A 72089-nucleotide genomic window follows, 5' to 3' on the forward strand; every position below is an offset into this window, starting at 1 on the left:
TCGTTCAGATGTATGGTGGTGCTAGAACACATCCATACACCCCCATGTAACACTCTCACGCACAACAACATTGAAAAAAAATCCATACACCTCCATATAAACGTTCTAATGCATTGATACTCTTTCCACACATGACAATACAGGCATCTCGTGTCATTACACTATATCTTAAACTTGTCGCCACATAGGCTAAGCCGAACAGTTTGAATCAGGTCAATCTCGCTAAGCCGAACACATCACCCAAGCTATGATCACAACTTCCTGGATGAATGTGTATACCGACTACCACTCTATACTGATGTATCTCTACTTACTCTCAGAGAGAACCATGTCTTTGATTTTTTTTTTTTGTTGATTCTCGAACACTCAGGTTTAATCATATGAATAGTTCAAACACTGAAGAACAACATTTGAAATATTTCATATCACTATTTGCCAACGTTAGCTCTCTTTCGCCGTTCGCAATGCATATTTATGAATCTCGAAAGTATTGAATATCATAAACGTTACATCTCTTCAAGTGCAAATCTCCTTAATTCAACCATAGCAGGTGTACACATATTCAATTATTTAGCTATAATGTTCCCTTTTGGCTCACTATCACATAGGCTCTCCTCTAAAAACTGTCATAACCCCCAGTAATGCCAGGACTCTCGTATTGATCAACTTCGCTTATTTAAACTATCACAATTGTAATGTCACACATGCTAGTGCGTTAGCGTGCATAATACCATCAATTTATCACCCTTTTACTAGTCAACACAAGGCTTAATGCAGCATGGTATAAAAATCAAAACTCACACTTGTGGCCTTCGGTATTTAATCAGCATTATCTCAACGGTCATAAGACCCTCTCTATCGTTAGATATTCTTCTTTCTGCTATAAGAGTATTTCCATATGTCATTAATAAACATATTAGCAAAAGTCTAAGGGATGTTTTGAATATTCGAATCACTAATGCATGGAAATTACTAATGCCTTAGGTTATCAAAAAGGTATCACGTAAAATTCATACTAACCATTATAAGTCTTGGTACATGTCAGATTAACCAACCCTTTCTCCTTCTACTCATGGTGTCTCGATCACAAGTCTGTCTTAGAATAACAGGTAACACACTGAAGGCACAAATCGTGTAATTTTGGAAAAGAAGATAAAAAAATATTTGCCTTCCTGGCGCCCTAAGCCTTTGTCTATCATCAATAAACATTTGCATAGATTTACCATTCTTCTCAACAAATAGAAATTAAGCACCTCAAGGCGTTTTACTTTGTATGTTTATTTCTTAGTCACGATAGTCTTGTAACTTGATCTTTTAGTTTCTTTGACTCCACAAAACTATTTTATAATATCAAATAATAATAGACTAAGTTTCTAGCAGTATATCGGTATCCAAGTCTATCCCCCTATCAAGTGGTACACTTGGTAAGTTCTCTGAAGTTACATTCGAAAAACCATTAACCACTAAGATTAGGTCAATAGTCAGTTACTCAACTTTGGTGCCCCTATATATAGTAAGATACGACATATACGCTTCAATTATTGTATATAAAACTTTTACTGACAAGGTAGATTGCCTGTACACATACCAAGTGAATACTAAATTTCCAGTACTAGGCTCAACCAAAATAGAAAATCTGACAGTCTTTTCATGGAAAACAAACATAAGGCGACACAAAATCATCCCATTTAAGCCCAAGATAATGTCAAGAAAAACTGTGTCAAGTTATAATGGTCTGTAGGTATATCATGACATTGAACTATGTTTACACATGTTCAATAGACCAGTCAATAGTCATAGACTCTTCCACTTAAGTCGAAACCACAAATGGAACATTCAAGTACTCAAGTTCTCTCTTTATCTTCATCTAATGATCTCATTAATGTGCTGATCATCTTCCTCAAGCTTGTGCTTTACCGAACACAACATATGCTAACAAAATTGTGTGAACTCATTATTTTCTCTATGGCAAGTCGTGCCATTTTTCATTTATTCAAAATTCTTTCTGATCCCCTTTTTTTTTTGGTGCGCGATAGTCTTAATATTCCACATCTTTCCCTTCAACAAAAAATCGGGTCCATGTATGCTGAGTTTCATACTCAACCTCTTACCATGTTCGTTCATAATTTCTTATACTTAAGTCTATTCTTGCTCACAACCTAGAATTCACCCGCATACCTACTCCACAAATATGTTGTAATCTCGTAGCGCCACTATCATGCTCATACTCAATACGCTCAAGTTATGTATTTCCATGCCACAGTCACATTGATGACATCACCATCACGACATTACTAATGTTACACCCCAGAAAATTTCGTGTTACTAAGGCTACAGACGGCTTAATGTGAGCTCGAGGAGGAGCAAATATTACAAGTATAAAGAATGAAATTCTACTGTAGTAGCATGAGGATAGCATGAGTATAATATTTGAAATTCGTACAATATGATTGGAATGATACGTTAAAAGATATATAGCCCTTGTAACCGTAAGCTGAGGTGGGGCCCACATGACGGGATTTTTATAAAGGACATATGATAAATTATATGGACAATATATGTGAAGTTAAACATAACTCAAGAAGGACCCTTGAGCCAAATCCAAGTGTAAGCCCTCCAAAAAGATGTTTTTAAGTTACGTTTTCGGGTGATCTGACTTCGGGAGACCATAACCCTATCATTATTTGGGAATTTGGGAAAACTCCTAAAATTAAAGTTGTATATAATTGAATTAGATTTCCAACCATAGGTCGTGAGAATTTATTCGATATCGAAATCAAGAGATATGACTGTTTTACTGAACAAAGGCGCTGGCCGCAAGTAGAGAGCCTGACACGTGGTGGACACGTGGCAGGACTACTCCACCGCCTTTTGTCACTATAAATAGACTCCAAACAAGTCATAAACAGCATGATAATGTGATATAAAGTTCAGCAAGCTCATGGAAGGTTAGAGAGAGAGAGAGAGGAGAGGTTAGAGAGAGAAAGCGAGAGTTTGATCAAGTTCGAGGCCCCAAATCCCGAGGCCCGTGAAGAGTGGAGTGAAGAACAAGTTATTGTCGTCATTTTGAACCAAAAATTAGCTTTGGATGGTGTTGATTTCGTGGTTGTGGACTACATAAGTTATGTTTAAGTTGTCTGTGATGTTATTTACATGTTTATTGATAGATTTGGCGGATTAGAATGTTGGAAATGTTGATGTAATTGTCGTATATGTTGTATTAAGTAGTTGGGGATTAGGTGTTGATTTGGATGGATTCTTTGGTGGATTTAGTTAGATTATTGTGGATAAATGTCGGGTTTTTTGTTAATGTTGATATTAATGGTTTGTTAGCTGAATTGAGGTATTGGGATTGTTCAGAATAGAAAAGAAATGCTGTCGAAATTTCGTTAGAAATAAATATAATTTTAAGGATATATATTGGATGGATTGTTGCAGTAAATTAAGTATATTGTTGTGTTTTGAGATTTATTTGTTGTTGGGCTGTTGTGGTGATATACCGAATTGGGAGATGCTGCCCGTTTCGTTTTAGAATTAAGTTATCTATTAATATATATGATATACGAAAGCCTTCTTAAGTCACATGCATATTCTTACGATTACAGGTTTGGCATACTAATTGTGAAAAGTTTGTGATTAGGTTGAGTTCCTTGGACGACGTAAGGTATGTAAAGCTAACCCTTCAATCTTTTTGGCATGATCTTTATGAAACAAACAGACGACATGTATATGACTCCAAAGAAGCTCCTATTATTAGAGACACTAGGATGGTTAATGTTCTTGATTCCCAGAACTTATTTTATTATGTCTTGATACGTATCTATGATTTCAGGCGTCCTATTTTGATATAATCCATTGTGGCATTCGAAGGGTACTTGATATGATTATTGTCTTGATTTTCAAATGATAGTTCATTTTGATTATTCTATCGAGTCTCAGTTATGACTTAGTTAGCATATGGTTGCTCACTACTCTGCTCGTGCATGCCTCAACATATCTTTCACCGAGTCCCGGGCCGGGGTACGTTTTCGTGCACAGTTTCACTGCATTGTTCACCGAGTCCCTCACTAGAGGGCCGGGATACGGTATATATATATATATATATATATATATATATATATATATATATATATATATATATATATATATATATATATATATATATATATATATATATGATGATGATAATGATGATGATGATGATGATGATGTGATTATGGCGCAGAGGATGGTATACGATGACTTATTCACCGAGTCCCATAATGGGCCGGATATGGTATATGATATAGACATGCATGATTTTCATATCGTAAGGCACAGGTGCATTGGCATCTTTGATTATCATACTTGCCTCCTGTAATCGTTTATGCAGTTGTGATTTTCCTTATTGCATTACATGCTTTATATACTCAGTACATATTCCGTACTGACCCCCTTTCTTCGGGGGCTGCGTTTCATGCCCGTAGGTACAAATACTCGATTTGGTGGTCCTCCAGCTTAGGACTTCTGCTCAGCTGTTTGGAGAGATCCATTGTTCTGGAGTCTAGACTATTTTGGTACAGATCTTTTGATATAGACTTATATATATGTCCAGGGGTACGGCGGGGCCTTGTCCCATCATATTTCACTTTCATACTCTTAGAGGTCTGTAGACATGTGTGGGTTGTATATGGGCTATGGTCAGCTGTGTCTATATGTTTTGCTTTGGACATCCTCGTGTATAATGGCAGCCTTGTCGGCTTGCGTATTGTGTTATTGTTATACTGTGGTTAGCCGTGACTCCTCGGGGGACAGGTTTATGATATGTGGTGTTGTGAACCCTTCGTTTGTTTCTTTTACAAGTTTCCATATTGTCCTTAGTTTCAGTTTGACTATATTGAATAGGTCCGTATACGAGTGTCCAGTTCGGGCACTAGTCATGGCCATGGGGTTGGGTCGTGACAACTAATAATAGTGAATCGCTTCTAAGAGGCACTAAGCTTAGAACCATATAAGCATTATCCTCAAAATGTCTGTCACCACAAAGCCCAACAACTTAGACATGTGTAACCTATTACACTTCTTACATTCATGCTACACTTCTTTCCTTTACTGATTAGATTCATTATAGAGAGTTATACACAACCTCGAATTTCAATAAGTCACTCTTACACAAAACCATATCTTTTGGATGCTTTTCCATTCACATGAATTCTTCACATTAAAATATTTCTCTAACCCCAGAACTTCTTACATCTATATTTTCTTTATTTTTTGCCAGAGGTTTCTATGTAAATAGAGCTATCCAAAAATTTACAACATGTTCAATCTCAACTACAACCACTGCATACAATATTTCGTGTATTAAATGTCACTCTCAACTGTATATATATTATTGAAAAGCTCCAAGTCAACTGTCTAATCTAGCCGAGGAGGATATTTGTGTCCTAGCCGTCTGCGAAAGGGACATTCCAAGTTTAAACTCGGTTCGGCTTAACGCATGAATAATGAGTGAAAGAAGGGACAACATCCTAGATGTTCAATAGTCTCAAGTTCATAAGTATGGGTGCCTACATACCGATGAACAAGACTCTACTAAACACCACTCCATGACCCCGGACTTAAAGCCTAAGCTCTGATACCAACTTTGTCACGTCCCAAAATACCCGCTAGACGTGATTGGCACCCAGCAAACACCACCCGCCAGGTGAACCATATATCATACTCTTAATCATTTACAAAAGCACTAAAAGAAAATAAGTGCATGTCCAACAACGTTATTAATGATAAAAATGCGAAATAGTCGCCAACCAAATCCATAATCGATTTATGAAAACCAACCAACGCTAAGATAAAAAGAATCTCTAGCCCACATCCCACGCTAAGACCATGGAGCATCTAACAGAGTTACATGAGTTTGAGTGTCGGGCATGTAAACCCAAAATAAAAGAAATAACTAGAAATAAACTAGATAAAGCTGAAATGACTGCCTCCACGAACAATACAGTGGCTCACCTCAGCAACAAAATCCACTCACGAAGTCTTCAATTACCAGCCTCGTTCTCAACGACAGTATTTGCATGGACATGCAGGTAATGAGTGAGTTCTACATAAATATAACCCTGTAAGATCCTCGACCCGCCACTTCAAATACCCCTTGAACAAGTGTTAGAAAATACAAACACATAACAAGCACAAAAATATTATGCACATGAATATATCATTATATAATAGCAACCAAGGTCCAAACCACTGTTTATCAAATATATTATATATCTCAACACAATTTACACTACGAACCGTCATAAGTGGCAATTAAAGAATTAGTAAACACTATGAATCCACGGCAACATACACAATGTGCCAAATATGTCAGGAAGCATACACAATGTTAAAGGAAGCATACACAATGCCCCAATATCATCAAGAAGCATACACAATGCTAAGGGAAGCATACACAATGCCCCAATATAATTAAGAACCATACACAATGCCCCAATATCATGGCTCACAGCTATATCACATCGTAAAATAATTTATAAAGAGAGTTTTGGATTATTTGAAAATAAAGTATATGCGGTTGGCCTTAAGGACCACCGATTCTGCCAAGCACACGCTCGCCCCAACACATGGACAAGGCAGACAAAACATATTTTTAAAATGGGTTTTGAAAAGCAAGTACCCAAAGATTAAAGTCTCACTTACCTCAAATTCACAATTCAAGCACACTTCCCAATAAATCAAAACTGCGTTCTCGAGTCTCCGGATTGCCTTAAACTACACAAAAATGGATTTAGAATGGTCAAAACCCTTAGGGTAAATTACTTCTATATTTTTAGAGGCTTAAACGGTTAAAGTCAAATTTTAAAGGACGAAAACGCCCTCTGGTCAATGTGTTCAAAACCTGACAAGACTTATGTTTTCGGAAAGGTCTTAACGAGAGGATTCCAGCGATATATAGAAGTCTAAAATCCGACGCTATTTGCCCTTTCAAATCAATGATTTTGATTGAATAACCCTAGAGCTAAACTTTCTCAATTCCTCAAAATATCCCCATGTTTTCACCATAAAGATTGATCCATAATTATGTAATAAACTTAAATAAAAGATTAGAGTCATTACCTTGATGATTTGGTTGAAACATTTCCTATTTTTCTCTTCTCTTTTCCTCTCTTTTTCTCCCCTTCTTTTCTTTTTCTCTTCTGTGTTTATTTCTTTTCTTTTTTTTCATGTGTTCTGGTCTTCTACTTGCTTCATGAAATTTTACGTTTGATGGTTTCCCATCTTACTTAATCTCTTCTTTTATTTTATATTTTTATATTCCTTTTTGGGCTAAGCCCACCTTTCTTTTAAAACTTTTACATTCTTTTTTTTTGGGTCAAATTAATTAATAACCCCTCATTACATTTTGGGTTATAACACTTCAACTTCAAAATTTCATATAAAGTGAAAAACATTTAATTTTCATGGCCAAACGCTACCTAAAATCCTACAAGCTTCAAAAATCTTTCGCGTGTTCTTAAACTTATTATTCAATCAAGCTATGCCACAAAAAATTGATCATATTTTGGCAATCACCAATCTTATTTTCTCCCCTCCCTTTTACCCCCCAAGACTACCAATACATACTACTGTAAAATTTTAACTGAAAGAGAAGAGAAAAGTTGATAGAAATAGAAAAGAAAAGAATGATTTACACCCAAGTCAACGTGCAAATAGAGCACAAACATGGCTTGACAGAGCCGGGTTTGAAATGAAGTCATGCAGAAAAATGTGCGAAGCCAGCTGTTAATTAAGTCACAGTAAGTATATTAAGTTATTACTTTCTCTATTTCAATTTATTTGTCGTTGTTTGATTGAGTATGAAATTTAAGAAAATAAAGATTTTTGAATATTCTTGTCTTTACCAAAGATATATACGGAGTATATATAAAGTACTAAAATATACTTTTATCTTGAGATCTTAAATATGTCATGTGAAATATTAAAATTAAAGAATTGTCAAATTAGAAGAAAAAACATTCCTTATTTGAAAGACTTTAAAAAAAAAAATTGAAACGGATATAATACTAAAAACATGTACTTGCACAAAAGCTTAGGGATCGAGAAGTCGGATGGGCGCTGCAGCAGAACCAACAAATTATATAAAGAGATTAAAAATATATATTAGGCTGTGATAATTGAGATTTAACCATGAATTCAATTATATAAGGGGTTTGAAAATAAATATTAGAATGTGACAAACTCTTTTTTTTGCTAGACTATAATTTTTCTTTATATTAAGAAAATTCAACAGTAGATATACAGTTAAAAGAATTTACTTTTACTTTACTTAACGATATAAATCTCAAACTTTTCTTTACCTAGCTAGCTCTGCCACTGGGCAATGCTAAAAGTCTCCAAATATACAAATATATGTATGTTATGCATCTATTGACTTGATGTAAATTGATTCTGATAATGCGTGGTTTCTTCAAAAATGATGACATCTAACAGTAATCCTGTAAACAAGATATCCCGCAGGAAAATGATGTATTTGATGGAGAAATTGAGAAATCAAAAAAAATGAAAAGAGTAACCTTCAAAATCAAGAGCTTAATAAGGGTGCGTTGAAGCATATTTCTCGCGCGGTCCTTTTGCTCTTATACATCATATGCTTGATATATTGGATGGAAATTGTTTAATTTACTACCATTCTAGAATAATGAACTACTCCGGATGGGGATATTTTTATGTCAACTATAAAAAAATGCATTTGCTATATATCTTGGCCTTAGTACAAATATCACTATTACAAATATGGCTTTTTGTGATGGAAAATTCAGCCGTTAAAAGTTTAAATGTAGCCGCTATAAATTAATACGAGGGGGGGGGGGGGGGGGGGAGAAAATTGGTTGTTACCGAGCGTTAAAAGTTCCGTCGTTAATAGTTGATGACCTGATTTCAATCCAATCGTTTTAAAGACTCTTTAGCAGCAATATTTTTTACACTATCAGTAGAACTTTAATACACGTGTCCTCACACACACATATATAATTATACTATGGAGTTTTTTTTTTTGCAATATCTAGGACTAGTTTTTATTAATAAATAAAAGTGAACCTCAAAAAGAAGAATAAAAAAAAGGGGGCTAAGCCTTACCTTACTAATCCTAATAAGGTGACAAACCTCTACCAACTAACAAAGCACAAAGAAAATAAGAGCTAGACAAAACTAGGCATTCTATGATAATCACATAGTTTATAATACACTCTATGATGATATTATAAATGAGGATACTTAATTAATGAAAAAATATAAAAGACAAGAATAAAGTTGAGTTATCAACCACAAACTTCATTTTATATATGTATAAATTAAAAAAGATAGTTTGTTCATCTAAAGTAACTTGAAGTATTTTCTTCTTGTCTTCTTCTTCAAATCTGTCCAACAACACTTGATACTCCATCACTTCTTCTTGGATTTATTGGATCTTGTTAAAGTTGTTGACACTATCATCTGATTTTGCTTTGTCGCATTGCTAGGTGTCTTGGAACAAATTCCTTAATCACCTTACCATCCCAACTATGATGCCTTTCATGTCTTCTTTTGTCTTTGTTGCCTAGGTGAGCGATCCCTATCCTTGGCCACCTTATCAAAGCATATCATCCTATCATTCCCATGAACATGTCATCGCCTGAGTCATACTATAGAGTTTAAGTAATATAGTGTAAATAGTTTTTGCACAATCAGATTATTTTTACATACTATAGTAACATATTTTGTTTTTAAGATTTCAAATTTCACATTTTAAGGAGACTTACCTATAAATATTATTTGAATGACTTGATGGTATAAGAAAATATTTACATTGATGGTGTAAAAAACTTAAACTCAAAATTATATATACACAGAAAATAAAGGAAAAAATGTACGCCCCGTGCTCATTTTTACCGTCCATAATAGACTTTGCATTCTCCTTAACAAATAATAAACAAAGTGCATATTTTAACATAATATTCATATTAATTGATATATAGTCTCTGTGAACTTGGAAATGATTTGAGGATTGACTAATTACTGTTAAGAGTAAAACATGAAAAAAAAATTGTCCTTTTGTTGATAAGTTAAAGTGAACCAGTAAAAGTGAAGTTATTTTTAGTATAGAGGGTAATTAAAAGAAAGGAGCAATTTATTTTATGCTACCATACTATTTTGGATGTTTTGGGGCTTGGGCAGGCTATACAGAGATTGTTGAATTCACACTTTTTTCTTAAAAGAAAAGGGACACGTTGCCGTAGTGATAAACAGAGGACGGCCACCGAATCCCTTTGACTTCCCCCCTTTCTAATTCTACCGCTCACTATATATACCCCTTCATACTTTCATCAATAGGGAACTGCAGCTAATTCTGTCTTAATTATTTCTTCTCCTCCACAAACACTTATCAACTACTACTCTCTTAATTTCTCTCTGTGTATTCTTTTGCGAACAATAACTTTAAAAAAATCCCAAGTGAAACTACTATACTCACCATGGGCAGAGCTCCTTGTTGTGACAAAAATGGACTTAAGAAAGGTCCATGGACCCCTGAAGAAGATCAAAAGCTCATTGATTACATTCAAAAACATGGCTATGGTAATTGGAGGACTCTTCCAAAGAATGCTGGTATTTTTCTTCTCTTATTCTTTTCTACTCAAATTAATCATTCTTCTACTTTTTCATTCATCAAGCTACTAATAACTGAATTTAACAATTCTTTTGGTAATTGTGTAGGGCTGCAAAGGTGTGGAAAGAGTTGCAGGCTACGTTGGACCAACTATCTAAGGCCAGATATTAAAAGGGGAAGGTTCTCTTTTGAAGAAGAAGAGACAATCATTCAACTCCATAGTATTTTAGGCAACAAGTAAGTTTCTTCATTTAATTAATCAGAACTTTGAGAAAGATGTATGTACTTTTTTGGGGCCACAACATAGTACTTATTTTCTTCATACTGTTGGACTTTTTTGCATTTATAGATTTTTACATATCCAAGTCTTTTGTCATGTTCCTAGAGTTTGATTCTAACTTGTCATGTGTTTTTTTTTTTTTTTTGTACCTTAGGTGGTCTGCTATTGCTGCACGTTTGCCCGGTAGAACTGATAACGAAATCAAGAATTATTGGAATACTCACATCAGAAAAAGGCTTTTGAGAATGGGAATTGACCCAGTGACTCACAGTCCACGACTTGATCTTCTTGATCTTTCTTCAATTTTACACCCTTCACTCTACAATAATTCATCTCATCAAATGAATCTTTCAAGATTGTCAGGCCCTGGGCAACCTTTGGTAAATCCTGAAGTCTTGAGATTAGCTACTTCTCTTATATCATCCCAACGCCAAAACTCAAACTTCTTGCTCCCAAATAATCTTCAAGAAAATCAAATTTGCCAAAACCAGTTGCCACAAATGGCCCAAAATAACCAAATTCAAGCCCCTATTCAAGATTTTCCAAGTTGCTCAACTTTAAGTACAACCCCATGTGTACCATTTTCTAGTGAAGCTCAACTCATGCAGCCACCAACAAATATGGAACAATTCTCATCAAATCTTGAAAACTTTAGCTCACAAAATTGCCAAGTTAATGGATGGCAATTAAGCAATGAAGTGCTTAATTCAAATTTAACGAATGATTATTTTGCTTTACAAAATTATGGGTACTATGATCCACTACCCTCCGACGGTTCGACACTTCAATCTAATGACAGCAACAACAACAACTTCAGCTTCCAATCAGCTGCTATGTCGAATTTATCGACGCCTTCATCAAGTCCTACGCCATTGAATTCAAACTCGACTTACTTCAACAACAGCAGCAGCAACACAACTACTGAAGATGACAGAGATAGCTACTGCAGCAGCATGTTGAACTTTGATATTCAGAGTATCTGGGATTCTACTAATGAATTTGTGTAATTTTTTTTTTTTTTACCTCTGAGCTTTTGGACATGTTGTTTCCCGGACAAAAAAATAAAAAAAGAATTACCTCTTTAATTAGGTGCTTATTAGTTTCTATTCTGTTAACCTCATTTTATCACGGGAAACACTTATTCTTTGTTTCCCTATCCAAATTAGTTCTCTGTACAATAATGCAGCTTATACACAATTTCATTGTCCTCTTTATTATTTTGTCACTGACCATGTGAATTTTTTTTTATTGAATCACAAGAAACAAGAGAAACAAAATTAAAAACATTTAAAAGAGAAAAAAAATGGAGTAATAGACAGATGATGCTTGTCTCATTTCTTGTATCAAAGACTTTCCATAACCATCAATTCATCCTTCAATTACTATATTTTCAACATATATAAAATAAAGATATTATAATATCTATACACTACGTAGTGTCATGAGACAAGAGTCTTCTAAAAATAAAAATATTAGAGAAATCAAGTTATGATTTAGTTTTAAATATTTTAATAATTGCATGGATAGACAGCTCATAACCAAAGTCACAATCATATCAAAGACTTTCCTTATTTACTCTTTAATTTTTTAAGAAATCAATAAAATAATACATTGTTTTTTAATATTGTCAAATAAATAATGTCATCTCAGTGGAAAAGTGACTCTATTACTCCAAATGGTCGATAATCTTCTAATAATGGAAATACAAGATCTAGTTAATCTTTTTATATTTTAGACGGCAAATATGGTTTCATAGATCCCAACAGTCAAACACCGGCGAAAACGCCGCTGACTACGGTGGCCGGAGATTAAAATAGGGGACACGTGTTCTCTCTAGTTGTCTTTTCACGTACAACTAAAGTAATCTATAATTGCATGGGTTGTCTATTACTATAAAGGGATAGCTTAAATGCTTAGAAGCTTTGACCAAGGGAGTTGTACGTGGCAAAGTACCAAAGGTTTCATTAAATGGGACCATACCAAAAAGAAAAAGAAAAAATTATGAAATTAAATATGGAAAAAGAAACCTCGACCAAAAAGAAAAAGAAAAAATTATGAAATTAAATATGGAAAAAGAAACCTCCAAATAATTACTAACTTTATTGAAAATCTAGGCGTGGCTCTTGTGCTATTTTGTTGTCATTATAAATAAACCTCGCCGTGAAATTAATGAGACCGTGGGTCACGTCAGCAGCTAGTACACGTGGACTCAATGATACAACATGGGACCCACATAAAAGGTTGCGTGGGTAACTGGTTGACCCGATGATAGAAATGGAATCTCTCTTGTCCATATAAGAATTTTTAAAATATGAGTTCCTCGCTAAAAAATAGAAGAAAAAAATGTATTAAGTGGCCTTGATTCTTAGATCTCTGGATAAATAATTCAATTTTCAGTCAAATATATCATTTAATCATTTTGGCAGATAGTATTATATTAATTTTAAAAAATATATATATAAAATATCTAATTTTACAGAGAGACCATGTATTTATGTGTCTCATTTTTTGCACCTAAAAACGCCCCGCATATAGGTGATAATTTGTTGACCTTTTTACCTCTAATAATTTTCCTATGGTAAAGTAATTAATAGTTGCACGTCTGTTTTAAGTGCTATTAGTAAGCGTTATAGTGTGTTATTTACAGAAACTGGTGGTGCTATATATTTTTCTTAGCACAGTCGTTGAAAAAAACTCGCACGTTACCTTGATCTTAATTAACACCTCAATACCGTACTTGTTAATAGGGGTGTACATGGATCGAGTTGGTTCGAATTTTTCAAATATCAAATCAAACCAATTGCATCGGGTTTTTAAATTTATAAACCAAACCAAACAAATAAAATTCGGGTTTTTCAACGTCGGATTTTCTCGGGTTATTCGGTTTTTTGGGTTGTTCGGGTTTTTTTTTCCGAAAAAGTCTTCATACAAAATATATGACTTTTACTTCAAATATTTCTTTAGTTTTAGTAAGATACAACTATATAACTATGGAGTTTCTTAAGAAAATAACACAAAATGTGAGATGAGTGATGACATCGTATTAAAATATTCAACAAAAAAGATTATAAAATCGGTTAAAATAAGTATTGCTAATTAATAATTCATAAAGAAAATGACTTTAATCTAAATACTAATATGCTAAAATAAGTACGGCTAATAAGTATTAATTACATGACAAAGAAAAAAATTACGCTATGTACGTATTTTTACACTCTAAACCAAATATGCAAAACTAAAGAATAAATATCCAACATTACTGTCATTCCTAGTGTTAGAATTGAATTTCTTTTGTTAGCATTAGTGTTGAGTTGGTTTTAATTTGGACTTTATTTGAGTATCCATGGGATATAAAACTTATTGACATTCAAAATTCTAAGTTCAAGCTTAAAATAATATGATAAAAGACAAAAAAACTATGAAAAAATTAAAGAAATATTTACAAATTACATTACGAATAAATATTTTAAAAATCGAATACACGTAATGTCGGGTCGATTTGGTTTGATTTGACTTTTTTTTAGCTAAAATCAAACCAAAACAATTATGATCGGATTTTTTTTTTCAACACCAAACGACTAGTCGGGATTTTTTCTTGATTTAACGCGATTTGGTGCGGTTTGCTTTGTACACCCCTACTTGTTAATAAGTAAAGTCAAGGTTTCGTCCCCAAAATGCAAAGACATAAAACTTTAGCACTTTAGCACTTTAGCATTGTGAAATGAACATTTAAATCCAAAACTTTAAGATAATAGATCGATTGATCTATGATATTATAGACTCAATTGGAGTCCTTTCATGACGAGAAGACAAAAGTATTTTCTAATAAATGTTTTTTTTTTTTTTTTTTTAACCTATCCCATACGTCTCTCACAAAAATAAAAGTCGGCCGCGACTTTCGTTGTGAATCCAAAGCAATGTGAAATACTCACTTTTGGAAAGGAAGTTCACTAGATGTTTTCTTCTTTTCATCATTGCACATAAAGGATGGCTTCGTCCTTTATGCTTTCGGAATCTAGCTAGCTAGAGCAAAAAGCTTTTCTTTGGTTGTAAATATGTGTGGACGACAGGGAGATCTTGTTTCCCTTTTTTTGTCTAATGGTCATAATTTTGTATCCTATTTGACTTGGTTGGATAATTCATTTATGAAGAAATATACATAAGGAAGAGCGAATAAAAATATTCAGTAATTTATATGTAAGATAATGAAGTTAGCTTGATTAATTATTACGTTGCACCCATATATAGTGCACGCTGTTTCAGTAATTTGCATGTAAGATAATGAAACCGAAAAAAGACCGTAATTAATTCGTAAAATGGCATTACCAACTCATAGAAGATTAAAAAAGGGCAATATATGGTCACAGTAATAATCTAAATTAAGCCATGTTTAGTTTCGTTGCTGTATAGACGAAAAGTCACTTCCGACAACACAACAATTCACAAGTCGACAAAAACAATGATGGCTCTTTAACATAGATTAAATTCATTAGTCATTATTGGACTCCAATCAATTATTGATTTAAGTCGACATAGACAGTCTTGACATATTATATTCAATGCCACTTACAAATTTTCGACTTTACTTTTAATTTAAAGTGCACCATTTTTCTTACTTACCTAATCCAACATTTTTGTTCTTGAAACTTTTTTAAACACCTCTCAATTATTTTCTTTAGCTAAATGAAAGATATTAAAAATATATTCAAGTACTAACAAATAAAACATGCCACAAAATATACTTTAAAAGAAGCAAATTCACATGCCATCTCTTCCATTTTGACTAGCTATTCACCCGCCCTCAATTGAAGAATTATCACGAAAAAGATTTAAGAAAAAATGGGGTTTTCCTTTTGTCGCTAACTAGCAACTAAAGTCCAAATAGAAGGTCACAGAAATTAAGCTTATGGCAGAAGTCTACAGGCTATCAATTATGCATTAAATTGGAATGTGTACACACTATATATACCTCATATATAGTCAACTAGGTCCATATAGCAGAAGGAATTGTGCATCTTTCTATAGATAAACCTTACACGACAATTAATCGCCATTCGCCACATAAGTTGTCTATATTTACCTTATACTCGCACGATCCGAATTAATATTCGTACGTTGTTGTCTTAGGTGAAACAACAATTTTCTCCATGCATGTAAGCCCTACGTCAAGCATACGTATGTGGACTATTGAGTTTTTCAAATTAGTAGTAGTATATATAGTAAATATACAAACCTTCCATATCACCTCAAAGGTTAGATTTACTTACAATTAATTAAATAGTTGTATAACACATGATGTTTGTACTAATTCCTTTTCTCTCAATTTATGTATCACATTTTCTTTTTAGTCTTTTTCAAAAGAATGTCGTCTTTTTATATTTAAAAACAATTTAACTTTAAAAATTTTATTTTATCATTAATGAAATGAGTTATTGCGAAACAAACGTCTAAGGTTTGTTTTAAACCACAATAGATCAAAAGTCTTTCTTTCTCAAACTCTGTGTGCCTAGTTAAAGACATAAATTAGGACGGTGCGTGGGAGTAGATTTTAACGTGAGTAACAATGCATTCACACAAAGAACCTCCTATTATGTTAAGAAGAAATTTCAAATTAGTTAAGTTGTGTATTCCCTCTGTCCTAAATGGATTGAGTTCCTCTTCATTTCTCCTCTCCATTTTCCTCAAGTTCTAACTTAGATTAGGGACACATGACACAAGTTATAATTAACGGCTACGATTTAATTGACTAAAGCAAGATCCTAACCATAATTTAAATAATTAATAACTTGTCCATAAATATGTTAAAAACTTTGCTCTCCCTTTCTACTTTTTCTTTTCCTATCTATTTGCTTCCTTATCAGTTTACCTGATTATTTATCCCATTTATTTCATGTCTTTGAGCCAAAACAATTTTTGCATATTCCATATACAAACTTCACTGTAATTCTCTCTATTACAATTATAGCGATGCCATGTAACTTTTTTCTGTGAAGTCCAAATAAAAAACAAACGTTAAATTGCTTCATCCATAATTTCTTCACTACTTGAAGAAGTTGTTCAGTGTATTTTTTTCGTTGGAATCAAAGTTAATATCCTAATAGGGATTTTGTCTTGTCGAAGTAAGGGTATCAGAGGGGACGGGACGGTCCCGGTCCCACCCTGTGTCCGGCCCGGTCCGGCACCGGACTATCCCCGTCCCGGTTAACGATGGGGGAGCGGGCAGAGGGGGAAGGGGGACGGGTAGGGGGGCGGAAGGGGAGGAAAGTCCCGGCGAGGCCCGGTCCGATCAGGCCCGGTACCGGACCAGCTAACCGGTCCCGTCCCGCCTGAAAATGTTAGTCTTATTTTTTTTTAAGTGGTCAGCGTTTGACCGTTGGAGGTGGGGCCCAGCCGCTGGCCCAGAATTTCCATTAATGTTGGGACTCCAACGGTCTCATTTTCAGCCGTTGGAGTCCCCTTCTCCCCCCCCCCCCCCCCCCCCCCACCCAAAAAAAATACCCCCAAAGTTTAATAAATTGCATTTTAATTCAAATTCTAAACTATAAATACCTCTTCATTTTTATTCATTTTCACACAAATCATCCACCAATTATCTCTCTCTCTAATATTTGGTGAAATATTATTATTATTATTATTATTATTATGGTGAAGTGGGCAATATTTGAATTTTGGAGCAACTTTCAAGCTTCAAGTAACATAATTTCAATTTCAACGTTTACGGTTACGTTTGCTTTTACGCAGACGTTTGGTACACTCGATCCATCCTTTAATTTATTTAATTCTTGCATTTTATTTGCGTATTTTTTCAATTAATTTTCATATTTTATTTTATTATATTTTGATAATATGTCTAAAAAAGTTAAGATCTCGGTCCTAGGTAAAACTGTCGAAATCCCTAACCCTTTTAGCCGTAGTAGTAAGGGTAAATCTGGTTCTTCTAGTAAATCTAAAATTCAATTTAGAAACAATACGGAGGAATTCACTCATGTTGATGAAACTGAATTTTTTGTTCCCCCGGTTTTCCTCTTATTCCAGAAGATTTAGAATTACAAACTAAAGCTTTAGATAGAGCTTATGCTAATTTAGAATTTGATGATTTGGAAAATGTAGAAGTAGAAGAAGGCGAGGAATTAGATTTAAATGAGACACCTACTAGTCCCGTTACCGAAGCTCCAACTCAGACTACATCTCAGTCTGGAGCTGGTTGTCCCCCTATGCCTCCTACTAGGGGTACGACTAAGGTGCAACGTCCTAGAACTAGTGTCGTATGGAAATTCATGACTTTAGATGATACTAAAACTTAGGCTATTTGTCACAAATGTAAACAAATTTTAAAACACAGAAGCGGTGGAGGGGCGGGTGGGACGGGTGGTTTAACTAGACACTTGAGAACATGTATTGGAAAACCATACTTAGATGCTCGATTAGTAGCTGGACTTAAAAACACACCGACCGGCGCTAGTAGTGCCGCTCCCATTGGATCCGTTAGGGGATCTAATATGGTCCAACGAACTTTAAATCCTTCTAACCCCGCTATCACTCAAATGACTTATAATAAAGATAGAAATCGTGAAGAACTAGCTAAAATGGTTGCGGTTTGTGGCTTGCCTTTTAGTTTTCCTTCTAACCCCGGTTTTGTGCATTATATTAAAGCTATGTATAACCCTACTTTTCAAGGCATTCCTAGATCCACTGTTAGAGCCGACGTTTTTAAATTTCAAAGTGATTATTGTCAATATATGCGTTGTGTGTTCCATCACCTAGATACTAGAGTGTCTGTCACTTCTGATATAGGTCGCAATGTTAATGGCAATGATTAATTATGTGTTACGGTACATTGGATTGATCATAATTGGAATATGCAAAAGCATATACTTGGTTATAAATATATTGATGAGAAAAAAACCGGTTCTTATATTTCTGCAAATGTTCTAGACATTTTGCAATTATATGGTCTTGTTGACAAAGTATTAACTGTTACATTTGATAATGCTTCTTCCATGACTAAGAGTGCTGAACTTATGGCTATAAGAATTTTCCCAATTAACCTTGATATTTTTCATGTCCGATGTGCATGCCATGTTTTTAATTTAATTGTAAAAGATGGTCTTGATTTATTTGAGGGTTCTCTACAAAAAATATGATATGCTTGTCAATACGTTTTTAGCGCTCATAAGCAAAGTAAAATTAATCTGTTTAAAAATATTGTGTTGAGCAAAATTTGCCTGTTAGAAAAATTCCAAAAGAAATTTGTACTAGGTGGAGTTCTTTATATGCCATGCTACTTGTTGCTCACCAATATCAAAAACCCCTTCAATATGTTTTTAATGCACATCATTATTATCCCCATGAACAAATACAAGATAGTCATTGGAATGAAATTGAAGGACTGTGTATTTTTTTAGAAAAATTTTATATTGCAACAAAAGCATTTTCTGGTCAATACTATCCTACAATTGCACAAATGTTATTTTATATTTGTGGGCTTACAAAACTATTTGCGGAATATAGAGAATCAAACGAACATGAGGAAGCCGTTGATGAAATGATTTTCAAATTTAAGAAGTATTTTTTTCCTATTCCCGATATTTATTTGATTGCTTGTATACTTGACCCGTCTTTAAAATTAAGAGGTGCTCATGGACTTGTTGACAAAATTTATTGCAGTTAGATATTCCTCCTAATGAACATCCAAATGTTGAAGAGTGTAAACGTAGCATAGAATTAAAAGCTAAATTAATGTATAATAATTATAAAAATGAAGAAAGTAGAAGTGGAAATTAACGTCCTTCACAAAAAAATAAGGCTAAATTTGGCAATAGAAAATTTGATAGATCAATGGATGCCGCATGGCTTGGTATTGCTAATACTCAAAATGAAAGTGATCTTGAATCTTATCTTGATCAGAGTTTGGAAAGCATCACTGTGGACAACGCGACAATGAAGATATTTTAGGATGGTGGAGGAAGCGTGGCGAGGCATTTCCATTATTCTAAAAAATGGCTCGAGATATACTAACTATTCAATCATCATCAGTAGCTTCGGAGGCAGCTTTTAGCGCGACAAGATTTCAACTCGGAGATCACAGACATGCATTAGCACAAGATAGCTTGGAGATTTCTGTCTTATTCAGGGATTGGATCAACGCAGAAAGAAGAAATTGTGGGCTACCAAAATTAACCCGTCAAGAAGAAGAAGAATATGAAGAGATAATCAACACTAATAGCGATGATGGCATGGAACTTATGGACCGTCAAGGAGATATACCAATTCCAGAATTGAATGCAACGGAAGCGATACGACAATTAGAAAAAATGTACATAGATCCGTACAAGTTTTAGTGTGATAATTTATAATTAACTGCTTAGATGTCTAGTTAAAACAGAACCCTTCCTAGAAGGTGGCTGTGTAGATTAGGTGGTCTTATTGTAACTTAGAGGTCTAATTGAAACAGAACCCTTCCTAGAAGGTGGTTGTGTAGATTAGGTGATCTTCTTGTATTTGAGACTTTGAGTCAAGTTTTATGAACTTTAAAAGATCTATTTTGATTTTTGAATAAATAAACATAAAGTTCTTACTTGAAATTATTTTTCTTTACATAACTACAAAAAAAAATGCAATTCTTTATAAAGATTATAAAGACTTGAAAGTATATTTAATATTATGTAATAAATTAAAAATAATAGCCCTTAGAAGTTCAAAAAATAGCCGTTGTTAAATACATTTAAAGACATTAAAGTTATCAGTTATAAAAAATAAATAGTTCTTACTTGAAATTATTTTCTCCTATTATAAAATATAAATACCTAAAAATAAATCCAAGTCTTTAAATTTTTATATAAAGACTTGAAAATTTAATATTAGCTAATAAGTTATCAATTTAAATGTTATGTTTGAAGTTTTATTAAAAAAAGCCTCCGGCCCCCAAGCCCGTCCCATCCCCCTTGGAGTGGGACAGGACGGGCCCCTCAAAAAGTCCCTCAAAAGCCCGTCCCCCCAAAGTCCCCGTCCCCCTTTAAGAAGTCCCCGTCCTGTCCTGTCCCCCCCAAAATGTCCCCTACCGTCCCCGTCCCGTCCCCCTGCCACCCTTATGTCGGAGTAGGAAATGAGTTAAAATATAATATTTGATGTATAATAGGAAGAGAGAGAAAGTATTTTAATATATTTATGAATAAGTTATTAATTATGTAAACCATTGTTAGAGTCTTGTTTTAGTCAATTAAATCGTAGCCATTAATTCTAACACATGTCATGTGTCTCAAATCTAAGGTAGAACTTGAGGAAAATGGAGAGAAGGGAAATGAAGAGGAGCTCAATCCGTCCTAAATAATGTGATTAATATTAAAATATTTAACTTTAAAGTTATCATTTATCCTTAATAAATTAATACCGGAGGGAGTACATCGTAAAAATATCACACGAAAAGATTGAGAATGTGATTACTTCAATGACGTAAAACACCAAAATTAACGAGATATAAACGTGTCAACAGATTCAATTAGTACAAGGATAAAGGATACGACAGCCACTTTTTTTTTTTGTTTTACCATGTACCGACCAATGACCAGCCAAAAGAGTCACTACTGTCTACTGCTTTTCTATTTCCTCTCGACCGTCCAAAGAAAAAAGCACTTATTTGTATTTTGAATTAGTAGACTCGAAAGTGTATTTCTGTCTTAATTTGCTTGCGTTTCCATTTATTTCTTCACAAATTTCTGCCTTTTTTGGTTTCTTCTATTCTTTTTCTTCATGGCTGTAGATGACAGTACACCACTTGACCAACAAAAAAAAAAAAAAAAAAGTTTGAAGCTAGCAAGGAAATCGCGTCCAAAAGGTATAGGGATTGAATTTGTCATCTTTTCGTGGAAATTCTGTTTGGATGATTTCCTCTCGACTTACATTTTTACAATCTGATCTCCAACTGTTCTTTTCCTTCTGCTTTTCTTAATTCTCAATATTTATTTATTTATTTATTTGGGTGGGAGATGAATTAAGAAACCTGTTTCCAACTAGGAGATGAATAATCATGAAATTGATTTTTTTCACCTTTGGTTACATTAACTCAGACAAGACATGCCGTATTATTTATTTGTTGTCAATTGTTGAGGCGGCATGGTGTAGAGTTAGGCAAGACCCAAAAGGAAAAACCTTCGAGGTTAGTCAACCTCAAGTTCAATTAGTTAGTAGTAAAAAAGACTAGTAGCTTATTACATTTACATCTCACAATTCCCATTTCCCTTTTCACACTGACATTTTTAGGATGCAAGGTCATTACGTTAAGTTTCTTTTGTTGATTCATCCGGAGTTCCGGTTTCTTTTTACACAATCTAGCCAATTGATAGCTAATTATAGATGATATTTTTTTAATATTATTATTTATAGATAATTAAATAAAAATAGTAACTTACCTGCTAAAATTTACTGATAGAGAAAGAGTGTCTTGTAGAGGAAGTGGTGAGGGGAAGGCTTGGGCTTACCTTTTCAATTCACCAAAATTAAAACACTATATTTAACATCATCACCAAACACAAATAACAATCATAACCAAAAGACAACACTCACATACTTAAAATATTAAACTTCTATGGCTAAGTCACAAAAGTCAAAATACAAAATGTCCAAGTATTGCAATATTTAAATACTTTTCTGTAATTATTAACCGGGTGTAAGTCAAACTGGCTCTACTTTTTTCGATTAAGTATTTGTCGAAAAGGAAATTGTATTTTTGAATCTAATTTTATCTCTCCCCGTACTATATTGTGCTTCACAATTTAGCACTTGTGCGAAAGGACATAGTCCATTTCATTATTGAGTTGACAAAACTCTAACTAGCAGACTGGCTCAAAAGTCTTTTATTCCCCACAGGCCCACACTCCTCGATACTTAAAGCATACTACAGTTCGATTGAGATTTTTTATTATTGAACTATCCTTTTAAAGACATGAAAGTGTGTGAAAAGTTAATTGGTTGATGACCAGAGACGATTTTATGAGTTAAAGTTTTATGGGTTCAACATTTAATGCTCTTAGCGTTGAATCAATTATATCTTTAAAAGTTATGGTCCAGATCTATTATTTATTGCAATTACAATGATTTTTTACATATAAATTTATACATCGCATTAAAATTGCTGGTTTCATCTAAATCCTGTATCGAAAGGCTACATCCGCGTCTGAATGATTACTAATTAACTTACTTCACTGCCTAGGCGACTATTCTAGTTAAGCTGAAGGTTAATTTTAATATGCTAAAATAATAGTAACATTTAACGCCCCCCCCCCCCCCCCCCCCAAAAAAAAAAAAATGGAAGCTTGTGATTATCAAGAACCAGTGCACCAGGAAAGAAAGAAATAGTAGGACCTTAATATAAATATATATATTAACTAGGGGTGGACATAGTTTGGGTCAGCCGAGATCTAAACCGAAATTCGAATTTTTTGAATATTTGGATTATGGATTGAATTTCGAATTTTATTTTTAAAATTTTTGGATATCAGATTTAGTACTTCAGATTTCCGGATATCCAAAATTTTTATACCTTATATTTAGCCCTACTCATATTTTATGTACCCAATACTAATTAGTCTAAAGGTCCAAGAGATCTACCCATTATAATATTATGTCCAATATAGAATTTTCTACCAAATTAAATATAATATAGCTTGCAAAGTTAGGAGCCGTTTGGACATGGTTTGAAACCATGAGATTAAACCATGATTTGAAATTATGTTTGGACATGCAATTTGAATTTCTTAAGTTGTATTTTTTTTATAGACATAAAAACCCCACAAGTTGTGAAACTATCAAAATATTCTCAATTCTTATATAATCTTACCAATTGAGCAAGTTATAGTTCATAACAAAATTAATACGCTTCTAGAAGGTCTTTCTAAAAAATACAACATCAATTGATCAAACTTTAATTCAATAAAAAAGAAAATTTAACATGAATAGTAATGTAACTACTCTTTAATATAATCCTCCCACATGATAGACATAAATAAAGATTGGTAAATGGTTAGTAGGAGTAATTGTTAAAAATATCTACCAACTTATAGGTCTTTTTTTTACAAAATATAAACTTATGGGTCAAGTTTCATAGTTAAAAATTTTGAAACCATGGTTTGAAACCCCAAATCATGCCTTTTTGGATGATTTGGGATTTCAAACCATGAGATGAAATGCATGTCCAAACGCTGATTTCATCTCGTATTTTCAAAGCATGGTTTCAAATCGCATGTCCAAATGCCTACTTAGAGTTTACTTCACTACTTTCATAATAAGGCAGTTTCTAATGAAATAGAGGGAATAATGTAAAACTGAACTATATATGTAACTTGATACCTTTTAGTTTAATCGTAACAACTCTTTGTTGAATCCACATATTAGGTTTCACATTATGCTAAGACCTATAACTTAGCAACTAGGCACATGAATTTTGTTCCGGATAAACCTGCTCAAAAGTCAAGACTGAAAATTCAAAATATCCAAATTGATTAACCTGAAACTGAACTTAAAAAATTCAATCCGATCCAAGCTTATTTAGATTGAATTATAATTTCTTCAATTCGAAAATAAAAAATCTAAACCGAAATTTTCATATCCAATCGAACGACTGAACGCGCACCCCTAATATTCGCACAAAAGATTTATTGAATTTGCGAGAATATAATTCAACTTTCTTGATCTTTTATTAGTCGATGGATTTCTATAAAATACGAATATTTTTATCAGTGCACAACAAAATGGAAAGAAAGGACAACATTGCTCTTGGAAAACGCTCATGGAAAGTAGTCCTACATAATTGTGCAATAATATATGTTTAATTGCAATACAATTAAAACTACTTTACCCTCTCGATTGAAAAGACACCCAATTTTCCTGTTTTCCAGCCAAATTTATAAATATTGTGGACCATTATTTTGGCTATATGTTTACATTTGCTCTGTCATTTTCAAAATTATAAAGGATTATATAGACTTATGTTCAAAGGATTATATGGACTTATGTTCTTCTTTTTCCCCTTTTAAGTTGGACTTCTAAATTTTGTGAAATAGCATTTCTAAAGGAGATTTGACAGGTTTGACCAAAACACATTTAGATAAACAACAGGCAATTAACTCATTAAGCACAGCACAGCTATCAAACATGAAAAAATTAGAAAATATTTTATAAAAATGCCATACACACCCTTAGTCCTTTTCTACACACCCTTAATCATAGTGTTATTGACAGACTGAAAAATTACCTTTAAGCTGAAAATCATTGATGAGATGTGGTATCGAAAGCACACGTTTACCTTTATGACAAACCATAAACATATAGGACCGACAATTTGGTTACTGTTCCTCAGGTCTCTCACAAAACATTTTTGGTCACTTCTGGGTGAATCCAACCAGGGGTGGAGCTACACACTCATGGGTGGTCAGATGAACACTCTTCGTCGGAATTTTCTTTTGGTATATAAGTTAAAATATAGATATTTTGAATATATACTAACTATTGAACATCCTTGACAAAGAAGAGAAGATAGCCCAGTGACTAAGGTTGTTCAGACCAGTGGCTAAGGTTGTTCAGATTTTCATGTTCAGATATTCATTTGAAGGCGCAGGATTGAGCCTGGGCTCCTACAATTTGCTTACATTTTTGCTTTTTTTTTTCCCTCACCTATTCCCTGGCCTAAAAGTATGAATACCCTTAACAAAAATTCTAGCCGTCATTGAATCCAACAATGTGTGACAACTCTACTTAGGAAAGTATGTTTTGTTTGCCCAGATTTTTCTGTCGTTCATTGCACATATCAAGCGTTTTCTTGGTTGTTTGTGAGCAGAAGAACAAGAGATGTTAAGAGATCAATTGGCTCGATTAATTTAGATTTGTAATAAGTAGTTATTACAAAGTAAAGCATTAATTATTAAGACATTTCTGGTTTTAAAGGTCGAAATCGAGACTTCTGGCCAGTGGTAAAAAAATATCAGATATTTTATCATATTGTTTTTACTGTGACAACACAACAATATAATTGAGACGTTGACAACACAAAACTGTAATGGCTCTTGAGTCTTGAAAAAGATGGAACTCATGCATCATGATTGGGCTCGAACACTTATTGGTTTACGCGACATATAGATAGTTAGCTATCCTTGATCCCTATATTATTTGTAATTCAATGCAATCTCACACTGTTTCTTCTTTTTGGTAAGTTGAAGAGGATTACTTTTTCCCTTTCTTATGCATGTATAGCTCCACTCAATAATGTGACGTAAATCCTTAATTAATTACATGGAAGCTAATGTTGAAAATGGCAGAAATGGAAATAAAGATAGAAAAGAGTGAAGCAAATACAGCCTCTTTTATTTTCCCTATTATTCAGATTATATATTCACTAAAAAGGTTGTAAAGAGAAAGAGAGAGATCTTATTCAAGAAAAGGTTATAAACTATCAAACTGTGAACAGAGGCGGATTCAGGATTTAAATTTTATGGGTTCAATCTATAGATTTTTAGCATTGAACCCATTATATTTTTAAAATTAGGGGTTCATATCTACTATTTATTGCAATTTTAATAATTTTTTACACATAAATTTAGGCTCCGCGTCCAAAGTTTGGGGTTCAGTTGAACCCCAATCATATAGGCTACATGCGCCTCAGACTGTGAACACAAATTCATGCATGGACAATTAATCGCCACGTAAATTAATTAAACCGTCTCAATTTTCCTTGTACTCGTACGATTCGAAGATACATTATTTTCTTAATCAGGTCATAATCATCCCTTAATTAATCGCCACGTAAATTAATTGAACCGTCTCAATTTTCCTTCTACTCGTACGATTCGGAGATACATTATTTTCTTAATTAGGTCATAATCATCCCTTAATTTACAAGATCCCGCCTTTTTTGCCATGTAAGTCGTCCGTCAACAATACGTATGCCAATAGTTTTTTAAGATCCTCAAATTAGTACTCAGTGAAGATACAAACCTTCATACATCAATTAACATCGCCTTATATGTTTTATCTAAACTGAAATTTGAGTTCGAGACCTAATAATTTTCAACTCAATTCATTGAAACATTGACCACTAAGTCACACCTTTTACTATATCATCTCAACAGGCATATCTCGAGTTAGGATTTAGCGAGAATAATATTTTAACACATAATCTTTATGTCTATGTTACACAAAGAAAATATCACCACTATACTCTTTTAAAGTCGTTATGGAGCCTCTAAGAACGTTAATGTAGAAAGAGTTGAAAGCTCAATTTAAATCATCTTACGAAAAGACAATTGATGGTTCCAGTAAGCATTTTAATATTAAGAAAATGTCATATTAAAGTGCCCATATTAAAGTGCCTCTGTTACCATTTACGTTGGTGGCAGAATAATAACCATTTGGTTTTGCTTTGAAACTCATTTGGCCATTTCATATTAATGTGTCCCATTATGTTGCTGAATCACATGTACGTTAGTGGCCATTTCTTTTATTTTCTTTGTAACCTCCTACTCGTTAATCACCCATATTCATCTTCTTTAGTCTTGTAACTTATGTAACCAGAGGCGTATGTAGCCTATAAGGTTGGGGTTCAACTGAACCCCAAATTTTGGACGCGGAGCCTAAATTTATGTGTAAAAAATTATTAAAATTGCAATAAATAGTAGATATGAACCCCTAACTTTAAAAATATAATGGGTTAAATGCTAAAAATTTATAGATTGAACCCATAAAATTTAAATCCTAGATCCGCCTCTGTATGTAACCTTTAAATAATTCTTCATTATCTACCTACTTTACTATCCCATTCATATTCAATTTAATTCAAGGATGATGTTATTAACTATAAATAGTTAGTCATCCTAACCTTGTGGTAGGTGGACATATTGGAGAGTTCTTGAAAAAGTGAAGATAAAAGAGAGTATTTTTTAATGTTGAAGGAAGGTATTTTATGGTAGAGCTTTGGACTCTTCAACTAGTACAGAGTTGGTTGAGTCACACGACGTTGACGGGCTGTTGTATCCTGGAAGGGACAAGTCAGAGTTTTACTGCTAGACCGGTGAAGATTATGCCACAGTGAGCTTGAGTCTCCTTAAAGAGAGCGAGATATTCGCGCCTCAGCCTGAAAAATATTTATTTACTTTGTTCTTCGTTTTTGTTTTTCAACTATAATTTATTATAATTTGTGGTATATTCTCTAGCAACAAGTATTATTGACCCTCTAGCTTAGTGCTTACAATTGTAACTTCAATGATTAATTACGAGACTAATAAAGAGTAAACGTGTCGAAATGTTAATTAGTGTAGGAGTAAAAGGATGAACCTTTGTTTTGACCACGGACCGACCATAGAGAAAGAGTCACATTTTCATCGTTTTCTCTAATTTCTTTCGACCGTCCAAAGAAAAAGCCCCCTTTCTTTTTTTGAATTACGTAGTAAAATGACTTCGAAAGTGCGTTTCTCTTTGCTTGCGTCTCCCTTGTCTCTTTTCTCCATACACTTTTAACTAAAATAATATCTATCCATGATATACAAAAAATTTATACCATAAAATTATTTATATTTACATGTTGTTAGCAGGTAATCTGCATTATGTACAAGATTATAAGGAGTAACTCTTTTTATAAAAGGTTATTCGGATATATTTTAAATAATTTACACTAACATGTATATAAATGAAATTCTTTTACAAATTTCTAAAGGTTTTTGTACCTCTGATTCTTTTTATACATGGCGACTAATTTGACAGTACATCACTTGAGGAAAAACTTGTTCAAAGCAAAGGAAATTGCGGCCAAAAGAAAAAGGATAATGACACCTATCCATGGAAGGGGCTTGTTTCCAACTAGGAGATAAAATCATGAAAATGATTGGTGTTTCTTTTAATCACCTTTTTGCTGCCCACAGACAAAGCAATTTTTTTTATTTCTATCCCGTAATAAAGTTAGTCAAAGATGAAAAGCAAAACACTTCCCCGGATCATTGTCAAGCTTGATTACATCTCACACTTCTCTGTTCACACTAACATATTCGTAAGATCTTATTTTGTTTTGTTTTTTAATTGGCCAAACAGGCATATCAATAGACAAATCAAATGACAAGAGTGAGGAGCATGATATCAACCTATGTCCTATTTACTGGGCATATAAGTCAATGTCTTTTTATGAACTACGGATCAACATTTCCTTAGTGCACAACAAATATCAAAAGAAAAGATAATAAATTATTTTTAGTCCTAATAATTGTGACAATCATATTTAATTGCAATTTGCAACGTAACGTTAGACTATTTCACAACTAGTGAATTGATATTTGATAAGACAATCCCATTCCGATGCTTTCCCGCCAAATAAATATCCCCTGGACTTATATTTCTGCTATATGTATTTGTAAAATTTAAATTTGCTTAGTCATTTTAATATTGAAATTACTCATAAATAAGCCTACTTTAAATTTTTTAAGAATTGTATATCACTAAATTTAATATTTTAAACATTTATCCTCTCTGGTCTCCTAAAGAGGAACTGATTGAGGAGGCCATCAAGATATTATTTAAAACGGGTAAAAGATATGATATATGTACTTGATTTTCTGGATACGTTTTGATTTTGTTTATGTCATGGCCTAAACGCAAGAATTGACTCTAAGACTACGACATATAGACTAGAGATAAACACATGACAGTAAAATTAGTTTTTAAGTTAATCCATACATAGCGGTCAATCGGCAATATCATCACCAAAATCTTCTCTGGAATGAAATACATCTAATTAGATTCAATGAATATAACCACATCTGACGTTATTATTTAGAAAATGACACACTTGTGGAACTTTAATCAGAATAACTAGCTAGATAAATTTATTCATAGACAAAATGTCAAACAGGAAAGAACCGAGAAGTTTCTTTTCACTAAAATGTTTGCTTTTTATTTTGGGATTTTTTCAGAAACTTCCTTCTTCACTTCATAGCACTAGTCACTAATCTTTCCTATTTCCTCTGTCCCTTTTTGACTTGGCACGAAATTCAAAATCTAAAGAGAGATTTTTGGATCTTGTGATCTTAAATTAAAAATATGTAAAGTAGCAAAAAGTTATCTGAATCTCGTGGTTATAAACTTGCGTATGTTTAAATTGTCAATTTACTAAATATAGAAAGAAACACTTTTTTTTGGACAGACCAAAAAGAAAAATAAAACACTTGAATTGAGACGAAGGAAGTATGATTTAGAATATTATACTTACCTTCCTTATTTTAATTTTCTTAACTTACTAAATATAAAAAAGACACTCTTTTTTGAGATAGACCAAAAAGAAAAATAAAACACTTGAATTGAGACGGAGGAAGTATGATTTAGAATATTATACTTACCTTCCTTATTTTAATTTTCTTTGTAATAATTCTCTTTGGCGAATGTTGAACTGTTTGCTAAGCAACATAATCAGTTAAAACGTTGATACCAATATTAATACGGAAAAGGGTCAAATATACCCTTGTACTATCAGCAAAGGGTTAAATATAACCCTCGTTATACTTTGGGTCTAAATTTACCCTTCTCGTTATACTTTGGGTTCAAATACACCCCTCTGTTATACTTTGGGTCTAAACATACCCCTCGTCCATTAAAATTGTCTATGATGGACATTAAATATGACGTGACACTGACAGCTTGATGAGGGAAACGCCACGTGGTATTCCACCCAGGGGCGGAGCTAAAGTGTTATAGGGGGGTTCGGCCGAACCCAGTAGTTTTTTCGTAGACCCTGTATTTGTACTAGAAAAATTAGTAAATATACATAATATTTACTTGCGAACCTCTGTACATAACTGAGTAGATGGTTCAGTGGCTAGGCAGAGCCTAGTGAAGCTTTTTCCACCCAAGATGCGGGTTCGAATCCCACCAGTGCCATTGCTTTCTTTTTTGTTTTCTTTGGTATAAAGCAAGATTTTCTTTTATAATTCTTTTTTAAAATTAGAAGAAATTAAAACAACTGAACCGTGCAGTTTTTTCCATTGGGATTTGGGGGTATGTTTTCCCTTGTAGTTATCTACAAAATATTATACTCCCTTTTTAACACTTTATTTTGTAAAAACAAAATATAAAATTAACAAATCCAAAGCAAAAAGCAAACGACTTGTACGCAGTACGCTACCATTCTTTTTCATCTTTCTCTTTCACAAAGCCAAATCAAAAATCAATATTTAAAAAAGCAAGGGCTTTTTAATATATTAAATACTGATACTTGTTCGTTAGTTTAACGGTTATTATACATTAGCTTGAGGACTTGAGGTCGTTGTCCTGTCTTATGATTCGAACCCCCAGACTTTAAATCCTGACTCCGCCTCTGATGCCACCTCACCACCCCAGAATTCTGAATGAAGAACTCGAGAAATTCAACGATTTCTATGTTGATAAAGAGGGGGAATTCATTATTCTTACAGGTTCCTTTTCTTCTTCGTTACTGCATACATACAAATCACTCTTAGTATGTCAATCACTTAACTGTGTCTTAATAACTGGGCCCAATTTGTCAAGATTTCTTCTGAAATTTTGATTGATTAATATTCTTTTTATAATATATTTTATTTTTTAACCTTAAATAAAATATACTGTATTATTTAAGACACCGTTAAGTGGTGGCAAAGGTTGTGGGAGGGGAGGAGATGGTAGTGGTGGGAAGAAGAAGGGTAAGAGAAGGGTAAATGGGTTGAGGTGGTGAGGTGGCATGCCATGTGGTGTCCGTCTCATCGAGTTGTTAGTGTCACGTCATATCTCATGCTCACCATAGACAATTTTAACGGAGGAGGGGTATATTTAGACCCAAAGTATAACAGAGGGGTATATTTGGATCTAAAGTATAACGATAAGGGTATATTTGGACCCAAATTATGTCGAGGGTTATATTTAAACCTTTTTTGATAGTATAGGGGTATATTTGACCCTTTTCCAATATTAATATTAAAATCAACAAAAAACATGGTTTTCCTAGTATGGGCAATCCTGGGCAATTCGCAGGAATACCCTTATTTTGGAGTGGTCTTTAATTTTTTCCCATTAAATTGGTGGTCTTTAATACTTGTCCTTCGCCTAATACCATGAGGTTTGGGTTTCGAACCCCGGTTCAGTCAAAAAATAAAATAAAATCGCAAGACAAAGTTTGTAGCAAGTTAGGCCTATTCGGGCCAAAGTTAGGCTTCAGGCTGAGTTTCAAACTCCACCTACAAGTAGAGTTTTGTATGCTTGCAGGTAGGGTTTGCATTCAAAATTCTGTCTGAGGCATGCAAAACTCTGCCTTGCGAATCCCAACTTATGCCTTGTGATTTTTTTTTTTTTTAATTTTTGATTGATCGAGGGTTCGAATCCAAAACCAAAGGCTTCTAGCGAAGGACAAAACTTAAAGACCACCAATTTAAGGAGCAAAACTTAAGACCAGTGCTTTTGAAGGATAATCCGCAGAAAAAAAAATGTCCTAGTATTGGGTCGAGCCCACGCTATATCTTTGGGCAATTTCCTGAAGTACCCAACTTGTGTGGGCTTTTTTCATTCAGGGGCAGTAAGGTTCAATGATATTAAAGTGGATCTATAAACTTGGGCTCCTTAGTATGTGGGCTATTTTGGTAGGAATCATTTTTTCTTGCTGATTGCTTTCAAAGGCACTGGTCTTTAATTTTGGTCCCTCAAATTGGTGGTCTTTAATTTTTGACTTTCGCCTAATATTCTGAGGTTCTGGGTTCGAACCCCAGTTCAGTAAAAAATAAAAAAAAGAAATTTCGCAAGGCAGAGGTTTGGATTCGCAAGAGAGTTTTGAATGCAAAACTCTGCCTTGCGAATCCAAACTCTACCTTGAGATTTTTTTTAAATTTTTTTTGACTCAGCGGGAGTTCAACCCGAAATCATTTTTTTTTTTTAACTAAGGACAAAAATTAAAGATCTGTGGCTTTGAAGCACAATCGTGCAAATGACCCGGTAGGAATTGGCCCCATAACGGTTCCGTCCTACTATTATTTAAGAGATATATGCTTAACTTTTTAAAATTATTTAATTGATGGTCAGAACTCAGTATTGGTATGCAAATATACTCCTCAATTTTGTGATTTAGAGCAGATATATTCCTCGTTATAAAAGTAGTGTATATATACCTCTGCAGTTACAAAATTGTGCAAATATACCCCGCCTTTACAAAATGGTACAAATATACTTTTTTCACTGATGAGAGTTTTTTTTTTTTTAAATCATTTAGGTTATTTTTTAATTAAAAAAAAATGCCACGTGAGTTTAAAAAAAGTCTACTTATTTTTTTTCAGTAGACATATTTTTCTAAAGTCATGGTATATTATTTTTTCTTGTGTATCGGGTATGGTTCGTTTAAAAAAATATCTCCATGACTTTAAAAAATTAAGTCTACCCATTTATTTGAACGAACCAGACCCGATCCATCAGGAAAAAAAAATACTATGTGGCTTTAGAAAAATATTTCTACTAAAAAAAATGGGTAGACTCTTTTTTAAAGTCACGTGACATTTTTTTAATTTAAAAATAACCTAAATAATTTTTTTTTTTTTTTAAAAAAACCCATCAACAAAAAGGATTTTGCACCATTTTATAACGACTATATTTGAACCATTTTATAACGGCAGGGATATATATACACCACTTTTGTAACGAGAGGTATATTTGCTCTAAATCGCAAAGTTGAGGGGTATATTTATACCTTTGGCCTTGGTAAATTTGGCACCATTTTGTAACGATTGGGGTATATTTGAACCATTTTGTAATGGCAGGGATATATATACACCATTTTTGTAACGAGAGGTATATTTGCTCTGAATCGCAAAGTTGAGGGGTATATTTACACCTTTGGCCTGGGTAAATTTCAAACAAGTGCGTGTTTGACCTCCTCCGCTGCTTCTTTTTCCCAACGAAAGTACATGCACGACTGATGACATTTCGATAAAATTGAGTACTTCCTCATTACGAAAGAAAAATATTTCAGCAATTTTAGTGCCATAGAACAAAAGTTAAATAAACCTGAAACTAATTCGATCTGTTCTGCCTTAATCTGCTGGATTATTTTTGTTCTATCGCCATTTATATTGTTCGGATAGTTGTTCACAACATTTGGGCGGGCCCTAGAATAGTCCTTTTACTGTCCCATTCACAGCTTTGTTAATAGTTAACAACAAGGACTTATAATCACAACATGTGTCCCCTCAGCCACATCAGCGTTAACGTGACATGGCTAATTCTATACGTGTCCTTTTTATTAGTTTATATTCCACATCCCCATCTCATCAATTAATTGAGAATGGCAAGTATGGGAACTCCTCCAAGGTCAGTGGATCCTCTTGTTGTAGGAAAAGTGATCGGAGATGTTATTGACATGTCTGTTCCAGTGGTTGAGTTTACTGTCGAGTATGGTTCAAAACAAATACCAAATGGAGTAGAAATAAAACCGGATGCAGCTGCACAAAAGCCTAGAGTCCATATAAAGGGTTCTCGTGATTCTAATAATCTTTACACCCTTGTAAGTCCCAGACATTAGTCTTTAATGAAGTGAGATAAATTATTCTCTTAAAACTAATTAATTAACCCATACTATTTCAACTGATTGGGTCTATGTTAAATAAAAAACATTTAAGATAGAAGATATATTTTAGATAAATATGCAATTGAGTGTCTTTTCACGGGCATGGAGGAATCTTATTATAATTGGGTCCGCTAATGGATATTTTACAGGTAATGGCTGATCCAGATGCTCCTAGTCCCAGTGAACCGACTTTTAGAGAATTGCTCCATTGGTACTATAGTGTACTTTATTTTCTTCTTCAACTGCAGATGCATATGACCAGTGGCTTTATTTAGTTTCAACTTTATATTGAAGTACATGAAATACTAATTTTTATATTATGTGCTAGTGTTTGCTGTGCAGGATTGTCACAGATATTCCAGAGTGTGGCGATGCCTCTGAAGGTAACATCAATTAAGATGATTAATTACTCTCTCAGTCATTGTACACTTTTATCTTTACACGTCTTTTAAAAAATTATAAATAAATATTTAATTTTACAACATTTTCTTATCTATCCAACAAATTGTACTCTAATTAATATTAAAAAAAATAATTAATGTTAAGGGTAAAATAGAAAAACTTTAAACAATTCTATCTAGTTCTGGGACTTTTGTAGCACAAAAAAAAAGTTGAACCAAACTAACATAAAAAAAAAAAAACATTTATAGGTTTCACGCACGAATTTAGTGCGTGAAAGGACCAAACTGCAAAAATACAAGTTTGGCCTTTAACGCACAAAATTCGTGCATGAAGGAGCCCTTTTTTTTTTTTTTTTTTTTTTTTTTTGGTGTTACCTTTCAAAATCACCTTTTTTTTCATACTTTGGGCAAAAATTAGTCATGTTTCAAAACCCCAAAATATCAATATTTTATATAAAACTTAATATCTTTTTTTGCGTACAATAATGTCGGCTCATTACATCAAGTCCACCTAAACGTTTGGATCGTCGTTTTAGGGGTTCTAAAGTGCCCCGAAGTAAGTTTTGAAACTTGTCATATTTATAGGGTTTTGATTTAAGTGTTTTATTGTATTTGAATGTACAAATATAAATATTTGATTTAATAATAATTCATCCAATACAAGAGGTTTATACTAATTAAAAAATAATTCATTCCATTTAATTACAATACTAATTCAAAGCAATACAATAATAAATTACAATAACAATACAATCTTCAAGTTCTAGAGGCTCTATTACTTCGAGACGTGCTTGTACCACCACGACCTTGTTGCCCACACGAACGCTTGTCATGGCCATATTGCTTGCATGTAGAGCACTTGCGAGAGTAAGTTCTTTCACTAGCATCCATTTGATTGGGTCTACGACTGCGTGAGTTAATGCCCAATTTCCTGATGTAATCCTTGTTAGCAACCATTGAAAACGGCTCGTTTGGCCAATAAGCCTCATTACCAAGTGGGTGGAATTGGCCGGAATATGCTCTAAGATAACTGTGGACCTTGTATTCCCTCGCCACATAACTTGTTACCGTTTTTCTCATTCTCTCGAAGCACTTAACAGCATGAGAACACGGCATGTGGTACGTTTTCCACTTACCACAAGTGCATGTTCTTGTTGCCTCATAAACGGTATGCACGTTTCCACCCTTACTTTTGTAATAACTCGTCCTAACTTCATACACATGTTGAATTGGGCCATACTCGGTCATTTGGTGATGCTCGCATTTTTTTCTATAATGCTCCATATTTTTTAAGGGTTTTGGCATCCATGTCCCGCCTTCGGCTAATATCGCTCTAGCCTGTCTTGTCCTAACCACAAATCGCTCCACAACCTGCTTGAAAGTCATTCTCACTATTGCGGTGACAGGTAGTCCTCAAGCAGATTTTAGCAAGCCATTGAAAGACTCTGAGCTGTTTGTTGTGAGCATGCCTTATCTTTTGCCTCCATCAGCATGAAGCGTCTATTTTTCAACTTCGAGCTTCATCAACCAAACGATGCGGGTTCACACACTGCCCTGATCAGATCTATTTTTGCAGCCCATTTTCGTTGTTGATGCTCCATCGCAGCCCCCCACATCAATTTGTTTAGAGTGCCATTGTGAAACTTTGATTGCAAATTTGCCTCCAAGTGCCTTAAACAATAGCGATGGTAAACAAAGGGAGGTTGCCACCCCGGTAAATTATCCATATTGTGCAATATGCCTTTATGACGATCAGAAAACACGCATATGCCGGTATGATCCTTAATAACATGAGTTTTCAAATGGGTCAAAAAGATTCCCCATGTGTCGTTTCTCTCGTTAGCGGCAATTGCGAAAGCAAGAGGGAATATTGACCCATTGGCATCCATTCCTATTGCAATTAGGAGCTTGATGTCGTAGGCACCATATACATGCGTACCATTTATGGATATTATTGGTCGGCAGTGAGCAAAACCATCAATGCATGGTTTGAATGTCCAAAACGAAGTTGAAGATTTTACCCTCTATAAGCCGCCACTCTACAACAGTACCATGATTAAAATGTTGTAGAGCTGCCATATACCTTGGCAGCGATTGAAAAGAAGTATGCCAATTTCCAAAGACCATCTCAAAAGTGCGTCTACGCTCGAGAAATACCTTTCTGTTGCTTATAGTTTTACTATATACGGTTTGAACGTTTCGAATACAATCTTTGATGGAGAACCTGCACAAGTTTAAACAAACAACATTTAGTAATGATCTTTCAATTGATATAAGAAATATAATGTACTAGGTAGGATAAGTTACCTTGGCGTTTCGGCAATGTCTTTAAGTAACACTTGAGCAATCATGTTTGTATCTAAATTATAATGATCTGCTCGATTTTCTTCCATATCACAAATGTGTCTTTCGCGGAATTTTGTGATATCCCACATACTATTAGGCTTAACAATTTCCCGAAGCAACCACTCACAACCTTGATACCATCGTCTACAAACTAGCCTCCATATCTTTGTGTTTGACCGATCAACCTTAAACTCCCTCATATCCTTAAAACAATAAATTTTGACAGCCCGTTGCAACGCCTTTTTGGATGCGAACAACATTCCCTTTGAAAGGTAGCATCTCTATTGAGATCCTTTGGTTCAATCTAGGTTTTTAGGCGACTATCATCATCTTCGCTTGTGAAGACAAATGCGTCATCACGACCCTGCAGGCTGTCAAGATAAGGGATATTGTTCGAATGCCACTGAATTGGGCTTTCAGAAGTTGGGTTTTCAGCCATCGGTGGTGGTACGTGGTGGTGCATTGGTTCTTGTTGGTTTTGGCTTTGAGGAATATTGTTGGTCATACCAACTTGAACATCATAATCATCTTCATCATCGGTTACTTCTGCATTATTAGCTATTTCATCATCATCACTTGATGATGACTCATAATAATTAGGAAAATCTTCATTATCAAGTGCATTCATCTTCCTACACGAAAAATAACATATTTTAAATACCAACATCATATATATATACAGGTAATTTAATATCAAGGTGATGAACTTACTGTTATTCATAAGCATTGTCATAGTGTGGAGAATGATCAACTCCACCGAACTGAGAGGATTGACCAACATCCATATTTGGTACCACTGAGGAGTTTTGAGAATAGTTCCTATAAAGATTTAAAAACTGGTTATTTACCAATTCATACAACAAACACGTGCTACTACACATAATAATAATATAAAAAATCCATATTTACCATTTTTCATTGTAAGCTTGATTAAATTGCTGGCTTAGATTTTCCAGCGGCACTTGACCACTCAAAATGTCTCCATAAGAACTAAAGTCCCCATAAGTGTTACCATGAATAGGCTGGACTTGAGGGACTTCTTCTCGAGGTATCTTTTCAACATACATCTCAAGAACATTAATGGATACTAAATCACGATATTCTTCCGGCGATCCCAAATAATCACTCAAAGATTCATCATCGTTGATATTGTGCATGCCATAATGCACTACACCGTTTGATATTGTTTGTGGATATCTGCCAGTTAGTGAGATTCCAAACTCAGTGGGTGTAGTTTTCATTCTTTTGTGCATGTAACTGACTAGTGTTTCATAATTTAAAGTTGTTGGAAATTTAACATGGGCTTTTGGTTTGATACTATAACGAACAGAGTAATTGTCCTCGACGATATCTCCATCCCAAAATAGTGAAACCCTAATAGTTGAAGCATTTTGAGACATTTTTTCTATGAAGTTTGATTTTTTTTTATGACTTATAAGACTTAGACTTATGAAATTGATGAGTTTTTCACTCGTCAAGCCTTCAAGTTAAATAGATTCCTAAAATTGTCATGTGTGGTGTGTTGTCAAATCAACACTTACATTGGGCATTAAAATGGTGCGCAATACAAGTCGTATTAAAACGGTCAAATAATGCAGCAATGTATTGTCAAATCAAGCCTTTATGTGTCATAGATTCCTGAAATTGTCATGCGTGGTGTGTTGTCAAGTCAACACTTACATTGCGCATTAAAATGGTGCGCAATACAAGTCGTATTAAAACAGTCAAATAATGCAGCAATGTATTGTCAAATCAAGCCTTTATGTGTCATAGATTCCTGAAATTATCATGCGTGGTATGTTGTCAAATCAACATTTACATTGCGCATTAAAATGGTGCGCAATACAAGTCGTATTAAAACGGTCAAACATTGTTTTAAAAGGCAGCGTTAGGACTCGCCCCGGGGCTCACCTCGGGGCAGGGCAGTGGCAAAACGCCCTGGGGCTAACGTGCGGGGCTTAGTTCCTATGAGGCTTACGCCCTAAGCGCCCAACCGTACGCCCTAAACACGCCTAACGCCTAACGCCCTGGGCTCGCCTAACAGTTCTTACACAAATTATATTTAAAATTCCTTAATTAAAATCATTCACCCTCATAATTGTTTAACAAAATAATGATACTTAATAGTTTTTCATCTATAGAAATAGAAGATTGGGTGTAACTCATATAACAAGTCATAGTATTGGATATTTACTATTTGAGAACATCGTGAGGGTGAATATCACTTAATTTTTTTTAAAAAAACACATAGCAGAATTGTACATTTTCACTTGTCATTGGTCATAAGTGTTATACCCTATTTTAACCGGGGTCAAAATAGTTTACAACATCCCGGTAATTTCGGGATTAATTAAAGTTAAGAGTCGCCACCTAATTATTTATGGTGAATTAGGACACCTAAGATTAGTTAAAGTAATTATCTAAAGTCAACTCTATTTTAAAGTCTACGAAACCAAAAGATTCTAGGCACGGGTTCAATTAACCTAGAGGGAAGGTATTAGGCATCCTCTAAATTCCATTAACAATGGTTAATCCGACCAGACTCCAATTTAATTAGGCCAAGTGGAAGATGTAAGTATAAGTGTGAAATCTTACGATAAAAGAATAACTTATAATTAGGTATTTTGAATTATAATGCATTGACTAAAATTGTGTTAGAAAGATGACCGAAGTAGACAAACTGTTTTTTTGTACATTATGGGGCAAGGTTAGAAGCAAATCTGATTAAGATGAGCGGGTATTAGCTTATGCATTACTTCAAATTTTACACCTTTGAAATTACTTCTTTTAAAGGAAAAGACCACTTGAACTTGAAAAGAGAGAAAACTAAATATTGGGTTGTTGATTTTAATCTCTAAACTTAAGTCACATTCTATATGATAAATAAATTAGCTGCTGCCCTTAGAGACGTGTACTGCCATATGTGAATAAAATTACTCCCTTAATTACTAATTGTAGACGAAATTTAACATGACTAATTGAAACCGACTGTTAGTCTAAGTGTTCACCAAATCTAATCAAATAAAACAAGTCAAAGGTTAGTCATGTGATTACAAATTAAATGCACAAAGAAAATAAAATAAAGAAGTGAAATGATTTAAATGGGCAGCCCATTTTAGGACTGCTGCTGTTCGCTGTCCCCGTTATGTCATATGGGCCTCGGCCCAATATCATTTTTTGCACAGTTGCGGATTGGATGACTCGAGAAATACGTTGGGCTTTAGCCCAACACTGAATGCGGGAGATGACAAGTCCCTCGGACTCGTATGCGAGATGATCATGCATGAAACAAAAGAAAAGGATTAGTGTGCAACCCATAAATAAAGTTAAACACATGTAGTGCAAATTCGAAATAGGCCATTACTTTTGACTACAACAGGGGACTGCTTATAGTTAAAATGTCAACGACTTATAAACGAACAATAAGAAAAGAAGTTAAGCAAATGTAGCAGGGAAGAGAGACAATATACCAAACAGTTTCAGGCAGAGAGTGAGATCTCGTAATCCAAGAGTGACAATAAGGATCATATTGCATATAGAAGAAGGAAATGTTAACATGTATTCAAAATTACACATGAGGGCAGCACAGGTTCAGGTCATGCCTTAGGACTCAAAGAAAACTCGTATTCAAGATTTTCCGTAACATGCTTACACAAATTTAAAACATAACATGTGGTATCATACACATCGTCTCCAAGTAAAACTAAGATGATGGACTAGAAAACTAATACACACACAACAACAATCTTTCAAGGTAGTCACATGATAATCATAGCTAAATCAAACAAATCTACCACTGCATAATTGGACATGATCAAATGTAGAGAGCAATCGAAGCAGAGGAACAGTAGCACAATTTTAACGAAGGGTGGAGGGAATGAGTAATCAAATAAATGAACAACAAAACTCAGTAGAGAAACAGCCTGTATGATGAAATAACAACAGAATTTAGTCTCTTTTTCAAATTCCCAAATCTGGTACTTACTAATCCTGACTATGATACAAGCCTTTCGTTTGAACCAGATCTTTTAAAGAACACAGGAAATACTAAAGATGCGTGGGAAGAATCGTATGGGTGAAATGTGAAATGAACAAGTGTAGATAACCACATTGTGACCATACTTGGCTGAAATCATCTAAAACCAGCTTTGAATAAACTCGAACGATCTGGACAGGCTCATGTCCCTCAAACACATAGCGCAACAGATGCTATAACCTAAATCAGACCCACATTTATCCCAAAATCCACAAGTAAACACCTACTGATTTGTAAAATAAATTGACAGTCCCATTGTTCATGTTATCACCCTTATAAGCACAGACACAATCAAACATAACATCCTTTAATCATACTTATGAATCATCAAGTGTATCGCACACGAGATTCAGACCAAATTAGCTTACACTTAGCCAAACAGCAATCAAAATAGCATAATCAGAGCATGAAATGTGTTGATTAATATATGTTAACCTAACAGACCCACAACTAAGCAAGATTCGTGATAAGTCATACCTAATAACTAATGAACCAACAAATATCCAATAAGAACAGGATTTCAACTAACAGAACTTCAACTAACAGAATTTCACAAGACGATAAACCTAAATAGCATCAGATTGTACCTGTTCGTGGTGCAGTGAAGTGGGGCGTCAGGTCTCAAATCTACACTCGAACACCAACAAACTCCGAGCTTGAGTATCGCTCGGATTCAAGTCAGTAACAGGGGCAGAAAAGGAATAAAGTGACTTAATATTTTGAATCACTACCCGAAGGTGCTAATATTGAAGAATATTGATGTTTTTTTTTAAGGATATCCGCGGCTCCCAGAACCCCCGAAAACAAAATCGAATTGTAACAAAAACTAAAACTTAAAACAGAAGTGGAAAAGTGGAAATGTTGAATATGGTAAGGTATTCAGTGGTTCCCCCCCATCGGTTTTTTTCGGCTGAGGACTTAAAGCCCTTTTTTATAGTAGATGAAGAACTAGGTTTTTGGGTTTTTGAATTCGGTTTTTGGCTCCAAACAAAAAGCTAAAAGAGCCGTTTGAATCCCACAGTCGAATCTTTGATTTTCTCAGAAAATTTGGAAAGTATTTTGTCCATTTGTGTTGACTAGCTCGTGAAGATGAAAGAAGAGAGCATTTGCACTAAAATGGGGTTTCACAGTCTGTGATGGTGAAAGAGGTACTGACCTTTGCTAAAAATGGAGGAAGACGACGAGAAAGGAAAGAGGAGTGCGTGGCTGTTTCAATCCGAAAATGGGGTGACAAACCTGCCACGGTCGAAAGAGGGTTCAGCTCTTTGCTGATAATGGAGAGGAGAAGATGACGATGACCATGTGCGGCTCTTCTTCTTTTCTTTTCCTTTCCTTTAGGTTTTTAGATGAATAGGCATAGTGGGCCGGACGGGTAATTAAATAAGTGGGCTGGTCGGGTAAGTGGAAAGGGTAATGGGTTGGTCCATTTGTTGGTCCAAAAATGAGTTCTTCTTTCTTTGTTTCAATTATTTGTGGTCTTCTAATTTGACAACTAGTACAATATATATTATGTGAAGATAAATAGTAATTAGTATATAAAAAGTAAAGGATTTAACAAAGTAAAATTAATTTAACGAGTACAAATCCTAAAATGAAACGATAACGAACCATTTAAAATTTGTGATAAAATAATAGTAATATTGATAGTAGAATAGTGAAGATGAAAATAACAATGTTACTAGTAGTAGAAAATAAAATATTAGTGAAAACAAAGTGTTTAGTTCGTCAATAAATTTAGAAGCCCGAGAAAATAAATTGGGATAAAGGAGGGACAAAATTGGGTGTCAACAATAAGTCCTATGTATTAGAATTATCATATAATTTTATTTTTTGTTCATGAAGAAGTTATGTTTTAATTGTAATATTGATAAATTTTATTGATTATTTGCTTATAGGGAGATAAAATGAATAGTATGGTAGTAATAGTGTTTTAAGAAACTATTTTTCCGTGTTTGAAAGTTAAAATGTTAGAATTGATTTGCATTTCATAATAGTTTTTATTTCATTGTATTGTTTATACTTGTAAAATTATGTTATATATAATTACAAGTTATAAGCGGTGTATAATGGATTGCTTTGATCATTTTTTTGTGAGGATCGCGCGCGCACACACACACACAGATATATATATATATATATATATTTACAGTTTTCTTTTATTTTTATGTAATTTTACCTATTTAAAAATATTTATTGTAATTATATTATTTTAAGAAATACTAAAAAATAAATACTCATGGGGCTTACGCCCCGTGCCTCGAGGCGTATGTGCCCCGCCTTACGCCCCCGCCTTTTAAAACACTGCGGTCAAATAATGCAACAATGTATTGTCAAATCAAGCTTTTATGTGTCATAGATTCGTGAAATTGTCACAGGTGGAGGAGACCTTTTCACGCACGAAATTAGTGCGTGAAAGAAGAGAACACCTTTCACACACAGTTTCTGTGCGTGAACGGTAGTATAAGTTTTTGCACTTTCACGCACAGATTCTGTACGTGAAAGAGCATGTACTTTTGTCCTTCCAGTGATTTGAGGGACTGATATTTTATATATCTGCTGGAATTGTTTTTTCCCCCTACATTTTTATTTCATTTGTAATTAATATTGGTTTGATTTGTTTTGTTTAATTGTCCCCTTCCCCCTTACACTTTTATTTCATTTGTAATTAATATTGTTTTTTTAACCTATTAAAATCACGTTTTCTTCCATACGTCGCACGAGTTATTATTGAGATAACTAATTATCATTAAGAAAATAATAACATAAAATGTACACTTTATTTACAACATTCACAATCTCAGGTCCCACAAGTGGGAGCCTTTAGAGTTCGGCTAGGCCTAAGGCTAGCCCCACCACCACAATCTCCATCCCCCTTCCTCCTTTTAATCTGTACATGTTCTATGGCATGATCATCCTTGCTTCCCTTCCTTCCTTTCTTTCGACCCGGACCCTGGTTCATAACATGCTTTCTATAGGAGATGACAGTGGGCGGTGGGGCCAGTTCATAACATGGTTCCTCGTCAATCTCATCAAGAGACCCGTCCACAGGCGCAGAGGAATGAACCTGAAATAACATATAAACAATTTAATTTAGATTTATTCTAAACTAAACATGAAATAAACAACTAATTAATAATTTATTTTATTTTATTGTAAAAATCAAACTTGTGTGTCGACGACCTCCTGAGATGCCTGGTGAGAGGGCTCATGAGCTGGCTCCTCAACGGTCTCTTGAGTGGGCCCCGGTGCAGGAGATAGGTCCACAGGCGTAGAAGAATGAACCTGAAATAACATATAAACAATTTAGTTTAGATTTATTCTAAAATGAACCTGAAATAAATAAATAATTAATAAATTATTTTACTTTATTGTAAAAGTCAAACCTGTGTGTCAACGGCCTCCTGAGATGCCTGGTGAGAAGGCTCCTGAACGGCCCCCGGAGCAGGAGATGCAGATGGTGCCATATCAAACACAAAGTCCTTGAACATGGAGTCGTCGAAGTCCAGATGTAGGCCACCCTGTAGATCACGAACCGGCCGCTCACCCTGTGGATCACGAACAGGTGGATGTGGAAATGAAGGCCAGGGCACATAATCTGAAAAAAGGGTCTGGCGTATACAGAGGTGTCTGTGAAGTCGACGGTTGGGAATGAGAAGTTGATGGGATATCTGTAGTCGCCGGTCGGTAAGAACTCGGCGGGATCTCTGAAGCCGACAGAGCCTCATCACCTCTGGCAGCCCTGTGTTCTCTGGCAGCCGGGAACACGCTCATGGAGACGCTCAAAGTCATGTGCCTGTCTCATACCAGTCTCGGCAAGCTCAATCCTCCGTGTTGCATACTCCGCTGTCTCGGGGGCCTCCGTATGGGCAGTGCTCTCATAGCGCATCGTCTGAACGGTCCGTACCTGCATATGTTTGCAAATATTAACAATTGAATAAATTTGTAAAGTAGTACATAAGACGATGGTTTAAGTTTAAGACTAATAAAATTTACCAGCGCCTCGTACGCTCCTGCGAGAGCTAGACGACGCCTAGAGGGGTTGCCAATAATGATGCGAGTGATCCGCATGTACCACTCCATGTACACATGGATAAGAGTGTCATGTCCGACCACCGCTAGGCTCGTCATCCTCACATCCCAACTCTGGACCTGCTGCTGCATATGGAGTCGTCATGCATCATCGACGCCCGCACGCTCGTCCCTCACCTAGTGGTCATGCTCCCAATCCGTAGCCACAGGTATATTCTGTACATACCCAAACTGCCGTAACACGTGATCGGGCGCGTGATACTCAACGATATCGATATGTATCAATGGACACCGCGGCATCCACATGTGCTGACCAGCCCTACAAAACGCCGGCAGCTCATCCAAAATATGATCATACGACGTCCATATAAAAGCCTGTAAAAAGAATTGAACTAGTTAACAATAAAAGACTAAAATAGTAGCTATGTGGTCTAGCGCCTGGATCCAAAATATGAACATACCGTCTGCGCCGTCATGCGGTCTAGCTGATCCCTAAACGGGAGAAGGCTGTGGTGCGTCTCCGCACGTCAGCGTACGTCTCGCGACCATCTCCGCGCGTATGGCATCGGCACAGTAAGATAGTCAGCGGGAGGGTGAGCTGGTATGAGCTGAAAAAGTCTCAACCTAGTCCACACCCATATCTGATATAGTCATTTAAAAAATATTTTATCAGTCGTCGTTTTAAAAAATATATATTTTGTGTTTAATTACACACATTTAAATATATTACCTGAAGGAGCGAGCAAAATGCAGGGACCTCTACCCTCGTGCCTATAGAACATCGGCAGAATCGTCTATACATGTAGCCCGGCACAGCAGCGCCCCAACTATAACATCCTATCTCGGCGAGATCGTCGATATACCGAAGATACCTCAAGCTCACATGCGAACCCGAAATATTCGGGAACAGGATGACCCTGAATATGATGAGTAGGTATAGACGCGCACGTCGGTCAACATCAGCCTAAGGCGTGTCCTCTCCAATTGGATGCTGCATGTCTGTGAGGCGCAAGTGAGCATAAAGGGCCGACAACAAAAGCCTACTCTGGCTGGAAATATGACCATCCAGAGCCGTGAAACCGGTGAGCCTAGTCAACTCATCCTGGTAAGGCGGCAGCACAGGAGGCTCCTCAATAAACAATGGGCGTCCATCAACTTGTAGCCCATAAATGACCTCCACATCCTAAAGGGTAATGGTAGCCTCACCGGTGCGGAGATGAAATGTGTGCGTCTCCGGTTGCCACCTCTCAATCAATGTCGTCACTAGAGACCTATCGTGCTGTACCCGACCAACTTCAACGCAGCGGTAGATACCGCCCCGACGTAGCATATCCAGGATACGAGGATGTGGGGGGCGAGCAGCTAAGATCTCCCATGTTGAGTCCCCTAATCGGGTACGAACCTGAGCCTCAGGCTGCAGGTCGGATGTCCATATATGCTGCGACCTCTGCTCGGGCTGAAGATACAGTAACTCTCGATTGAAGGGCCCCGGATCAAGATGGTGGTGATCTATCTGTTTTACGCATTTTAAATCAATCATTAACAAGTAGTATTAGTTATGTAATCTTTTATCGAAAATTTTATTAAGGATCGTGGTGACCCATCTGTTTTACGTATTTTAAATCAATCATTAACAAGTAATATTAGTTCTGTAATCTTTTATCGAAAATTTTATTAAGGATTGTGGTGACCCATCTGTTTTACGTATTTTAAATCAATCATTATCAAGTAATATTAGTTATGTAATCTTTTATCGAAAATTATATTAAGGGTTTCAATCCTAAGCTACGGGTTATGAATCCTAAACTAAGGGTTTTCAATCCTAAAATATAAAGATTAAAAATTAATAAGTCAAATAATTAACAATTAGTTAGCATACAATTAGTATAAATAATTAATAAATAAACAATTAACTAACTAATCAAATAATTAACAAGTTATTATCATATATTTAATAAATAAACAATTAAGTAACTAATCAAAAAATAATAATTTATTATCATATATTTAACAAATAAACAATTAATTAACTAATGAAACAATTAAGAAATTATTAACAACTAAACAATTGGCTTAACAAAAACTAAATAAATAATTAGCTAGTCTAACAATTGAAATAGCTAGTCTAATAATTAATAAATACTTAAGTCGCTAATCGAACAATTAACAAATACTAAATAAACAAGTAATAAATAATTAACTAATTAACAATAGATAAACAAATTAAAAAAAAAAGAAAGGGGGGGGGGGGGGGGGGGGAGGGGGGCAGTCGCAGTGGTGGGTGCGGACTGCCCAAAAACGCACAAAAAAAATTCGCAATCCACCACAGATCCCTCCCACCATACCTAAGGTAATAATATATTTAGCAATGTAATAAAACAGTCGTAGTAAAATACCTAGAATGAAGGTGTTTTTGAGTTTTCAAAATGAGTTCCCCGCCGCTCTATTCCAAAATCTAACCTTAGAAACTTGTTCCTACACTTCAATATACCAAGAATATTGACTTTTGGATTGAAAAACAACACGAAAAAAATGTTTTTTTGGGGGGGGGGGGGGGGGGGGGGTTGGGGAGCACTGAAATGAGGCGTTAATGGCGGGGATTTGTGGAAGTGAAAAGGCCGGGTCTGTGGTGGGGAAGGAGGGGGCGACTTTTTGTTGCCTCATTCACGCACGAATTTCATGCGTGAAAGGCCCAAGTTTATTTTTTGCAGTTTGGTCCTTTCACGCATTAAATTCGTGCGTGAAACCTATAAAAAAAAAATCTTTGCGTTAGTTTGGTTCAACTTTTTTTTTTGTGCTACAAAAGTCGCGGATTCATTCTGTCTTGATTTGTATATGGTCAAATATTTTGGGACAGATATTCTTAGTAATGAGGACAACTAATATAGTACGGAAGGGCTTGAGAGTGAGAGAATAGGGCGCAGATTTACTTTGCTTTCTATATCTGATCCACGCTCTCTTTCTCCTTGACTTGCGGGTTCTTTTGCTTCTTGAATTCGATTCTTTATTTTTTTATTTGATTTTTGGTTTTTATTGATGTTTTTATTTTGACTAAGATTTTCGTTTGTATTCAAATTTAAAAGAAGTAATTTGCTTGGTATAATCCACGGTTTTATTTTATATACATTATAAAGTAGTATAAATTATGGGAAGAACGTATTTCATACATTCCAGATATGGAGTTTGGTAAAATTTCATGTGATTCGGTAAACAAAATAGAAATGCCATCATTGCGATTTGATTCTTTTTATTTTATTTTCATATTTATTCATTTCTCTCAGTCTTACGAGGAGAAAAACACGTGATTCGAGAAAATTTTTGAAAAAAAAAATCTACGCTTTTTGAAGGTGAAGTTTGGAAATAGAACAATTCCTTCTGTCGTGTATCCTCGATTAATGCAACCTCAGGGATTTTTTTTTTATTGTTTTTTTTTTTCAAAACATTAGATTCTGTATCGAGAGAGTAGTATGAGATAAGGGGTATTTTCGATTTGCTCTTATCTATCGGGAGTTCAGTTCAGCGTCACAAACTTTTTTGTTTTCATGCCGGAGAGTTCTTAACAATATTTATGTTATGAAAGAGTACGACAAAAAAAAAAAAAAATTTCCTTATTTGATCGGATTAAAAAGAAACTTTGGGATTGCTGAATCACAGACAAAAAAAAAAAAAAAAAACTGAAATTGAAACCATTTAGGTTGAAAGCCATAGTGCTGATACCTAAAGGAGTATTGCTTTTATTATTTGCATGAGCCTTTTATTTTATCCAAATGAAACAATTGTATATGTGTGACAAATTTAAGTTATATTCGGATAGTATAAAGGCTGGTTACCTGCCATTTAATTTTACCAAGTTGTCTTAACGTAAAAGCTTTTTACTGTGTCAGTGCATAGAATTTTAAACTCTACACGTTATTTATTCATTTGACGGAGTTGCTGCAGGGAGGGAGGTGCTGGAATATATGGGACCAGCGCCACCAGCAGGGATACATCGATACGTGTTTACTTTGTTTAGGCAGACAGAGGCGGAGCAAGTGCCTCATAAACCACCAGAAGGGCGTTCCAAATTCAAGACTCGCCAGTTTGCAAGTGACAATGGACTTGGTCTTCCTGTGGCTGCCCTTTACTTCAACTCACATGCTGCAAACAAGAAGCGTTAGCTAGCTAGCCTACCTACTCGATCATCACTAGCTCTTTACAATAAAGATATAGATATAGGTGTATAGATAAATCACCCTTTATATGTGAATATAATATACCAATGTAATCTCTAGCTTATGCTTGTTAGTTAGTACAGTAAGAACCAAGCATATACCAACCAGTATCTACACTGAGTCATGTATAGATGTGTTTATGTTATATATTTATAAGAACACATACATGTTGCTGGATCATATGACTTCGCGTGACTCATGACTTGTTTCTATGTTTAACATAATTTTATTTGTGTATTTGGATTCAAGAATACTGATGTGCAGACCTTCACATTGGAGGCAACACAATGCAGAGGAAATAGAAATAAGTCAAACAATCCGTTTTTTTATTTTGTCTTCTAAAGTTTTCTCTAGGGAAAAAAAACAAAGTTGGACACAGCGCCTAACGGGAGTTGAGACTTGAGAGAGTCTAGTTGTAGCATTGGAATTATGGACATTGAGAGAAGCATAGAAAGGACTCCCTAACAAAGCATGTACAATTAATATTGAATATATGTTTTCATGACATTTTTATGTGTTAAATCTGCCGCTGGGCAGATCTCTGAATTGAATTTCATCTTCAGATTCTGCTATATACATAAGAAAATCGTTGACGAATGACGAGGATCTTAAACATCAGTATCCACTCATCCCTCCTTTGTTTCACCTCTTCTTTGTCGAAAAAATGAACTACAACCTATTCCCTAGCAGCATGTAGCACGAACCTGCAAAGTCTATAAGATTGTACCAATCAGTTTTGACATATATGCATACTCGCTATCCTATAAAGTTCTTTACCAACTATTAAACTTACTGTTGTCAAGAGGATTGCTTGGTATGTGTGAGGTCGCGAATTTCTGCAATTGCATTTTTGATTCCACAAAGAGCCATTTTCTTCACCTGCCATTCAAATTATAACAGCAACATTAATGAGATCCTCATGGATGCTAAGAGAGCATAACACGAAAATGACTAGGTTTTCAAACATGAAATTTATTTTGGAGTAATAGACACTGGCATAAAAAATAAAAACTAGATGTAGAAGCATTTTTCTCTTGCAAAGCTAGATCCAGGACTAAAAGTACAAACATCTACACACATTTTTCCTTGAATAAAATTGTCAAACAACATGCTTTCCGCTACCAAATATGAAAGCTAACAGAAGTCCAAACAAGCATAACAACGAGTATTAACTTTGTAAATTTGTCAAACAATGCCATGTTCAGATTTCTATATTATAGCAGATTGAACCTAATTGTAGCAACTAAAATGAGGAGTGTTGAAAAACTTGCCTCCAGCACTTTTCCCCTGGCTTTGTGGTGCTCAGGAAGTAGACGAATTTCATCAGTTATGTGGATACATTCAGCAACATTTTCAGGCGAGATGAAGTCCAAAACAATATTGATGCATGACTGCAGGCAGAGTATTTAAACATCTGTCAGTTATTATGTGCTAAAAGAAACAAAGTCCCCACATAACTGGCAAACATATATGAGACTAGAATCGGTTGAGTTGGTAATATGCACACATGCGATCAATTGTGGCTGGTTTAAGGCTCCTTTTAGGCATAGAAGAGCTAATGATAACTATGGAACAGTGCCCAGCATGTGAAATCAGAACACAAAAGTACCGATAGCAGAACTGAGAAATTGTGATTTAAGTAAAATATATAGTATAAATAATGTACTTCAAGTGAAAAACCATAATTTATGATTCAGATGCAAAGTTGCAAGTTTAAATATTAGATTCAGGTATACTGACTTATTTTCTTATACTGGATGTCTAGTTTCCTATTCCTAATCGCTCTATAAAGAATTTCCTATTCCTAATCATGGCAAATCACTCATAGCGCTTAGAATGTTTAACATATCAATTTGACAACTATATTTATTGTTTAGTGTCGTCCTATTCAAGAAGGAGCTCGTGGGTGAAGAGGCGCACACTGTAGAGCCTTGGTGTCTGCACTGAAGTGCCACCCTAAGCAAGGCGAAGCGCCAGCCGCTTTGCACCTAGTTTCAGGGCATAAGCGTTCCTCATCCGAGCCTTTAACAACACTGCCATCAATAAGTTCCAGTTAATAATACTGCAACTAATGAAACAGAAATCTACTTCCTTTAAAGAAGTTACCGAGCGGAAGATGTCACCTTAAACAAACCAGCATTTGAATATGGTAGGATTGATTCAATTGGTCCCGAGATTATTTGCTAATATAATCATCTTCAAGTCTGACATTTACTATGAATTACCAGAAAAATTCTCAAACAATATTAACATTTTGTCCTGGGTTATTTGGTTCTTTCTGTTATCAAACTAATTCATGGGGCTTAAAACAAGAATTTGCGTTCTTAATTCTTTGTTCTACAGGTGAAATTGCTTATTCTTTCAAACTCCTTTACTGCAAGAACAGGAGAACGATGGAGATATACAGGTTATCTCACCAAGTTGTTTGAAGTATGAATGACATCATTATAAAGGATACCTTAAGTTGTTTGACTTGATATGGACATCCGGCAGGGATGATAATAGCTTCTCCAAGATGTTGCTCAAAAGTCCAGGGTTGAACATCTAAAAAGTAATAACATTAAGAATTAGTACTAATTTAATCCAAATGATAAACATAAAAAAGACAGAGCAATTATACCAAATTCCTCCTTAAGCTTCAATTTGTGGAATGAATCAAAGAAGAAACTTCGATCAAGAATTGGGTGAACAACCTGCAGCAGACACATGCCAAAAGATCGAGATTAAGTTAATTTCTATTTCTTTAACTTTACATAAAACTCTTGGTCCAAAGAGTTGTACTTGTCTGGAATAACCACGCGTGGAGGTGAACTCGCTAGAATGCCTTTTGAGGTACTCTAGAAGTTTTGGGATGTCTTGTCTGCGGAAAACGTCCCATTGAGCACCAGAGGTTTTTGCTTCTTTCTTTGCACCATCAACTTCTTCAAAAAGATAATCACTGTCTGAATCGTCATATCTTTCAACAGACCCAGAGCAGAACAGTGAGACATCAGACTCAAATCCTGAGTCATTTTCATTGTCACTGGAGATATTGCCATCTTGGTCTTCATACCTTTGACCTCTTAGTGAGTCACCAGAGTCAAGAGGTACTTCAGCAATACCATCAGGCAACTGCCCTCCAGTTGCATCCTGCAGACCGGATTCTTCTGTGTCTCCACTATGCAGAGAGGATTTTCCTTTCTGATCACTGGAATAGCTGGTAGATTCCTTGTGATCTTGAGGCTTCTTATTTTTCATTAAACATTTTATTTTTCTTACTTGTTCCTTGGAAGCAGGAACATCAGTAGCACTTGCAAGAATATTAACCTGAGAAAAATCCAAATGATATGAATCAAAATTTCAATCGTCATCTCACATGCTAGATCTATCTACTCCAGACTGTACGAGAAAATCACATTTAGAACCCTATGGATGCCATAAGATATGGATAGTTCCAGTCTACTTAAATTTGGGAAGAGGGGCAGGATGATTGAATCGCTAAATGTTTCTATGAACTTGCCATGTTATATTACTGAATCAGAAAGATTACCAACTTTACAGAAACAGAGATCTGCTTCATCTTCTGAATTAGCAGTCAGAGAGAAGATACAACACAGGATGGTCTCAATGTTCAATTAGTCAACGTAAGAAAACGAACTGAAAATAGAGATATTAGCAGAAAATTAGGCCTACCACATCATATGATTCACAACCTAGGTTAGTGATAAATTCTGCTTGCAATAGTTCTTCAGGCCCACCATAGGAAATATAGATTGACGGTCCTAAATCAGCCTCTGGCATTTCTGGTGGCAATTTAGCTGCTAGATTTAGAAGACCAGATTTTGGATTCATATACTCTTGAAGTGGTAAAGCCCGCAAGACCTCAGCATGGTGAGCAGGAAACTGTTCTTTGAATAGATGGGAAGAAAGCCATGCTCTGAATTTTACCATTTCACGCTGCATTGTTGCATGTGTTTGCCATTCAAGGGACCCCATAAATATCTGCTTTCTAGCTATTTCAACCTACAAACTGCAGATAATCAGGCCATGATATTTGTTTTTACATAAATATGTACACTCTCAGAGGCCATTTCATACACAAAAGAAAAACGTAAAAATCAATAAGGAGGATCATCAGTTAAAATGATTTTTTTACAAAGCACTAGTACAACAGAAAACATATCCAATTAAAAAGGTGGTGAAAAGGATGATGTAGCTTCATTGCAACTATATATTTTTTATTTGGTAACTACATAGCGTGAGAATTAAGTTTAACCTCCGAGAACATTTGGTCGTCCTCTTTAGAATGTTTTATTATTATTATTAAGTATTAATTTACTCTTCCTTTTCTATTTCTACAGGTGGTGAGAATGGAGGGTGGAAGAAGAATACAATTTAGATATATAGATGATAGATCCATCATATTACTAATTTACAACCCCCCCCCCCCCCCCCCCCCCCCACACACACACACCCCATACAACTACATTTTACATGACACTCTTTCCTTTTTGGTCCATTCCAAAAAGGTTGACACCTTTTATCTTTGGAAATCTTTAATCTTGACACACCCGTTTTGCCTTCAATGATCCGCTCTTAGAGGAATTGGCACGGCATGCTGAAAACTATTATTAGATTCTTAGGGTACTTTTGTATGTCATATATATTTAGCTAATGTGTCAGAGCCTTTCTTGCTTTCTTTCTCAAAATTCATGTAGACTATCATATAAAATGAAACATAGTGTAGTTGTTACTGACCTAATCCAAAGAGAGAAGTCCATAGACAGATAAGTTCTTCACAGCATCTACTTTTATTCATATCAACCAAGAAAAAACATACTAAGATATAAGAATATCTTGGAGATGACAACATAATTATTTACAGGAAAAGTGCAGTTCTCCTATACATGAATTTAGTCCATCCATCCTTCTGATTTTTGTAACTAAGATGTCAAACGACTATAGCACCCAAGAATTGACCTAGCAATCAATGAAGCGGGTGAAAATTAATGGGGTTTGAAATCCCAATAGTTGATTTCTTCCCATCTGCCTAAGCCTCAGAGGGCAGAGTTACCCGGTACCTGTGCTTGTACGAGGTATCAGGCTGTCGGTGGGATAGTAGAGGTGCACGCAAGCTATCCCGGACATATCCCTTATTTTTTTTTTCTAATAAAAAAGGTAAGATGACATTAGCCTATCCCAACAGTTCTTCCCATTGCCGAGAGCGCAAAATTTTGTTATTATCATAGAGATTGCCTTTTTACCTGACTGATTTCAAGTTTCAACCATATAAACATAAATTTTCAATCACATCCTAAAATTTTGTAATTAGAGGTTAAATTCTTGTCAAGGGTGATGATACAAGAAACTTCTTGTCAAGGACCCAGAGGACTTAGAGTATTTTATCAGATCTAAAGAAGAGAGCAGGAAATACCTACCTCACACCAGTCCGAGTGATTTTGTGCCTTAGCTTCTTCTTTATCCCGGGAACATTTTGACCTTTTCTCAAGGTAAGTGCAGAACATAACAACAGGATCCCAAGCCAAATCAGAAGAAATCCGAAGCACATTTCGTACTATAATAGGATGACCTTCACCCCAGTGTTTCTGAAAGTGTTCAAGGTTTTCCTCACGGAGATTCTTTATAGATGGACAATAGAGAAACTTGTCCCTCGAATCTTGTCTCTTATCCACTTCGATGAATGAATTAACAACAGAATCTTTATGATCACTTCCCCTGCATAGTGAGCAAGATGAAAAATCATGTTCCGTGTCCTGACTGTTGTAGCTGCATAATATTGCTTCAGCACTGATTTCCAGCTCCTTGATCCAAGTGTAGGGAAATACACATCTTAAATCCAGGAAGCTATCACTACAACCACCATATTCTGCAGGGGGGCAAGATATACTGCCATCAGCACAAGCTTGACAGTTGGAGAATGACTTGGAAGATGGGTAATGTATCCCCGAGAAACTTTGCCTTGAGGTGCTAGTATGATTCATCCTTGATTGTCTCTCAAAATTAGAAGAACAAGCTTGTTCTTCATTGGAACCTTCAAACTTACAATCTTCAGTTAAGCTTCCATGACGGGACTCCCGACAGCAATATAAGCAAAGGCTATACGAACACTTAGAGCAGATTCTGTGGTAATCCAGAATGGAGGTGTTGCAGTTACTACTGCTCAGAATTAAAATAGCATGGATAAGACAGGCAGCAGGTCTAACATCCTTAAAATTTTCAGGACTCAGGATCAGTCAACTTACCAGTGATATAATTTTCCGTCTCCTGCTGAAGCCTGCTGAACCTGAATGTCAGATTCCCCCTTTCCTATAAGATGTAAAATGTGAGTAGATGCTCAAACTCGTAAAAATGAACAAAGGCCAGGGTATCCAGTCAATAACAGTACCTAATATCTTTGCTTCCATTTCTACTTCAATTCTCTGCTCTTCGTTGATTTTTTCCAGTATCGGACGAAGAAGGTGGACCAGATAATAAAGTAGCTGGACTTTTTGAACCTCCCTTTTATGCCTATAGAATTCCTGGTACAATTTTTTTCATGAACAAACGAATCAGAATTGGATAAGTACACATGATGGCTCAAATTCAATTATATTGTCATACCTTATGACTGCTGGGTTTCAATTCATTCCTCTTGCAGATCCTACAGCTACAGGCTCTACGGCAAACAGGACATTCCCCCCTAATTTCTTGCTGTTCCAAATACCTAAAACAGATCAAACATCAGAACTTTCACTAAACAAGTCGTTCCAGTTTCCCAAGAAGCAACTCCACCACAAAGAAAACTTTATTTGTTTGATCATATTTAGACCAGTCAACAAAAGTTTATTGCAAAACCAAGATGATGACAGTAAGGGGTAAATGCGAAAGGCATCCAAGTGGGCTACCCAAGCATCTTTCTACACATAAAGATTGTATTTGTATTTGACATATAAATGAGAGGATGTCTTCTGTACGGCCTAGCTGCCTGCCGTGCATACTATTGAATTAGGGGGATTTCATTATTTCCTCATATTAATCAAATGGATTCCATTTTGCCAACTCACGGTGAGAAGTCGCTTGGGGAATACACCTCAGCCCCTTTCCTTCAACACCAATAATCTAGTAATTTTTTGTGTCTTCTTGAGCGAGTCAAGTACTTCACGGATGTGGAACACTAACACATAAGACTTTTTGCTTATTAAAAATGCCTGACATGTTACACTGTATTCCACACGTAATCGTTCTGCCGTGATCTACTTTCATAAAGATATGTTATGCTAGGATTGATTAGACTAATGATTAGACTAATGACATCCGAGGATTCCCTCTATATCCATAGACTTCATGTAACATTAGATCATACTCTATTTTCTCTCTGCAAAAGCACATCTTCATGAAACCACAACACTCGTGACTCAACTATCCAAACCTTGAAAAACAAAAAACAAAAAAGGTGACTGTTAACTTATTCTTACATTTCCACCCTTACCCCCAGTCAATTACTATCTTTTACCAGCTTCCATTTGGTTATAACGAGAGAATCATCAGCAAAAGTTACATCCCACAACTTCCTCCCCCTCCCTTCTTTTTATTCACCTTTTCCGACGCTTTTTCTTCTCTAACAGAAAAGATCTTCCATTCAATCAACTGAAGTTGCAGTACCGCAGCACCATAGCGGAAGCAATAAGAAAAATACAGGTTACTGTCTAGTCAAATGTCAAGGACATCCTAAATAATCCACTGCATTTCTTGACCAACTCGGAGTTCTAAGATCCATGCCAGCAGGTTAAAGTCATTAACATCCTAACAGAATGTCGTCCTAATTTGAAAGTACCCAAAATCAGAGGCAGACAAGTGCAATTATATTACCTACTTAAAGTTAGTTATAAGCTCCTCGACAAAAGGTTAAAGTCACCAAATAATCTAGGTGAAGATCGTTTAACTTTTACGTTAACTTGCCCAGAATGTATTTAACATTCAAGAATGGTTTCATAAATACTTTTGCATGCAGGAGAGTTGTGAGAAAACAGATAAACATAACTAAAATAAAAGTACATTTGTTCAAAAACTAAAGAAAGCAAAAGATCAAACCTTTCTTTAATACAATCAAGACAAAAGTACTGTTTTTTACAACTCGAACACTTGATCAGAACCCGGTAGGTACTTTTCCTACACCAGTGACACAACCTTCTCTTTACTTTACGTAAATTCTTCCCATTCCTAGCAAATGGCACAGCCTAATCACCAAAAGGGCACCGACAATCACTACAACAGTTATCATGTAAATACAACAATAACAAATTGAAAGACATCAATTTTGAACTAGAACAAAAGCTCACAGGAAAAAGAAAATAACCTGCATTGTACTAATTGGAAGGGGTTCAATATTTTTTGATCGGTAACGCCTTAACGAAAAGGGGCTAGAGCTAGAATCCAATCCTAATTTTATATCTAAAACAGAACCTGCATTGTTAAAATTCTCTGCAGGTATAGAAGGAATAGCCATTACAGCATTAGGGAATTCCCTCATCAATTCAGCACTATCATTCTTCAATTCCTTCTCATTTTTCTTCTCTACTTGTCGTTTCAAGAAAACCCGAATCAATTCTAACGGCAAATCACCTCTTTTCAGCTCCATTCTCCTCAAAGCTTCATCTAATGCCTCAGAAACACAAGGTTTACGCTTAAGGGGTTTCGTTTTCTTGAATTTTCTCAACGCCCTTTCACTCTTTGAAAACCCAATTTCTAGACACCCTTTTGAATTCTGAATCTTGGGTTTCTTTTTGTTTTTCGTATTTCTAACGATTTTCAGCGATTCAGGTACTTTCTGTTTTAACGACCTGTGACGACCTTGCACATAGTGAATTTCACAGAGTTTTTTACCTTCAACTACACGCCGTTTACACCGCCATTGACGGCCGTCAGTTCTGTTACACCGTTGATCGTCAGGTAGAACATCGTTTTCTTCCATTGGGTGTGTTTATTTTTCTCAGAAAAATTGAATCTTGGAAGTACCCAAAGTGATGTGGGTCTTGAGGGAGTTAGGGTTTAGTACGTGACTTTTTTTGTTTTTCTCTGTGTGTTTAATGAGGGATTGATAGACACATAAGTGTATGTGGAGTGATGAAAAGAAATATGGGGAGTCCTATATTGTCTTGGATGTTTCAATTGAATTACAAGTGGAATGTATGACCCCTCAGTTCTGTAGTTTTATAGTACTGTATAGATGTGTGTATCTGATCAGTCCCACACAATCAGGAACTCCCCCAAATTCAGATTGTGTAGCTTAGTATTGGATGAATCAGAAAGAAAAAAAAAATTGAATTGAATTTTGATGACAGATGGAAAATTCAGAATACTCTGTTTATCTGTGAAGGATTTTTTTTTTTTTTGGTCAATGAGATAATGTGTTTGATTGCATTTTCCCGGTGCATTTACGTTTTCTGTTGTAAAATGATTTTTTGTTTGAATATGGTGCTGAAGATTGTTCTCAAAATGACTTTTTCTCTTTTTCACTTTTGGTAGAGAATATATTAATAGGGTTGGTTGGGAATTTGGAATTCTCGGGGAAGTTTCTAATAAACAGATAAATACATGATGAGGTAATTTGGATATCAGATAGCAGTTGGTGTTTTCAAGGAATGAATCAAATAATGGCAATGCATAATTATTTGATCAAGGGTTGGATTTTTTTGGTATGACCACCCTGATGAGGCAATAGTACTAAAATTCAAGATTTTGAGTTATGTTAGTAGTGATAGACCAGTGAACGATAAATTTGGAGGTGATTTTGTGCATTTTCAGTACATTAATACTAATTGGGCAGTGTCTCGTATATCCGAAAAAAAGGGTTGGCATCTTGTGAGTTTTGTTATGGATTCTTTTGTATTCTTTACTTTTTTTCAATTCATCTTGACATTTATTGACCCCCTAAAGTTTCTGAATCTGTTATTCAACTCTGTAGTTAAGGCTGCAGCTGTAACTATTTAAATTGTTTGTAGAATTTACCAACATTTAACAGAATTTAAATCAATTTATTAAAAAGATATGGTCTTGAAAAAATACTCAGTCATATTCTTGAGGCATGAGTTTTTCTGTTGTTCAATTCAGGAATATCAGAAGATAGCTAATTTTGTTAAGTGTTGGTACCTGAGCGTTTCAAGTAAAATATTATGACAGAAACATCAACAAACCAACCAGTGCTAGTTGTATACAGTACAATATTTGTCAAATGAATATGGATTGTCCTTCAGAAAAAACTCTAGTTTGTCCTTCCAAAATTGAAATGTTTCATGGAAGTTGAGATGATGAATGGAATTACATATTCAAAATTGGTCGCATTTGTTTCGATGGACCCTTTTTTTAATGGTTAATGTTGGTAAGCCTTCCAAGCAAACATTAGACACAGTCGCACAGACATCAATAACCAGCGCTAGTTATATACTTGGATCTTTGTCAAGAGTTAAAAATGAAATCTCTTTAAGAAAAAATAATGACTGTATATTCTAAGTTGATTGCACTATTGATAAAGATAGTAGTATATATTATGAAATTTCACGGAAACATAGCTGCTTTCTATAGTTAAGTTGATTGCACTACTTAGTGGCATTAAAATAAAAAATAAAAAACTTTTATTAATTTGTACCCTCCCCATACATTCAACAGTCACTAGCCTGACAACCAAACAGCAAGATTGACTCAAATAGTAGTATCATTTTTATTATAATCATGATGTCTGGATTAGTTTACGCACCTCTCGATTAATTTCATTGGATACTTGTCAGCTCTCATCAACAACAAATATCAGATAACTCTATCCACCGAGAGTAGGATAGATGAGAAGAAATCACATGTTGTACTTTTTGTCTCTACTGAAATTTAAACCTAAGACTTCATGATTTACAATCAATCCACTTCTACCACTAGACCGCACCTTTGGGTGCCAAATAGAAGTATCATATAGCTCCTGGTTGCTGGAGTTCAAGGGTGAAGCTCAGCCAAATAGGTCTAATTGCTAAATAGTTGTGCATCCGGAAGGTAGGTGGATCAAGATCTTAACTTCATGGATTTTGACTTCTAGAATAGTGACCTTCGGTGCTAGTAATTGATTTTTGTACTTATTTAGTGAATTTTTCTGCACATATAGAGAGTTTGAGTCAAATATACTAAATTCTATGGAATTTATATTTTAAAGCTTACACCTGCCCTTGTTTGCAACTGGTAGCTACCTCAGAATTTGTTTTCGCATGAGTGATATATTTTGATACTGATCGAATATATAAAGTAGGTATTTTAATACTAGAAGTATTCCAGAAGCGTCGTGAAACCTTTCACAAATTCAAAAACTGAAAATCAACTTTGTGAGATTCAACAACTTGCACCCGAGTTTATACTAAAGGTGGACTCATGATTTAAATTTAATGTATTCCAGCTTCAAATTATTAATATTGAATTCATTGTACTTTGGAAGTTATAAGTTCGGATTTAATATATTTGTTAAAGCTTTTGTTTTCACATATAGATTTTGATTCTGCGTCGAAATTACTCGATTAGATTGAACCCGCAGTAGAAAGTCTAAATCTGCTACTGGTTTATACTACGTCCCAATTTTGTTTTCCACGTAGGAGAATATTAAGCCCTTCCTTTTTCAATTTTTCGCTAATGGCTGATCCGTTACGTAATATCAGAAGCGATAGTAAAGATTGAACTGTTATTTATTTCCTTTTTCATTCTTTTCCTATGGTTATCATCTAGCTCCTGTTGAAGAAATGGTCTTTCTAAGGCCATTTCAATTTGAATAAAACAAAATAATTTTTTCATATCTATTTTGATGAAAATCTCTGGTTTAAAAAAAAAAAAACATAAGACTAAAAACAAATATTTGGACTACAAAACTATTTAACCCCGTCTTCTGAACTTATTTCATCGTATAAATAATGTATTCTTCAAGATCTCTTCCCTGGTCAAATACTTTCAGACCACGAAAACAAAAATAAGAAAGACAGACTAAATTAAATGAAAGAAAATGACTCCAATTTCATGTGGATCTCATGATTACTACAACAGCTAGCTCGGCCTAAAACAATACAAAATTAGATAAATTATTGAAGGAGATTTCCCTTCTTGTACATAAATTCTTGCTTGGACCTTACTGGTTTTTGAACAATATATACAATATCTGGCAGTCATTATTCAGCGGCAAAACAAAAGAAATTAACTATGAAAATTGACATGATATGGTTCCTGAAAATGTTAAGTATATATGACAAGTCCTTCTTGATCCCCACCCACCTTCTGCAAAGGCAGGACCATATCAATATCTACACAGACACTGCTTTCACCTTTCCCTAAGAATATGTGTCACCATGCAACTCTTAAGTTCGAATAAGCATACTATTTGACAAAGATGTGCCTGTGTTTCACGTCTTAAAAGGTCTTTTTGCGAGATAATGTAACTAACAGATTTAGATATTCTGATGAAATTAAGTTTCTATTTTACGTTCAAATTATTGTTATTATTATTGATTGATTGATGAAACTCAATATAATTTATATATGTTAAATAAAGAAAGGAAAAAATTCATTCATTTCAGTTATTTTTTGAGAAGTCACTACTGTCGCGAGCAAAAATATTAATGATGAAGAGATTTTTGTTGGTATGCTATCAGTACTTGATCTTCCGTTCTTCCCTTTACTCTTAATTAAAAACAACAAAGTTAAACTATTTTCCAGCACTAAGTAGAGAATACCAATTAATCAGCACTACCCTATTGTTTGCAGTTGCTAATTTATAATCTGGCATATATAAAATGAAAATATTCTGCGAAATTTTTTATGAATGCCTTTCATTAACGATAGATTCAGCAAGCAAAGATTAGGAGATTTGGCCTCATAGTTGCTGAAAATCCCTTCAGCAATACTAGCTCTTCCTATCTTGCATTTGCATTATATATCCATCAAATAGAAGTTTTAACTTACTCCACCCTGTTCTTGGTTATTCCCTACGGGAATGATTACCTTCGTTTTGCCAATTCAACATTCATACAACATATATATATATACACGTAATAGTACACTTCTTTCTAGTAATTAATACTACTAGTATTGTCTATTACTCCTATGATTGGTACTGTTATTGTTACTAGGGCAAAGGTGCAAATGTCTCAACTTTACGATTTCGAGCAGATATACCCTCATTAAAAAAGTGGCGCATATATATCTCTACTATTACACAATAACACAAATGGTAAATATACCCCTGCTGTTACACAAATGGTGCAAATATACCTTTTTCCCTGCTAAACTTTTTCTTTTGAAAAATCATTTAGCTTATCTTTTAATTAAGAAAATGTCACGTGACTTTAAAAAATGAGCCTACCAATTTTTTTTTAGTATACTTATATTTTAAAGCCACAAGACAATTTTTTTTTCCAAGTGGGTTGCCTCGTTCGTTTAAAAAAAATATATTTCCTTGGCTTTTAAAAAAATAAGCATACCCATTTTTTAAAAAATAGATAGATTTGTTTTTTTAAAGTCACGTGACATATTTTTAATTAAAAACAAGTTAAATGATATCTTTTTAAATTTTATCATCGAAAAGAATGTATATGCACCATTTTTTCACGAGGGATTTATCTGCTCTAAATATATTTGCACCTTTTCCCTTAAAAAAATGTGTAATTACTTGGGTGGCAAGTTGAACCCATCTTTTTTCCTTTAAATAAGCCCAATTTTGGCCTGAAATATGACAACGCTTTCAAGAAGTTACAACAAAAGCCCAATCAGTCTTATAGCACAAAATGTGCTGAAAGTGGTTATACCCTTACATTTTTTTTTTGTGCGGATTGTCCTTCAAAGAACTGGTCTTTAATTTTTGTCCCCTCAAATTGATGGTCTTTAATTTTTGTTCTTCGCCTAATACCCCAAGGTTCTGGTTTCGAACCCCAGCTTAGTAGAGTTTGAAACTCTGCCTGAGGTAGAATTATGCATTCAAAACTCTGCTTGAGGCCTAACGTTGGCTCAATAGGCCTAACTTTGCAACGAAACTCTACCTTGCGATTTTTTCTTTTAACTGAGCCAGGGTTCGAATCTCAAGCCTCATGGTATTAGGCGAAGGAAAAAATTTAAAGACCACCAATTTGAGGGGCAACATTAAAGACCAGTGCCTTTGAAGGTTAATCGTGCAAATGACCCGAACATGGAGAATTATTAGGGTACTACCTTTAGCTTTGACTTCAAAAGTCTTGGTTCGTTGCTCAATACACAATGTGTTGCAAATATGTGATATGTGAGGTCAACTAGGTGCGGAGCAGGATTATTTGACTGAGAAAAAACTTATCTAACACCTAATACTTACATCAAATCATGTTAGTTCACCATAGTTAAGTGGTAATTGAGGTGAAGATTAATCAATCATGACTAGTAATGAAGGTGCAGCTGAAAAATACGTGTTCAATGTTTATTGACTTAGCATAAATATCGGGTGCGCTCAAAAGTGAGTTTGACCACACTGAGAACTCATTTTAAATACCAAGTATTTTTCTCTGTTGTTCTCAAGGAACATTGCTGTGACCACGCGAACATAATCCGAAGTATTATCCGTAAAAAATAAAAAAAAAATCTACACTTACAAGATTACTGGGGGAGAAGAAATTACACAACTCAACTCCATTACTTCGTAATTTGAACGGCTCTCAACCAAAACAGGCTCCAAATTCATTTTTTTAACTCAAGAAATAGACTTCAAATTCATTTTGTAAGAGCTTGAAACTTCTTTCTACATTATGTGAAAAAAAAAAATCATAGAAAAGAAAATACTCACCGTAGTAATAGTTGAAATATGACATGACCAGCACAAAAGGAATGTAGATACCTTCAATCCCCCAAGACATATAGATTATCTTATGGTAAACTTTCTCAAAGTCAGAAGAATCTGTAGCATCACAAATAGTTTTAGTTCTGGCAATAAAAAAATCCATGTCCACAATAGGATCTTCACTGTTATCCACAACATTTGCTGCTAGCCTTCTTTTCCTGCTTTCTTCCAATTCCATTAGAATTTTTGCATCTACTCTCACCTCTTTATATCTTTCTGTCAAAATCTTGATGATCACATTCATACTTGTAATCCTAGATTTTGCCATGCTGATGTGCATGAATGATACAACCACAAATAAACACATCAACAGAACAGAGATGGCAAAGGCAGTAGCAGACGGTATTTTGGTGGTTAGGTACATGCTCATTCCTCCTGTGAACACCATAAGAAAGCGGATATTCTTGTCTAGTTCAGATATGACCTTGCCGGCTTGTAGTTCCAAGTCAAATTTCTGCTTGTTTATTGCATCGCTTCTCTGTTCCACCTCTAACAACTTCATGACATTTGAACGCAATGTGCGTAAAGGGACTACCAAATTTAAAAAAGAGTAGAAAAAACAAAAAAAAAGCAGACAACTTGAGAGAATTAAATTTCAGTATATCATAGACGAGAACTGTAATATTTATCATATGGACATGTCTAAGCCAATTGGTCCAATACCTTGCCGACCTTCAATAGCATCAATAGTTATATAGTCTGTGCCAGCCATGAGAAAGCCAATACCTTGAAGACTTCCAATATCATCAAATTATCTATCTCCTATTCCAGTCAGAAACACAATATGCAAATTTGTAGTCAACCTAGTCAAACACTAAAATCAATTTCCCAAACCCAAGCAGCAACTCAAAGACAAACTATGACAAACCAAAAAGAGAAAGTTTCACCATAAGGAAAGAAACGTATGTTTCTATAACTTTTCCAGCTTTACAAATGAATGACAATATAATTCTTTTTCATGTATAACGAAAACAAAATGATGTTCATACTCTTACTGAATTAAACATAAAAGTGCATAAAGTTTAAGCAGTGGAAGTAGGGAATTCATTCCAGAAGATAAATAAATAAGGTTGTCTACAAAGTCTATTATGCACCCATGAACTAAGTGCTACGAAAGTCACAATAAAGATAGCTCTCTAGAACATCTGACAAAGTACATTTTCCCTACCAGCTGTAATATCTCCATCTTTCTTAACTATCGCTAGAAAGACATTTGGACTAAATTAAAGCGAAAAAAGTCTACAGAAGAATCTTGAGTCTTAGTCACTCACATCAATAGTTGCTTTAAAATATAATTTAACCTTAAGAGTCAATAATGTTAGCTAACAAATACATGTAAATTTGTAACAGATAATAGCAGCAATGCTTTGGGTGAACTGGTAGTATGAGCAACATCTGTTGAACTATCAAGCAGACACCCTCATTGACTTATTGAGCTTAATATACTATTGTCTTGTGTCTATAACCTGGTGACTAAGTTTCCAGAGGATGGACAGATACCACATATCACTTCCCCATGCCTGTCTTGGTCAATAAACATTAAGGTTGCCATGAAAAACTTGTGTAGGAATAGTAGGAAATAGAACACAAGGAAAGCATGACGAACCTGACACGTGAAATGCAAAGAAAATATATATTTTTAGGTGTTCTCATAAGACTAATACGACAGAGTTAATAGAAATACTAGATTCAAACACATAAAATGTGTCAACACAAATAAAAGACCCCGGATAAAAGCAGTGTTGTAAAAGACTCGCTAGAGAGACGCTTAAGCCCTCAAGTTAGGTGCCAAATACGCTTAGCACTTCATCTTGCTTAAGCAACACTTCAGTTCAGGACTTCAGGCACTAAGACATTTAAAGGTGTGTGTCTCATTACCCATGAGCTTTGTCTTGACAAGGGCAACACTAAATATAACTCTTTCACTTAATTATTCTCTAGTACTTTGTCCATATACTTTATATCTACAGTTATTATTCTTAAATCAGACACACATTCTTTAAATTTTTTGCTTCAATTGTGTCTTTCTTCATTAATACTTGCACTGCATTTGTAATTTTCACTTAAGACTCCAATGGTCCTCAGCACTTGTTATCATTTTTAGTGACTTTTGATCAAATTGGTACTTTTCACAAATTCCTGAGCAATCGAAAGATATAGTCAAGCAGCTAAAAAACTCTAAATTAATTAACACGGTCAAAAGGGAACTCAAGGTTGGTAGCCAATGGGTGCATATCCACTAAAAGTTAACATTGACAACTTTCTAAAAGAACAAACAACAAACTTATTCTATTGCAGGGCCTGAAATGTGTTATCTACTTAATTTTAGTGTTGTTGGTGGATTTAAAGGCAAGACTTAAGAGCAATAAAGGACAGTGCAATGGAGTATTCGGATCCAATGAAATAGTGGTGTGAAACAGTAAAATCACGTAAGCAAAACGAGAGGTGAGAAATCTTTGAATTTCAACCATTTGATTCCAAACGGAGCTAATATGGATAGACAATAACTAGAGAGCATACACAAGTAGAACCATTACAGTGTCCAGCCAAAATGGAAAGACAAATAAGGAGTTCTTCTACAAAATGCAAATGTCATCTGTAAGAAAATCTCCTAATTTTTGCTTACAGCTTTACCCATTTTTTACCTTATACATTTTCCTCATAAAAGATGTCTGAAAACCAGCTTACCTCCAATTTTTCTTTCTTTATATATAAAATTGGGTAATTTTCTCATGAGGTCCTTCCATCAGTTGCACCTAACGCCTTATATGTTTACAACAACAACAACAACATACCCAGTGTAATCCCACAAGTGGGGTCTGGGGAGGGTAGGGTGTACGCAGACCTTACCTCTATCTTTATGGGATAGAGAGGCTGTTTCCGATAGACGTTCAGCTCAAAAGAAACGTAGTCAATGCAGGATTGCAAGAGAAATAAGACAGTAAAATATCAAGACACCAAACAAATGAGCAACACATAGTAATACACACATAAGAATATACTCCCTCCGTCCCATAATAAGTGTCATCTTAGCCAAAAACACACATATTAAGAAATCAATAATGTAATGTAAAATTTATCAAATTATAAATAAATTACTTTTACCTTTTGATAAGAGCATGCACAAGAAGTAAATCTTTTGACATTGGGAATCCAACAATACAATCCAACAATACCAAGTTACTATGTGACTTTTTCAATCATCATTTAGATGTTACTTTATTGTCTAAGGGTAGATTTGAAAAAAACTAGTCAATTTATGTCTTGATTTCCTAAGATGACACTTATTATGTGACGGAGGGAGTAATATATAAGGGCTCTCAAAAAAATACTACTAAAAGAAAATGCCTTATAGGTTTATAAGGTGACACTTACAGATGGTTTACTCTCAGGTGGAGAACTTAAAAAGACATGTATATATATCAACAGAGTGACTGGTAAGATGCAACATTATGCTTAGACATATTGAAAGAGCTATTAATGTTCTGGTTGAGCGGACATATTATCAGTAAGAATATTTTTCTATACTTAGAAGAATACTCAGGGAGATGAATCTCTATGCATTCTAAGACCATTACTAGTTATTCCATTCCATTACTTCGAAATTCGAATGGTTCTCAGCCAAAATATTTATAAAGGGAACATGTAGTCAAACGTGCGACTTCTTTGGCTAATGCCCCTCGTCTCACCAAATTTAATAGCAGCTTGTTGCCTTCCCTTAAGTTATAAGCGTCATTGATGCAACTCTTAATTGCTAGGGAAGTTTTGTTAATCGACAAAACTTGTTAACAATTTAATAAAATAAGTAGAATGACGACAATACAAAATCTTGCTCATCCTACAAGACTTGTAAATACTCTGTACCAAAGTTATGGCAGCCCAGCATAATTGTTAACATGGCAAGATTTACCCCTCCAATAGAACTTGAACAAACAGACATGCTCCGCAAAGAAGAGTTTTGCCCTGTAACTATTGCAAAACTTATAGCCCAAATGACCTATTTGTGGTCCAGAAGCATAGAGGAATTTTAATTGCTAAGCACCAAATCAAAACGACGAGAGTAAGACTTGATCAATGACCTGAGATTAGGAAAGTTCCATTAATAAAGCATAGTAACAAAGTTTTTGCATAGAAATGCTAATTGGTGCAGATACCCATTAAAACTTTAACCAGACCATCTGACCAGCTATAGAACATACACGGACGAAAACGAATCAAGAAAGATTTTGCAAATTAGCATAAGTGAACATATTAGCGATTTAACGTGTATGGTTTTCGGGAGTTGAAGGCTTTTATTTAGAACAAAAGCAGGCAAAAGCATAAACACCCGTCACATGCTGACATTAGCTGTATTAACAGTCGAGAATCAGGCAGATGAGTCAAACCCCAATACCCAACCCCCATCAAACAGCAATTGATATGATAATGCTTTGCATTTTTCAGCAAAAAGCAAAGATCACTGTCACGACAAAAGTATTTATATCTCATCTAATGAAACTGCTGATCTGCTGTCACTACGACTAGAACTGATGCAGAACTTGAACATCTCATACATCAAAAGACAGCTTGTTTGGAGACGCGCAATCCTGTCCTGTAACTGAAAAATCAATGGATGGTTAGACTTGTTAATGAACTGCATTTCAGCATAAAAAGATCTATATTTTTACAGGATCATGCTTTAGCATGCACCAAAATAGACTTTAAATTCATTTTTTTGATCAAGAAATAGACTTCAAATTCATTTAATTGAAACTATTTCTCTACACTTTGTAAAAAAAATCATAGAATAAGAAAATACCCACCGTAGTAATAGTTGAAATATGACATGAGCAGCACAGCAGGAATGTAGATACCTCCAATCGACCAAGACGAAAATTTCTCAAAGTCAGAAGAATCTGTAGCACATGTAGTCTTAGTTCCGGCAATAAAAGACTCCATTTTCACGACAGGATCTTCAATGTTATCCACGACATTTGCTGCTAGCCTTCTATTCATGCTTTTTTCCAATTCCATTAGACTTCTTGCGTCGACTCTCACCTTTTTATGTCTTTTCGTCAAAATCTTGATGATCATATTCATACCTGTAATCCTTGATTTTGCCATGCTGACGTGAATGAACGATAATGCCAAAAATAAGCACATCAATAGAATAGAGATGGAAAAGGCGGTATTTTGGTGGTTAGGTACATGCTAATTCCTCCTGTGAATGCCATATTCTTGTCTAGTTCAGATATGACCTTGTGCCCTCATAGTTCCAAGTCAAGTATCTCAAAGTCTATTGCATCGCTTCTCTGTTCCACCTCTAACAACTTCACGACATTTGAACGCAATGCGCGTAAAGGGACTGCCAAATTAATTATTTAAAAAAAAAAAAAAAAAAAGAGGAGGAGAAAAAACAAACAAAAGAAGCAAGCAACTTGAGAGAATTAAATTTCAGTATATCACAGACGAGAACTGTAATGTTTATTATATGGACATGTCTAAGCCAACAGGCCCAATACCTTGCTGACCTTCAATAGCATCAATCGTTATATAGTCTGCTCCAGCCATGAGAAAACCAATACCTTGAAGACTACCATATCATCAATTTCTCTATCTCCTATTCCAATCAGAAACAAAATATGAAAATTTGGTTAGTCAGCATAGTCAAACACGGAACTCAACTTCCCAAACCCAAGTAGCAGCAACCAAAGACAAACTATGACAAGCCAAAAAGAGAAAGTTTCACCATAAGGAAAGAAACATGTCTCACTAATGTAACTTTTCCAGCTTTACAAATGAATGACAACTATAATTCTTTTTCATGTATAACTAAAACAAAATGGCATTCATTCTCTTACTGAATTAAACATAAAAGTGCATAACGTTTAAGCAGTGGAGAGTAGGGATTCATTCCAGAAGATAAATAAACGAGGTTGTCTAGAAAGTCTAATGCGCACCATGGCCTCGGTGCTATGAAACTCACAATAAAGACATCTCTCTAAAACATCTATCAGACTACATTTTCCCTACCAGCAGTAGTATCTCCATCTTTCTTAACTATCACAAGAAAGACATTTGGACTAAATTAAACGACAAAAAAGTATACAGAAGAATCTTGAGTCTTAGTCACTCACATCAATAGTTTCTTCAAAATATAATTTATAAACTTAGAGCCAGTATTGTTAGCTACCAACTAACTGTATATTTGCTACAGATAATAGCTGCAAGGCTTAGGGTGAATTGGTAGTATAAGCAATATCTGTTGAACTATGAAGCAGACACCCTCATTGACTTATTGAGCTTAATATGCTAGGTCTTGTGTCTATAACATGGTGACTAATTTTCCAGATGATAGACAAATGACATATGTCACTTCCCCATGCCTGTCTTGGTCATTAAGCACTAATGTTGCCATGAAGAACTTGTTTAGGAATAATAGGGAAGAGAACACAAGGAAAGCATGACGAACTGACATGTGAAATGCAAAGAAAATATATAATTTCTAGGTGTCCTCATAAAACTGATACCACATAGCTAATAGAAATAATTCAAATACATAAATGTGTCAACACGAATAAAAGAGCCCGACTCGCTTGAGGCATGCTTAAGCCCTCAAGTTAGGTGCCAAATAGGCACCTAGCTTAGGCAACACTTCAACTCAGGCACAAGACAATTTAAGGTGTGTCTGTCTCATCATTCATGAGCTTTGTCTTGAAGAGGGAAACACCAAAAACAACTATTTCACTAAATTATTTTTAGTTGTTTGTTCATTTCCTTTATGTTTATAGTTGTTATTCTTAAATTAGATACATATTTTTTCATTTTTCTCTTCAAATGTGTCTTTCTTCATTTAAACTCGAACTATATTTTTATTTTGCCCTTAATGTGTTATACTTTTAGTGTTGCGGGTGGGTTTAAAGGTATGAGCGACAAAAGGACAGTGCAATGGAGTATTCGCATCCAGAGAAATAGTGGTGCAAAACAGTAAATATAATAACAAGCAAAACAACAGGTGAAAAATCTTTGAATTTCAATCGCTAATGTGGATAGACAACATCTAGCGAGCATACACACATAGAACAACCATTACAAAGTCCAACCACAATGGAAAGACAAGTAAGGATTTCTAATTCTTACTATAAAATGTAAATGTCATCTATTAGAAATACTCCCAATTTGTCTTACGTCTTTACCCATTCTTTACTTTATGCATTTTCTTGTCCTCGGTAAATGTTTCCTACTTCCTAACAAAAGACGATCCTGAAACCAAATTTTTATTTCGTCATATATAAAATTGGACAATTTTCTAATGAGGTCTTTCCACTAGTAGCACCAAATGCTTTATAGGTTTATAAAACAAACTTACAGAGAACCACCTTAGTTGACATGTATATATCAACAGATGCATTATTAAGAGTACGAATTAGGTAAACAGCAACCAATTGAAAGAGCAAACTAACGTTATGGTTGAGAATTATTACCTACCGGAAAAAAAAAAAAAATAGAGCACAAAGATGCGCTCCGACTCGTGGAGAGAGAGACGAACTTAAGAGCCTGTTTGGATTAGCTTATTCCAGGTGTTTTTAAGTACTTTTGGAATGTTTTGGTGAAATAAAAAAAAAAACTTTTAAGCACTTGAATTTTAAGTTAAAACAATAAAAATAAGCTAAAAGTCATAAGCTAGAATTACTAACTTATGACTTTTGGCTTATCAGTCAAAAGCATATCCATCCAAACAG

General features: G+C 34.9%; 3 protein-coding genes and 1 long non-coding RNA gene across 7 annotated transcripts; 2 read left to right on the forward strand and 2 right to left on the reverse strand.

Moving 5' to 3' along the window:
• The first annotated feature begins 10372 nt into the window (after window positions 1-10372).
• On the forward strand, window positions 10373-12104 carry LOC132623950 (transcription factor MYB102). The gene is made up of 3 exons (XM_060338766.1): window positions 10373-10626; window positions 10735-10864; window positions 11062-12104. Exons 1-3 carry the CDS (start codon window positions 10494-10496, stop codon window positions 11912-11914), a joined length of 1116 nt encoding a protein of 371 aa, XP_060194749.1. The 5' UTR covers window positions 10373-10493; the 3' UTR covers window positions 11915-12104.
• A 22090-nt stretch (window positions 12105-34194) lies between these two features.
• LOC132622373 (protein MOTHER of FT and TFL1-like) lies at window positions 34195-49694 on the forward strand. The gene is made up of 4 exons (XM_060336978.1): window positions 34195-34428; window positions 34641-34702; window positions 34834-34874; window positions 49243-49694. Exons 1-4 carry the CDS (start codon window positions 34210-34212, stop codon window positions 49458-49460), a joined length of 540 nt encoding a protein of 179 aa, XP_060192961.1. The 5' UTR covers window positions 34195-34209; the 3' UTR covers window positions 49461-49694.
• A 270-nt stretch (window positions 49695-49964) lies between these two features.
• On the reverse strand, window positions 49965-58986 carry LOC132621918 (lysine-specific demethylase JMJ28). 2 transcript variants are annotated; one of them, XM_060336394.1, is made up of 13 exons: window positions 57850-58977; window positions 57585-57730; window positions 56115-56217; window positions 55900-56032; window positions 55757-55820; window positions 54932-55670; window positions 53187-53516; window positions 52296-52820; window positions 52135-52207; window positions 51973-52058; window positions 50786-50905; window positions 50308-50393; window positions 49965-50227 (listed from the first exon to the last, which is right to left on the reverse strand). In XM_060336394.1, exons 1-12 carry the CDS (start codon window positions 58462-58464, stop codon window positions 50313-50315), a joined length of 3015 nt encoding a protein of 1004 aa, XP_060192377.1. In that variant the 5' UTR covers window positions 58465-58977; the 3' UTR covers window positions 49965-50227; window positions 50308-50312. The 2 variants fall into 2 exon arrangements, 1 of the variants encoding a protein (XP_060192377.1); XR_009575741.1 differs by lacking the exons at window positions 49965-50227; window positions 50308-50393 and adding an exon at window positions 51435-51547 and having other exon boundaries at window positions 50785-50905; window positions 57850-58986.
• A 5376-nt stretch (window positions 58987-64362) lies between these two features.
• Window positions 64363-72049, reverse strand: LOC132623693 (uncharacterized). Of its 3 annotated transcripts, XR_009576335.1 has the most exons (5): window positions 71836-72049; window positions 69870-69967; window positions 69171-69712; window positions 65032-68965; window positions 64363-64899 (listed from the first exon to the last, which is right to left on the reverse strand). It is a non-coding gene; the product is annotated as an uncharacterized LOC132623693 (long non-coding RNA). The 3 variants fall into 3 exon arrangements; XR_009576334.1 differs by having other exon boundaries at window positions 64363-68965; window positions 71836-71945; XR_009576336.1 differs by having other exon boundaries at window positions 64363-68965; window positions 71832-71913.
• Between the last annotated feature and the right edge of the window lie 40 nt (window positions 72050-72089).

This window comes from Lycium barbarum, chromosome 12 (genome assembly GCF_019175385.1).
Source record: "Lycium barbarum isolate Lr01 chromosome 12, ASM1917538v2, whole genome shotgun sequence".
Lineage (NCBI taxonomy): Eukaryota > Viridiplantae > Streptophyta > Magnoliopsida > Solanales > Solanaceae > Lycium > Lycium barbarum.

Bases quoted from the DNA above. Each gene is read 5' to 3' on its own strand.
- LOC132623950 (XM_060338766.1), top strand. From the start codon at position 10,494: ATGGGCAGAGCTCCTTGTTGTGACAAAAATGGACTTAAGAAAGGTCCA. The intron at 10,627-10,734 runs GTATTTTTCTTC...GTAATTGTGTAG, and splicing joins GACTCTTCCAAAGAATGCTG to GGCTGCAAAGGTGTGGAAAG. The intron at 10,865-11,061 runs GTAAGTTTCTTC...TTTGTACCTTAG, and splicing joins CATAGTATTTTAGGCAACAA to GTGGTCTGCTATTGCTGCAC.
- LOC132621918 (XM_060336394.1), bottom strand. From the start codon at position 58,464: ATGGAAGAAAACGATGTTCTACCTGACGATCAACGGTGTAACAGAACT. The intron at 52,821-53,186 runs GTAGGCCTAATT...GATTTTTCTCAG, and splicing joins GTTGTGAATCATATGATGTG to GTTAATATTCTTGCAAGTGC. The intron at 52,208-52,295 runs GTACAACTCTTT...TGTCTGCTGCAG, and splicing joins CGCGTGGTTATTCCAGACAA to GTTGTTCACCCAATTCTTGA.
- LOC132622373 (XM_060336978.1), top strand. From the start codon at position 34,210: ATGGCAAGTATGGGAACTCCTCCAAGGTCAGTGGATCCTCTTGTTGTA. The intron at 34,429-34,640 runs GTAAGTCCCAGA...GATATTTTACAG, and splicing joins CTAATAATCTTTACACCCTT to GTAATGGCTGATCCAGATGC. The intron at 34,875-49,242 runs GTAACATCAATT...GAGTTGCTGCAG, and splicing joins GTGTGGCGATGCCTCTGAAG to GGAGGGAGGTGCTGGAATAT.